At 38.0% G+C, this 72,089-nt stretch overlaps 1 protein-coding gene across 5 annotated transcripts; it reads left to right on the top strand.

Annotated features, from left to right (window-relative positions):
* Window positions 1-7,136: 7,136 nt before the first annotated feature.
* Window positions 7,137-50,448, top strand: LOC135427267 (LIM domain transcription factor LMO4). Of its 5 annotated transcripts, XM_064680675.1 has the most exons (6): window positions 7,137-7,273; window positions 10,288-10,596; window positions 25,269-25,422; window positions 31,335-31,395; window positions 31,479-31,526; window positions 50,209-50,388. In XM_064680675.1, the coding sequence occupies exons 2-5, from the start codon at window positions 10,353-10,355 to the stop codon at window positions 31,506-31,508; spliced, it is 489 nt and encodes a 162-aa protein (XP_064536745.1). In that variant the 5' UTR covers window positions 7,137-7,273; window positions 10,288-10,352; the 3' UTR covers window positions 31,509-31,526; window positions 50,209-50,388. The 5 variants fall into 5 exon arrangements, with proteins under 5 accessions (XP_064536745.1, XP_064536743.1, XP_064536744.1 ...); XM_064680673.1 differs by having other exon boundaries at window positions 31,335-31,526; window positions 50,209-50,448; XM_064680674.1 differs by lacking the exon at window positions 31,335-31,395 and having other exon boundaries at window positions 50,209-50,448.
* Window positions 50,449-72,089: the final 21,641 nt, after the last annotated feature.

Raw genomic sequence — 72,089 nt, forward strand, 5'->3', positions numbered from 1 at the left:
CTCTTTTTATTTTTTTGATTTATTTATTTGTTCACTTTTTTTTGTCGTTTTGGGTTTAAAATTTTCTCCTTTTTACAAACACGACAAAAAATTAATATCAAATAAATAAAAAACAGGGCCGCATAGCTGTCACTTGGGAATTTGATCACTTTTGTCAGTAGTAGTAACTTCGTCGTTCCTTGTTTATTGCCGTTTACTTCCGCTGTACTCGTAGTATTTATTATTTATTATCATTTTTATTACTATTATTGCTACAATTATAATTACAATTATTAATTTATGCTTGGCACTTCGATATTATTCTTTCATTTATTTGTTCACCTGTTATGATTATTTAATATTATTTTATTGTTCACTTTATTGTTTACCCAAAAAAAAAAATAAGGACACCCGTTATCACTGACGATTCGCATTTTCCACACGCAAGCTGAATTCGACCCAGTGTACAGCAGCTCAGCCATGACGCCTTAGCTGCCCTTAGACGCCGACGTCGTTTGCACGCGTATGCGCTTGCTCGCGATTACTTCGCATGTCACCCGTCAGGCGCACGCAAAATACACTAAACTGCTTACAAATACCCATGGTTAAAATTCTAAAATTGATCACTCTGTGGCGGAGCGATCCCCACAGCTCTCTACCCTCCTTTAAGCATCGCTTCTCGGCAAACTACAAATGTCTTGTAGAGCGGACTTGGTGAGATTGAGTTTTACCACCCCGGCTAGAACACTACTTTACAAGTGGCGCCCGAGCAGGGTCACGGGCGTGAAGGGGCGTGGCAATAACATGGACTTAAGACCCACAAAAGTGCCGCCACAATGAAGTTAGGGCCTAAAAGGCAGCAAAAGTTAGCTGCCTGCAGCATAGAAAAGGGAAGCAGTAGAGTCCAACTGGGGTGTCGGTGACCGATGCACACGTGCAGTTAGGCAAGCGGCGCGACAACAGGACGACAGGTAGGAAAACAGAGACCCGAAAATAGCGGACAGAAACGGAAAAAGGTTTCTCGCTGAGCGAGCGTAGGGCACTAGTGTGAGCAGAGCACGCGCTCACCAACACACGCTTACACGCACAAGCTTATGTCGAGAGTCGGCAGAGCGTGTACAGCTACCGTGGGGCAAATCGTTCGGTACGCGTCGAAATTGCGCTGTGAGCGAACGAGACGGGAAAGTGTAAAAAAAATCAGACGAATTCGGTCTAAACTCAACATTAACATTATAGTGATGAACATTTTTTTTTTACAAATAAAACTGTGTAGACAAAAGAAAGCAAACAGAACAAAAAAAGTTAATATTTAAAACTAAGAGTGAACGGTAACGAGACGAGTGTGTCGCAGGTTTTTGTTTATTTTTGCTGTTTTCACTCGTTCGAAAAAAAAGGGCCCAGACGCTTGAGTGAAGTGAAGCGAAACGACTTGGCATGCGAAGCATAGCAAAGTGAGAGTTTCACATGATCGTAAGCGCAGTACCGAACCCGGCCCCATTGAATGGGATAGGCGGTCGAAATCCGAATCGGATTCCGGCCTACTTCTAAGCACCCTCGGCCTGCTCGACGTTTCGCCGACCCCGAGCTACAGGACCCGTGATGCGGGCTATAAGATAAAAGAGTCGGGAACGTCTCGTGTCGCCGAGGGCGTCCCGCTAATGCCGACCCGCCTACCAATGGAGATGAGGGGACACTGCATCGTACCCGAGCAAGTGAGGTCAAGAAGCAGGGGTGGCCAAGAAAGGGGTGTCCAGAGTGCCAGAAGGAGAGTCGGAACGGGAGTGTAAACGGAGCTTTACAAGGGCTAAGGTGAAAGGAGAGGCGCCAACGGAGGTCAGCAATGGCGGGGATTTGGGGCCTACATGTGGATCAGCACCTAAGAGCGCGAAGCTGGGTAGGGTGGCTGTTTCTCACAGGCTGGAGGATCAGCCTCGCACCTCAGGGGTATTCGTACTAGCCGGCGAGCTAGCTGCGGAAGAAAACCCAGTCGCGGGAACCAGCCTCGAGGCTAGCTATGGCGAAGAGTCTGGAGGAAGTCTGAGCAATGAGGACGTCTGGCCAGTAGACCTGGAGCCAAGGCAGCCATCGTATCGTGATGAAGGACAAAGAGCCCATTAAGCAGAGTTACTACTCAAGGAACGCAGATATGCAGCGTGTCATCGACGAGCAGGTGGAAGAATTGCTCCGGACGGGAGACATCGAGGCATCCCGAAACCCGTACAAAACGCGTATCGTGGTGGTCAAGAAGAAGACGGAAGAATGCGAATGTGCATCGATTATAGACAGTTCAACGCACATTCGGTTCCGGACGATTACCCCGCACCCCGGATAAACCATATATTGGAGCGCTTACGGCACGCGCGCTACATGTCTACTTTGGATCGGATGCAAAGGATCTTTGGATCTGGCAGGTACCAATAGAGGAAGCGAGTGAACAATACACAGCGTTTACGGTCCGAGGCCGGGGTCTATATCAGTGGAAGGCGATGCCCTTTGGTTTGCACTCTGCGTGCGCCACGTTCCAGTAAGACGGGAATTAGAGCCCCACGCTTTTGCCTATCTGGATTACATCATCGTCATTAGGGAGTCCAAGGAGCAGCACGTGCGCCAGTCGCAAGCTCTTGAAGGCGGAGATTAACTACACGGCCTCAGAAAAGGAGTGTTTCGCGTTAGTGTGGACGATCCGCAAGCTGAGTTACTATTTGAAGAAATACAGGTTCGAACGGCAGCAACTAGAGGCGTGCATGCAGGCTCTCCAAGAAATGTCCCCCAGCGAACCGTGGAAGTTGTGCATCGTCGGCAACCATCGACAGACAGTCCTGCAGGAGTGTCACAATGCCCCAACGGCGTGCCAACAAGGAGTGAGGAACACGATATCTTGACAAGCGCAAAAAAGTCAATCTCAGCTGTAGACTCTAATAACATCAGTGAAGAATATAGCTGTTAAAAGAGGGATTACTGGCCGGAAGGACAACAATATTTTATTCCATTCCATTCCACCACAGTGTCAATATTTTTATTCTGATTATGGTTTCAGGTTTAAATTTTTATTATCTTTACTAAGTATTTGAGTTGACACTTGTTTTGTCCACCATTATTGTTAAAAAAAAAGGCCAGTTGCGCAAGGAATTTACGAAGTCGCTGAAACATAACGTCCTTATGTAAGGCTTAGAAAATAATTTTTCAACCCAATCGGCCAAAAAATGAATCATTGAATCGAATTTTCCACCGAAGAAACTTGAACTCTTGAAAAACAGGTCACGATTGATTTTTTTCACCCACTACATCTTCGACCCCCAGTTTCACCAAGGTGGAACGAATGTTCCCAAAAATGTTAAGCATCCCTAAATAAAATTAAACAAAGATCTCTGGAATTGATTTTGAGGCCGAACGGATGTTAAGCAAAAAAGTTTCACACTAATTTTTTTTCCACACTTGCAGAAGGAAACATTCAAAAAACCCTACCCAGCTTTTACGAATTGGGCTGAGCGTTGGTCACCAATCAATCAGTCTGTCAGTCAGGACAATCAGTTTTACAAATAAAGATATCAAATAATACATCGAGTCTGTTAAATGACAATGGCCTTTTTTGATCATTCTCTACCAATTCAGAATAAGTATTGGGACTGCCGTCCTTATTCTGATAACCAATATCCTGTCGCTATAACCCTGTTACTTGGAGAATAGCTCTCCGCCCATGGACGAAGAAACGAGACATGAGCTCTATTTCAGGATAGGACATACAAGCGGGAAACACAAAAGTTTTGTTAAGAAGGAACCGCTGAACTACTCAGAACAATTTTTAATACATCGTAGTACATCTTTTGCCACATTAGCAACGGTAGAGATAAAAAAACTGAATCAGACCTTATAAACAAAGAGCTTATAATAAGGGAAATATTAAGCTAAACTAATCACCCAGCGAGATCTGATAGTCCTCCCTGGTTCTCAAGAGAACTAATGAACTAGACAAATGTGAAGTCGAGGTGTTTTAAAAAGTTTAAGATATCGGGAAATCACTCTGATTTCTCCCGTTATGCACTTGCCAGATCAAAATTTCTACGCATAATTCCATATGCCATAAGGATTTCCTTCTTTGTTGTTGCCTTCATTTTGCACATAATCCTAAGCAATTTGTTAACTTTTTCAACTCTAAACGTATGACATATGCTTTGACATCTTCGGTTAAGTTTGTAGATGAGAGCGCGAATACTGATCCAGGCATTACCGATCTGTACGCAAACTTTTTTCAAACAGCCTACTCCTCCTCTAGGTATAATAAAAATCAGCCTTATCCTTATCAGTTACAGATGTCAAACTGCATTTTAAATCCCATTATTACTGAAAATTCGCTTCTAAGCGACCTTAACACAATCAAGACGGTATACTGCATTGGGATTCGCGCGGAACTCTAATGGTAGTAAAAGTTGCAATGAAATACAGTTTTACAGTTTTACATATAGGATGAGACCTAGCACCTTAATTTAGAAAAATATGAAGGTCTTGTAAAACTTTTTTGAATTTCACCAAAAATATCGTGCACCTGCTCGAAGGATTCATCCTTAGAAAAATTGTTATTAAGTCAATCAAACGCAATCTACAAATAAACATTATAATTCTATCCTACGCGCTTTGGCGTCCAGTCGTGCCTTCATCAGGGAGTCTACATTGGCATAAATAAGAAAGTTGCTCGAAGACAAGGCTGACGCAAATTGGGTAAAACACAAAGACCCAAAAAGAAGCCATCCAACAGAAAAACTTAATTTACGCGAAATAGAGTCAGGGACTTTAGCGACATTCCAATAAACAGTTGACAAATGTAAGTAAATTATGTTATTTAAAAAATAATAAATAATAAAAAATGTGCAGTAGGTTCTTATCTTATTAGATGGATCGATGTGATTTAAAACATTTAAATGGTAGACCACCTGATGAAGACACGTAGGGGAAATACTCGTTATATTATATGACTTATTAAACGACTGGTTTGACTGCCTAATAGGGATTTTACAACAAACATAGAGAAAAATTTCTTAAATGTCTCTGATGCTCTCTAAGAATCACTTCAAATGTCTAAAAAAAAGTTAAAAAACTGAGACACGAGTAGTTAGTGCTAAAAGATGGCAAAGGATCTTCCATACGGTAGCCTTCGATATCTATCGCCTTAAGCTTCCGTGGAGATCGGTTTTTTTTTTGTGCATCCACATGTATGTGAATGTGTCTAGTGGTCCACAGAAAAAAATCTAACCAGTCCTGGTAAGCTAGTCACCGCCCCCGACAGTGCTAGCATTTTTCAGTCACCGTGCACCACATAATCACCATAGTCACTTTTACAACAAAATGTTGATTTAGGAACTAAGTGCAAGTAATAGTATTAGCGAAAAACAAATAATAATAACGACGACTATTCTGCTGGGGCCAATCAATGATGTAACGTCCTACATTACACTGTGTGCACTACGCACCCCAAGCGCATCACAGCATCTGCTCCCTTGGAACGAATACGGGAATGTCGTTCCTTGCACGCGACATCACCTCCCAGGGCCCGCTGTCCCGCCTCTTTCCATATCGACCCCCGCTTTAAGCACTTAAGCCGATCACCCAAAATATCCTGAAAGAAGACGAGCACTTCACAAGGAATATTAAAAGGTAAGCCATTCCTAGCTAGTCACAGTGGACTCTGGCTTTAATCGAATGAGGAGAAGACGAATGCGTTTGCTGAGCACCTAGAGGCGACCATTGCGCCACTGCAGTTAGCTCTCCCAACCAGGAGCACATCTCTTGCAGCGATCATGATGCTGTTAAAATCGCTCAATTCGAAGAAGACCCCTGGGTGCAATGAAATCAACAACCAAGCCAAGGCACTCCCGCGCAAAGGCATTATAGCTCCAACGTTAATTTTAACCTCCATGTTCAGGCTAAACCACTTTCCAAAGCAAAGAAAACGCGTGAAAATGATTATGATCGCCTCAACAGCCACAACAACAATTGAGTTTTAATAAGAAAAAAAATGGGTTGAAATAGCAGCACAGATAACAATACAATCGCAATTGCAATGCAGTTGATAGAATTCAGTAATGACGCGTATGACGCGTATGAATGTATGTGTGCATGCATACAGAAATTCTTGAAATTTGCGCTAAATGCCGCACAAACGAGGCCAGCCATAACACGTTTTCCTTGATAAATTTTGTGTTACTTAACCGATATTGATGAAATTTTGTAGCGTGGAGGTGGCGATAGCTATATAATGAAAGATTTTATATATATATATATATATATATATATATATACATTTACTACATATATTCTAGTAGCTACATGTCAAGTTTAGTGACTAGTCGGGAACTCCCGACTAGAGCATCTTACTTGTTTTTATACTGAAAATAGTTTCGGATAAAATATTTAAAAAAAAATTTTATAATCTTCTTTTATAAGGCTGTATGCCATCCAGGAATTCCGCGATTTACTATTTTACTTAACTATTTGTAATGATTACAATGAACAAACAGGGGCTGGCAAGTTGTGTGCAAATCTCATGATTAGCTCGGATGGTTCTTTGCTTCTCTGTTCATGATTATAATATTACAAATAAATTAATACAAGTTAACGCAGTCACACACAAGAACTTATTATCATATGTCAAAAATACTTACGTATTACCAAAGGAAAAAAAATAATAATTTTAAAGAACTGCTTAGTAAAATAAACCGTCTACATACATATATTGAATCCAAATATTTTAAAAACTTACAACCCTGTGAAGCAGTCTTTACACCTTTACTAATCAATCCGAAATATTATAAAAAACGATGCATATAAATATAGTATGGAACCCAATATGCAAAGCAAATGCATACGCTTCCCCTCTATCATGATTCAAAAATATAAACAATCCAAACATCAAAGCACGCACAGGCCTCTGTATTCATGTGAAAGTGACCTGTTGTGCTACCCCAAATATTTACCCCGAAAAAAAAGAAACGTAAATGTTTGGTTTCTGTTTTTATAAATTTATTAAGTGAGATGTCTGAAGACGAAAATGCCCAGCGTATGTAGGCATGTTGATGAATTTTACAAAAACATTGGATCATGATCATAGGAAAAGGATTGGGTAACACAGGTATAAGTAACAACTACAATGCATAGAATGTTATCGATTGTAAACTACTTCCATCACTGTAAATTTGTATTTAATATTACGAGCGCTATTTATTATCAAAACACATTTGTTATTTTATAGAAACCCCGAAGTAATAACTCGAATGTCGATTAAGTTTAATACATTACACATGTAAGTTACCTAGGCACAAAATTCTTGTACATCAGTGGATTATTGCAATATCAGTTCTCGTTTTTCTTGAAAATGTCTATATACATGCGTCGTTCGCACATTTTTTTATGTGTATGTAACTAAACAATATTGACGTGCATAATGCAAATTTTTATATGTATTGCACTACTCAAAAAAAAAAATGAATATTTATGTATATATAGAATCCTACTGTTATTTGTATACGCATATGTTTCAAAGTTTCATCAACAAGTCGAACAATTGAACAAATATACACTTTTGTATGTAGGTACATGCATACAATATTTTATAATCCATTCTATATTCACATATATTTATGTGCATTCTCGTTCGCCTAAATTTGCAATATATCCTAGTTTAAGTTATACATATAATGATAAATTTACGTATGATAGCAAATTTTGAAACGACGAGTTTAATCATACTTATGTACATATGTACAATTTTTGTATATTGATATATGTACGTATTAAAAATGGGTATAAAAAACGTTATAATGAATATTATTAGTAGTAAAATTTACTTACGTTTGACGGCGGGGTGTGACTTATTTTATTTTCTGCTGATGCAAAGTGACATATTTAATTTAAGGCTTGTGCAATTATTTAGTCCGTAAAATCAAGGTCTACTGTAAAACATAAACGTGGAAAAATTACGGTTTAGTTTAATGTTAAAATTCAAATATTTTGTTATATATATTATATTAATTATCTCAACTATTACAAAAGGATAAGTGATCTTCAATCGCGTAATGGACTCAAGATTGTTTAGCTACCAGTCAAAAATAATATCTTTGTTTTTCTTTTTCTTTCACCCCCTTCCTTCACAATCAGAGCTCGGATAGTCCACTTAAATGTGTGTCCCATTTTGCCTTTTTGTCCTCTTAATGCTCATCTGTCTACTACTTTCTTCGTTGCGCGCTTTAATATACCCTGGACTCATTGAAAATGGCTAAAAAGGGTATAATGGTTTTGTGCAATGTAACAAGTAAAAGGAAGCATCTCCGACCCCAAAAATGTATATATACTCCTCGTCATCAGGTTAGCACATCCCAAATCAAATTATATAGATTGCTCTAGTTCTGTTCTTTGCTGAAAACCAGTTCCTTTTTTATTATACTATGAACCCATTGAAAATGGATAAAGAGGGTATAATGAATTTGTGCCAATGTATGTAACAGGAAGAAAAGAGCATCCCCGACCACATAACGTAAATATATTCTTGATCAGCTGATAGCTCAGCCGAGTCCGTCTGTCTGTCCGTGTCCGTCCTTATGTAAGACTGCAAGGATCTGAGAATCTATAAGAGCAAGAAATTTTAAAAGTGTGTCCTAGTGCCCATAATCGCACCGCATCCGATAATCGATAACTTGCCCCGTTTCCAGGCAATCGAAAAAAATCGATAGCTCAATCCTGTTTTCTTAACAAATCTCAAAAGCTATACAAGTGCTAGTGCTATATATGTAAAATATCTTTAATTTAATTATTTACCTCTTTGTTTATTGCAACGATGATAAACAAGTGAAAATTTAAATGCCTGGTTGGCATACAGCCAGCCACTGGAAGCCAAATATTACACTAGGTCGAATCAACTCGTAGTCGTAATCATGAAGTTATATATTTGGTAAACTTCTGAAATTACAAATTTCACAACGACCGAACTAATTGTCATCGCCTTGATTCATACCTCGCAGCCATACCAAGAATCAAGTTGGAAAGACAAAACTAATGTGGCATACAATACAATCGCAATTGCAATTCCATTTATAGAATTACACGAGAGAGCCGGTATATCTTCAACATGCCGAAGACTTAATACCCCTGTGGAAATTTCCCTTTTGCAGATATGTATGTGAGAATCTTGGAAAAGATAATATGTTGCATACTTTTTGACCGATCTCTCCTTTGGCAGCTATGTGATATCATGACCCGATGTCGATAAGATTTGCATATACATGACGAGCATAGGGCAACAAAAAAGTCGTGAATTTGGTCAGGATATCTTGATAAATAGAACCGTTTTTTATATAAGAACCTACGTTTTTAACAACCATTCCTATTGCGACTTTCCGGCCGGTTCCGATGTATGTAGTGTCTGCAACAGAAAGACGATAGCCATACAGACAAATCCCTTTCGACGAAAAAAGAAACGAATTTAAACAGCAACACATAAACACAGCACAGAATACAATACAATCGCAATTGCTTTTCTGTTTCAACAGCATTGCAACAGTAGATCTTATTGTGCTGTGTAAGAAGTTAATGTTAAATTTTGTGACTCTAGGTCTAAAAACATGAGAGATTTGCTCAAAACAGGATTACGATGTCAATTGCTTGGAAACGGGGCATGGTATCGATTATCAACAAATTCGTACTGCGTGGGAGCTAGAAGGTCTTAAGTTCAAAGTTCATTTGGACTGACAGACAGACGGACATGGCTAGATCGACTCGGCATTGATGCTGATCAAGAATATATATACTTTATGGGGTCGGAGATGCTTTCGTCTGCCCATTACATACATTTGCGCATATACATTATCCCCCTTTTTACCCATTTTCAATGGGTTCTGGGTATAAAAAGGGATAAGGATAAAATAACTTAATAATTTAAAATAATCGCATTGGCGTATGTTGAGAAACGGAGAAGCGAGTTGATAAAAAAAGTATCAATAGTTAAGGGTGGCTTTATTATAAGAGAAGAATCATAGACTAAGGAATGGCAGTTATGTAACATATAGTATTGTAGCTTAATACATAAGACTAGGTAGCATGCAAGAATATTAGTAAAAGTAGTACATAGTAGATAGATATAATGTTGGAAAGATATGTGTTTAAAAAACGTTAAATTCAAATTTTGAATCATTTTATTAATTTTAATAAATTATAATTTAATAATATAAAATAATCATATGACATTCACATTCATTATTATTAGAACTATAAATCTATTAAGAAAAACAACATGTAAAATATCTACATTCGTATTTATTCCAGAATTCACCGTGCAGTAAACAGAATCTATATGCCTTTATAATTGTAACTTATCGTACATTTTTGCAATGAATGCATCGTTCCATTCATATACTGATATACTAGCGGCACATCAGCAAGATTCCTCTAGTCCGGAAAATTTCCCTTCAGTTGTCGTTGGTTATAGAACCAGCCACACCAAGGATATTGCTGAAAGTAATTCAAATATCTCTTCGTCTCAATTGTCGTTTATGGATGAATCTTCGAATGAATTCAATAACCAACAGTTAATACATCCCAACACATTAGTTAAAGTGTGTGGTGGTTGTGGAGGTAAGTTCAATACATATTTTCACTGTTTCTACATTAACTTGATGGGGTACCTATTTAAAAAGAGCTTTAAAATGAAAAATACAAAAGTTCGACTTACTTCTTAGAAGAAAGGCAAAATATGTGCATGTAGGCTATTTGACATAGAATGATAGCAGTAGCAATTTTTAATATTTATAGAAATGGTATAATGGTTTTGGGGAAATGTATGTAACAGGCAGAAGGACACATTTTCAACTGCATCAATAGTCAGGTCAATCTGGCCTTGTCCGTCTGTCCGTATGTGTGAACGCATCGGTCTTATAACCAATAATATAAAATTTTGAACGTAAGTCCTTCTAGTACCAGCACTGTACGAATGCATATTCGTCAGCAATTTAACGGGATTTTGCTTATAATTTTTAACTGATATTACTTCTTTTAAATTTATATAAATTGAGAAGAGTTAAATATTATTCATATAAAAATATGAAGGATATATTTTAGTATTTTTTTGTTGTTTTTTTCCGGCGATTTGGATCTTCTGCGTTTGTTGTATGATAATTTATTTTCTACTCTAATCCAGAGTTAGGTTTTTTGCAAAACAGAGCTAGCTGAAAAAGTAAACAACTGTAGAATCTATTATTACTATTGGAAATCAATATACTTTATATATAATACCCCAAAAAGATGGACATCGGTTTTAGTTAGTTTTAGATTTAGAATTCTTTATTCAAAGCACTCATTCATTTTATCAAACGTTATAGATAAAATTTGGATTTTTATCACGTTTTTATTTTGTTTTTATTATTATATTCTTTTTATTCCCTGAACCCATTGAAATTGGGTACGCAAGGAGGATATAATGTTTATGTGCAAATGTATATAACAGGCGAAGTGACCGAAAAATTAAAATTCATTAAAAAGCATCTGCGACACGATTTTCACAGCTAATTTTGGCAGTGTCGTCATTAGAGCCTACAGCTAAGAAGAAAGGTGTTAGTAGAGAATATAGTGTTCTTAAGTAAAAATAATAAATAATCACTATATTATTTTAGAATCTCTATATATAAAACTGTTTGTCCTGACTGACTGATTGGTGATGAGCGCACAGCCCAAACCGTAAGAGCTAGGAAGATGAAATTTTCACTGTAGTTACCTTATGTGGTTAAGGTGCACGTTGAGACGTTTCGGGAAATTCCACACGATAGTGTGGAAAATGGCTAATAACGTTTGTATGAAACTATTTTGCTAACCATCCGATCGGCTTTAAACTCATTTTTAACGATCTTTGTTCAAATTCATTTGAGGGGGGTTTCACACTTTTCGAAAAACTGCATTCCACCTTTGTGAACATGGGGGTCAAAGATTTGGTGGGTGCCGTTTCGCACTTAAATTCCTATCCAAAGATCTATATGAAAAATCATTTGATACGTGTTTCACATTTTTCGCAGAATCCAAACTTCTTCGGTAGAATTGCGATTCAAAGATTTTTTGGGCGAAGTTGTAAGTTGTGTCCGATTTGCTTCAAACTTATTTTCAAAGCTCTACATAAGACTACAATGAACACGTGTTCTAGCGTTTTGCGAAATTTCACCCGCAATAGTAGTAAATTGGCGGAAAACGTTTATATGAAAGTTTTTTGTTTACCGTCCGATCAGTTTCAAAATCTTTTTCAAAGCGTTTTGAGAACAATTTTTTTATAACATACATACGTGCCACGGGCAAGGGCTGGAGTAGGATGGAAACCGATGATTGGGGTCCCAATCCTCAGTTTCCATCCTACTCGTAAACCTCGTAAGGTAAAAAACAGAAATTGTTTCTGAACAGATTCAATATGATTCTGGCAATTGTTATACTGCGGATACCAGATGCAAGAGCAGTATTCAAGGATAGGGCGAACAATAGGAGTTTGGTTATAAAAAGATCGTTAAACTCTTTAGACCATCATTCAATGAATCCAAGTACACTTTTAGCCTCATTACGATGGTATATGAAGATTGAAGCAGAGCTTAGAGTCAAAAGAACTCCTAGATCCTTAAGTTAGTATACGTTGCAATGGAGTATTCTCAATTGTATAATTAGCAAGATAAGGTTCGGTACAATTAAAGGTCATAAACATACACCTTGAACAATTTAGATGCAATTGATTGGCCAAACACCAAAGTTGCATAGTATTCAAATCATCTTTTAGATGAGAGTGACGATCAGTACATGAAAGAATATGTTTCACATCATCCGCATAAATAAGTACATAGGCATGTGTTATAACAGAGGGGAAGTCGTTTATAAAACAAGGAGTCAACCTCAGCATGACCCTTTGGGCCGTTGAAATACGAAGAAATTCCAAGCAGAAGAGAAGGAGGAAGTCCTAAACGGTCAAGTTTAAGGAAAAAAAGATCATAGAAAGGAAAGGAAGTAAATCTAAGCAGGTTGGTCGTAGTTGGCCGATTCTTTACGAATCCATGTTGAACAGGGGAGACAACTGATTTGCAGAAATATTTGAAAGTCGAAGTGACTATTTTTTCAAATAATTTAGGGATAGCGGACAGTTTTGCAATTCCCCCTGTAATTTTCTAGACTTTCCAACTTTCTTGTGAAGAGGAATTATACAAGATTCTTTCCAAAGAGATTGAAAGACAGAAGAAACAATGGATAGATTAAAAAGCGTTAGCAATGCGCGAAAAAGGGAAGAACTACACTCCTTGAGTAGACAACTAGGAATATTGTCAGGCCAAGGAGAATAGGAAGATTTCAAAGGATTTTTAGCAGAAATGAGAGAGGAATGGGAAATAATAGAAGCACGTAGAGAACTAGAGGAAGTATTATTATAAGGCTAAGAGTTATTATTAGAACAGACAGAGGAGTAAGTTGATTTGAAAAATTTAGCAAAGAGGTTAGCTGCATCAGAATCATTGCTAGCTTTATCCTGCCCGAGAGAGAAAGAAGATGTCAATATTATAGGATTTAGGGCAAATTGCCTCTGCAACGAGTTAAATATTTCGCATAGCATTGAGAATTCAGAAAAAAAAAATGTTAGACTTGGCTATGGAATATTTAGCCAAGTCAATACTCGAAATGGACTTATTAAAGTTTTTAAAATATTTTGACTTAATATTTTTTAAGTTTGATAGTCTGGGAGTAAACAAGGGTAGCTTTAAATAAGCAATTGCAGGAATTGAGTTGGGAAGGAGGGAATTCAGGGTGTTATGCAAAAAATTGACAATAATATTTAAATCAACCGAGTCATAAAAAAGACCAGTCTGTTACATGAATACGTTGATTAAACAAGGAATAGTTTCCTTTGCGAAAGCAATGGCCTGGCTGGTGAATAAGAAATAAGAGGATTGCAATTGAACATTGCAAACTCTAAAATAGGATGATACCAGATAGATAACATTAAGGTAATCGTTGATAAATACAAGATTGTGTGTTCTATTCAAACGATTAGAAATTAAAGTGATTTGAAATAATAACCAAGAGATGTTCGGTAAATGAAAATCACCCAATACTACATAGGTCATTATCACGCACATAAGTAGAATCTTTTGTAGTACAAGTAATATGTTTCAGATAAACTTGAATATCAGAAAAGGTGGAATATAGGAGAATGTGATATGAATATCGTGTCATGGAAAAGTGACTGAGCCAATCTCAGAGTCAATAGGCGTAGCAAAACAGAAAGGTTCACCTCGAGTCGGCCGATCATTTATATGCACAATATAATGTTTGAAAACACTTCAAAATCAGATATGGTTTAATTTAACCATATTTCTGAAAATGCGAATATATCCGAATCGAAGGGAGTGCTAGCCATAAAAAGATTTTTAAGCTTAGAAATAAGACCTCTGACAAGAATATAGACTAGGTCGGTTGTCGAAGTTAGTTTTTTGTGGCAGTAACGGGTGACAGGGAAAGGTTGGTTTCGCGATTTTTTTTTTGCTTAAGCTCATGAACAATCATGTAAGGGGCCAACATTTGGAATCACAAATGATTGGGAACAAATTTCACCAGTTGTGGAGAAATAAAATTTAGTTATTGACACGCTAGCAGAAGATTTGCTACCAATATAAGCAGCCAGTAAATCGCAAGTGGTGTTAGAACTAAGCCGGGATACAAAAACTTGCTTACGGGGGGCAACAACAGTCGATATAAGAGCTGATGGGGCTGTAGATATAATAGGAGTATGTGAGGCTATAGAGGCACCGTGATTGCTTTTAACAATCTTGGCTAGATTGCGCAGGTCTACCTTAATGGCCAGGAGCTGAAGGGTGTGAATCAGTTTCGCTGATTGGGCCGGGTTCTAATATCGGGTCTACCAGAACTACTCCAGGGGGTGACATTCGGATAATCGCTTGGAGAAGGCGATAACGACAGCACTGGTGATAAATCCACGTTGCTAGGCACAAACGAAAGTGGTTTATGTGTTTGTCGATGATGGATGACATTTAGATTCTGCTCATTTGGTCGGTGTAGAAGTGGAAGGCTCGATACTGGATCGTGTTCGGTAATGTTCAGCAGCGACGTGTATGCCTGTCGAGGGAATTTGCTCAGGACATTGTCGCGATTAACGAAATTGATGCCATTTACCAACACAGGGTTGTCAATGTGACGAGGTAGGTGACCGCAACAGCTACATCTGGCCAAAGTTCGACGCTTCTTTTAGCCGGGCGATTGTTGATGATAATCACCCCGTCATCGACAATCGTAATGGGTTCCAGGTGGCTGGGCTGAAACTGGTAGTGGGCGACGCTTCCATGTAAGCCACGAGCGCAGGAACGTTGTTGGGACGCAATTTGTGCGGGCTAGGGTATTACCTCCATCACATTCCGCTAAGATGCTGAGAATTGCAAGACTGTGTGATTATGTTCTACGGAATATTTTGATTTTTTATTCAATAATGCAGTATATGATGCTATCAGACTGTAAAATCTTAATATTATATACTTCTATTAAGCTAGTTACAGTAATATTTGTGAGTTGTTCATTTTGAATAGACTTCAAATCAGTGTGTATTAAGATGGTTGGATGTATTATCTTTGTCTTGATATATGTATGACCGGTATCAATCTGATCCTTTTTGGTTTATGGTGTTAGACATTTGGTTTATCTGATCCTGTGTTTTGGTGTTGATCATCACCTGCCAGTTTTTTACTCAATGAGTTGTGAATCAGAGGCATCAGGGGCGCCTGCCACAATTTTTAGCGCTGTGCCCAAAAAGTCTAAGCTTCTCGTTATCCTGACAACAAGTTTCTCATGTGTTCGATATCTATGTCGAAGAGTTTTCGCAAGTGACACTGAGGAAACAAGTCTGATTTGCCTCATCCGTTGTATGTATAAAATGTGGGATATTAGCTGAGTGCTAATATTATGTTGCCTCCAAACTAATACGTTGCCGTTTTAGAATTGGAATGTAATCGGATTGTATCGGTAATCCGAGTATTAGTCACTGCGAGATACATAGGAACCACGTATATAAGCCTGGGACGTAAGAAAAGAAAGGATATCTTCTTAAATTGATATAAAAACTATTCTGTCATGTCCGGTTTTTTCTAGACCGTGTTGTATCCAGTGTTGTAAAACATCTGGCTTTCTGCTTTTCTGGAATAATCTTTTCGTAAGGTTAACGAAAGTCTATAACCTTCCGCTTTTTCTTAATCTCCAACTCATATGTTCCCCTTTTATCGACCACCCATATAATGCCGTTCGTTAGAAGATTTTCTATTTTACGAGTCACGAAGTCGGCTACTCCCATTAAGTAGAGATATAGCTTTGATTATATAGTCTGGTTATCCGTTGTTCGGATTCTGACCACTACAGATGTGTTATATGGCAGTGTCTAGTTCGAGACTGCGAAAACAGCAGATCTTTTTTTGATCCTATTAAAAAAACTTTTCATTTGCAACCTGTGGTGCGTTTACATTATCAATTTGGTAAAATTAACATTTCTACATCTATGGTATTGTTTGTTTTTTTTGATACGTTTACAACTTTAATTTCGTTGGTCCTTAAGCTGATGACATCGTCTATCTGCGTAACAGATCTAGACCGATGATACCGTCCAAGGTTGTTAGGGAGTTTAACAAGACGAATGGGCTGCCTAAGCCAAATATTTTGAACAACAATTTTTGTGTGATATTATTTGATACAGGGACTACGTTTTTTAACCCTATGAAGGGCTTGATGTTATTTTTGGACGCGCCCATGTCGATTAAGAATTGCATCGTTACCCCCGCTACTCTTCGCTCTATGGACGGCAGCATGGACCTTCCAATAAAAAATTAATATCACTTTATTCGTAGACGGGCTCATCTTGTATTTCTTGTGCTATTTCTGACGCTTGATTATCGTAAGCATCGGACTCTTGAGCTACTTCTTGAGGAACGTGGTTTACCCTTTGCCTTCTTTGCCCGAAGCACTAGAAGTATTTGATCTTTTTCCTGCCCGTGGAGGGGCAGTGGGCTGCCTGAACCCTGAAATAAAAACGTCTACATCCATTGGGTCTGCGGATTTTGATTCACGTGTTTTGTTTTGGGATTGCTCGGCTTGGCGCTGATCGCCATGTTGCCAATTGAAGGAAGGGCTCTTACCCTGTCTGTAGTGGACCCTTTTCTTTTGTTCATACTGTTTCGACTGCTGTTGTTTCAGATTTATAAGCTTTATCCTCTTCGATTCCCTAGATTAATGCCAGGGCGGTCGGCAAGTCAGGGAGCTGCGCCGCAAAGAGCATTTCTCCTAAACCATTCGCTAAAGCAGCGTCGTCCGACATGTTGATTTGTCTACAAAGTGAGCTTTTTCTCCAACTTCCTATAGTATTCTAAAAGAGAAAGGCTTCCCAGTCGGAGCGTGCCAAGCTCTTGTTCTATGCTTGTCACTATATGCGAAATCGAGCCTACTAATAATAGCATCGAAGTTCATGGGAGTATTAGCTGCTTGGTTTGCTTTTGAATATGATGATCGCCTGGTAGTGGCGAAATCTAGCGTCGTACGGCTTGTAAAAATCGTACGAGGTTCCTGCTGACAATCGTCAAGACGCGGTTATCTCCTGTTTGCCCTCGAATTCTGTTAAGCACTTTACGGGCTCGTCGGGTATCAGATGTGATACACTATAATTTGAGCGTTCTGATAAACTTGAATTCCAGGCAATGGGTTGTGCGTGCTTCTCCACTGTCCTGTCAAATCGTTTATTTGGCGGCTAAATTTTTCCCTAATGTTTTTATTTCCCTTTTAATTCTGCGCCACTTTTTGCGATAGTGCTCTAGACACCGCAGCCTCGAAAATCGCATCACTTGCCACTTTGTTTAAAATTTTAAAGGATCACAATTCCCCTTGGGAAGCCAAGTCCTTATTTAGCTTATTCTTTTTAAAATCTGATCTATGTTAATGAAGTCTGTCTTCTTTATTCTAAGTTGAACATCTCACTTACATGTTTTTTCTTACAATTACGAACGCTTCAGCCCCTTCTCTGTTTATCTTCTCGGGACTTCAGCTGTAAATGAGTTCTTGATCTGCCCTCGAGGTTGTCTTGGTTTTGTCTCCGCTGCCTGTCTGTTGATCCGCGTTAGCGAATAATGAAAAAACAGGACGTGCTCTGGTGTATATCAAAATCGAAACTAAAACTAAAGACAATTGATTTTTAGAGCTAGAGTCGGCGGAGCCAACTTCCGTGTCCGCAATAGCGCCGAGCTTGCGCCTCATGTGGGGAAGCAGGGCAGGTCCAACAAGGTTGCTGACCGATACGATGCACTGTCAGCATCATAGGCGAAGTGACCGAACTGGAGTTTGTCGGGCTTGCCTACCCAGATAGACTGCGGAGTGTTACTTTTTAACTTATACCATACAATCGCAATTCTATTAATAGAATTAAAAAAAAAGACACATGTATGAATATATGTATGTGTGCACATGTACACAACAATTATTGCTTTTTGTGCTTGTTACCACGTGTTTGTAATCCTCAAATTTGTTGCCTGGTTCCCTTTACATGTCAATTTGGGTAACTCTAGCTCCTAAGCTTAAAGATACGTTGAAAAAGGATAACAATATTGATTTGAATCGATTTTTTGAAACCAAGGCAGGTTATCGATTCGAGTATGGCGCAACAAGTTCTACGGCATAAAATTTCATCAGTTCGGTTATAAAACACAGAAGTTATTATAGTCGGTCACTCTCGACTAAGGCTTTCTTGTGGTTTTTTATTTTTTTTTTTTTTATGTTATCGATTCATTAAAAGTTTTCGATTAGAATGCTATTGAAGCCAAGGCTTGGCTTGTAAACATTATTCGGACTCTGCTCTAGGAAAATCAGCTGTTGAGAAGTGGTTTGCCATGTTTAAACGAGGCGAAATGAGCATCGAGAACGATGCACGCAGTAGACGCCCCAGAAGATAGGTTGTAACCGACGAAAATATCAAAAAAGTCCACAAAATAAATTCTGATAACTGTAAAGTGAAGTTGATCAAGATAGCTGAGACCCTAAAGATATCAAAGGAACGTGTTGAAAATATCATGAATGGTCGCCACCCCCGCCGCCCACCAATTTAAGCCATAATTTTAAAGAAATTGTCTTTTTGAAAGTATAGAATGTTCTAATGCACAATAATAACTACTGTTGAAAATTTATTCAAGATCGGCTACGTCACACTACAGAAAACGTGTTTTGGCTGGCCACGTGTTTTGCGGCAGCGCGTCTATTTATCTATTAACAGCATTGCAATTGCGATTGTCTTGTACTCTGTGCTGTACTTATGTGTTGCTATTTAAATTCGTATTTTTTTTTTGTCGGTATGGGTGTCAAGTTGTGGCTGCAATGGGAAAAACCTATTTAAACAATTTTTTTTTATGACTGTTAAAGCAAACTAGAGCGGATCCCGAGCTCCATTTGGTGTTAAAGAGGTTTCAAGGGTTTCCCCTATTCGGAGACTCCCGACTAGAACCTCTTACTTGTTTTATTTTAATGTCTTTATAAAATTTAAGTTTAGGCGTGAAGTTCAAGATAGTACATGTAGATATATAAATTGTCTACGGCCGAATTGGGTGAATAAGATAACTTTAAGTTTAACGCAAAAACTCGAAAAAAAAGTTAAATATTGTTTTTCGGACTTCTGTTTAAATAATTGCAAAGTCACGGTGAAGGATATTTATCATAGAAATTGATGGCGATACTGCAAAATGATATTTAATTCATTTATGTTTTTCTTGATTTTTCAAGCCCCTATAACGTGACTTTCTATATTGTAATTATTGGTGAAATCGTATTTACCGCTGAACTCACTTAAGTTGAGCGGAAATGCTTTTTAGTAACATGTTTGCATCTATGATCAATATTATATGTATTGTTCGTTCCAAAATGTTTCACATAGTATTTTCTCAAAAAGTTCACTGTAATTCCAGATAGTGCGTAAATTCTCCAGTCACCAAACGCTTCTAATAGACAGGGAGCGGTATCAATCTTCCCCTAATGCGTACCTTCCTCTACCAATGTAATTGATGGTAGATTGTAGAGCCGTGTATCTTGCTTCCAGGCCGGTATTGTGCATAATTAATAATCGCATCTCAGTGGGCAGGTGAAAATTTGTTCCGCAAATTCCTGGTAATCTACAAAACGCGAAGGAATGTTGCACTTCGAGTCGAAATACCCATGCCCCTCACACTGAGGAATCGCGCGTCAAATCAGAATCAAATAAGGTCAAACTAACATTGCTTGACTAATTCACGTTTGTACCAAGCACATTACGGTTACCTATTCCGCAAGAGACCTTCATGCAACACGCGGTCTTAAGCCTGTCCAGTAAAACGGCAGCTCCGACCTCCTTCCTTTCAAAGGCTTTTTGAATGTGGCTTAGAACTCGGTGGGTCTACTCAACCGTATTAAAGTGTCCTCAGCCGAAAAAACCACCTAAAAGACGATGTAGCAAAATTCTTTCGGAGATTTTTGAAAAGGTGAACAGCAGACTATTGGTCCTGTAAGTCCCGACAATGTGTGTTGAGCCGGAAAGTGGCCGAAACTAAGAAATGCCGGCACAACTGCAAGACCAAAGCGTCAAGGAGCGCCTGAATCAGCTTGCCGTCGACATTCGTCATTATTGACATCATACCTTCAAATTGTATACAAGCCCCGGAAGTCACCGTCGGAGCGGGTGATGCAGAAATGCGGTCAATAAATAAAATAAAATTTCATCATGTTCAAAACCTATTTGAAGAAAATTGGTTCCCATATAGCTCCATTAAGATTAAAATCCACGCCAAGAATCTGCATGCTTCAACTGAAATTTCCGATACCACCTTTGGATTTTTCCGCTGTCAGGAGTTCGATTACTTCAAGAATCTTTGCTCCCTGCTTGTTGCTGTCTTCTGCCTACCCGGTCATCGTCCTTGTTGCACACCTGGGAAGTTCTGAAGGCTCTGTAGTGCTTTGCGCTCATTTTTCTTTGAGGTTAGCGCATGGAACGTTATCAGTTATGGGAATGCAGACGGTATGGAGCAAGCTTTATGTTGAAGCTTCTTAATGCCTAGGGTCTATGGGTCTAGGCTTCGCGTCCTGAAGGGGCCCGCACACTTTACAAGTGACGCAATCTTTTTGCCCTCAACGATTTAAAATGCATAGGTAAATGCCCTGCGTCCACCTCGCCATAATTGAGTGCCCAGATCTGTCGTCGGATTATACCCACGGTTAGGCTACTACTGTTTATCAGCCCTTATGTTCAGCTGGGCCTCTGGAACAAGCTGTCATCGTTACTTGCTTAAGATTCGCATCCCTTCCATTTGCCTGACGATATCGCAAAGATATGCGCTGTGAAGGTGCACCCGACCCTTCAAGCAGAAAACTCTTTTAAGGTCTCCTTTGCGCAGCGATTGGATCTGGTGAAGTGTTTGCAAACGATTTAGAAGCACAAATTTTTCAATGCGGTCTTTGATGTTGGCCACTTTCCGGCTCCATGGAAGGAAGCCCGGGCCCACACTGTACTCTTATAAGTCTTTGTCTTTGCCTGCCGTAATTTGCTGTCCTCTTCTGGGCGTCTGTCTCGATTTTGACCGGATTTAGCTCGAGACCATCTTTTATAATCTCAAGCTCTTGCTAGCATCGTAGAGGAAAGCACCCCGTTCAGGCTTGTGCCTATCAGGGTAGTGTCCTGGGCCAGTTCTGGCATCAATCTGTACCCTACCGATCGCCTGGAGGAGTGTTTAAGAATTTTTGGAAGAGTTCAAGATCTCTGCGTTAGAATGGAATATCGCCCAATTTCCAAAAGACCCACGGTTGTGTTGCGGCTTTGTCCTGCTCACCACTGAGCCCTGAGCAGGCTCAGGCAGACTAAAAGCATCACAACTTTAGCTGGAACTTCAAAGGGATTTTATGTGAAAGCATCATGTTAACAAGATCTGCCACTTAACTTAGCGATAAGAGAATGGGTGCGCTATGGCCTTGGGCAACCTGACCTCGGACCCTGCGATTTTACGAAAACTGTGAAATACATCTCAAATTAACTTTCATTAGGATTCTTGGAATTGAATTTGAGACCGAAACTTCACCCACAAAATCTTTGAATTTTCTGAATAGCGAGAAACACCTCACACATGAATCTTTTGAATGAGTATTAGTCCCATGGGATGAAAACCATAAAAGTTTTGTGTTGCAGTTTTCGATATTTTACCACACCCGTGAATGAGATTTCTCAAAATCACTCCATAACACTCCACTGCAGTAAAAATGTCAACTTCCTAGCTCGTTTGGCTTGGCTTTACGTTAATATCGTGCTTAGTGCATAACGTTGCTGATTTCACTATGCAACAGCATATGACTACGTTTGATGAAACCGATAGCGGGAATGGTGTTTTATGAATATAACGTAAAATTTCCTTAGCCTTAACTATTTATGGGGCGAAGGTGTATACTAGTATTATTAAAAACAAATTAAAAAAAAAGTATGTTACCTCTTTCGTTGTCGAGCTCTTTACCGCCTTCGACCGCCCGAGCTACTTGCCATCGTTTCACATTCTATATCCGAAAGCTGAAGTAAAATAATAGCTTACACACAGAAAAAAGCTTTTTAAAAGGCACACGCACAAGTATATGTGTGGGCACATCTATACAGTAATTCTTGCGCTTTGCGATAGCTTGCCAACGTTTTCTTAAATCAATATATTCGTATATTCGTTAAAAAAAATTGTCTGGTTCCTATTGGAGTATTTATTTTTTTGATTTTTTATTTAAAACAGGATTACGAGATTGATTTTTATCGATTGCTTGGAAACGGGGTAAGTAATCGATGATGGAAAACAAACTCGTGCTGCGTGGGCACTAGGAGGACCTACGTTCAAGTCTGTAGTTCTTATTCTGGGATCAATCATAAATACGTATGGACTGACAGACGGACATGGCTAAATCGACTCTGCTAAAAAATTAAGTATATTATTGTTTCGAAGGCGGCATGATCGTCATTCAAACAATTTTCCCAACATGCAGGTCAACTTTTCAAAACTCCGTCTTTGTGCATGTTTCCTACCAGAAAGCTTCTGAAAAACTGTATTTTATAAGATATAAACTGGTCAGTCAGATCCAATATTTGTTAGATGAACATTTGGTATTTGATTTTAGGAAAAATATAATTTTTCTGCAATTACGGCGCTTGCCGATTCCTGTAACCGTTACATTCTTACTCTTGGCTAAGATATATATATGTATTGTTATCGCGTGAATCCCGATGCCGCGTAAATTTATTTCGATTTAGACGAAGAAAGGACTCCAAACTGAAGACCCTGTTAAGGTTGTTCTAATCACCACAGAGGACCCGAAACGGTTCATGCAAGGCCACATAGTTAATATAATAACATTCAAAAGGTAAAGGTGTATGTATATATTTATGAATAAATATTACACCAAGCTTACTCTTAAACTATTTGTAAACGAGGAGATAATTTACAGGAGTCTTTTGGCGGACATAAAACTACAAAATGGGAGGGAAAAAACAAAAATATTAAATAAAATTTAAAAATTGTGATGACTAGACATATGAGCCAAACTCAAGAATGCGACGAACAAGAACTATGAAAAGGGTCTCAATGGGTCAGCGCTTGATAAAAGCCAATAGAATTAGTACTAAACCCCGGACCTCGAGCGAGCCAAGCAAATAATTATAAAATGGAAAGGTCGCCAAATCCAAATTTATAATTTTTATTTAAAATCTGCACGCTTTTTGGGCAAAAATTAAATTATTTTTGGAATATCGGTAAATCTATATATTCTACATTTATGGAGTTTTAGTCACCAATATTGATAAAAACTATTTTTCTTGCCCACGCTCATCTGTGGTGTGACAAACCTGATCAATCGATACTTCTTAATAGGAAGCTGGCATTTTTACTATAGTTACCTTTTGTGATGAAGGTGCAAGCTATGGTGGGGTTTTGGGAAATTCCATCCACAAGTGTGGAAAATTCGATAAAAATATTTTTTTGCACATTTTTTATTTACCATCTGATATGCCTCAAACTAATTTTTAAAGATCTTTGTTCAAATTCACTTCAAACCGTTCCTCCTTGGTATAAATGGAGGTCAAAGATTTGGTTTGTGAAGTTTTGCATACAAATTTATTTCCAAATATCTTTGTACGTGTTTCACTTTTTCGAAGCATCCTCCAAGCATCCTCGGTTGAAAATGAGAATCACAGATTTTTTGGGAGAAGTTTAAATTCTTGTCCGATTTTCTTCAAACTTATTTTCAAACCCTTATGGATGGAAACTGTTGTTTCCAACTTATGGTTCTTTATTCAATGGACCTTCAAAATATTTTCAAATATACGTGGAGTTCAAGACAGATTTAAATTTTTCTCGAGCGGGAACTGGTTGAAAAATTTGTACTTAATATTTTAAGCACATAACTTACCAGTTACTTGTTATACTTACGTAATAACAATGACTTAACCAGTTAACTATTCAATGCTTAATCACATGATACATATTAAAGCATATGACGTTTTTTCCCTTAATTTAAATTAATATTCTGACATCCCAAAATTGGTCAAATTTGTCTGCCATATGTCTGACGGGCGGGTTAGTTGATTAGTAAACTGTTTGAGACAGACATTTGTCCTGATGTCACCAACTACAGCCCGTTTTGTATGAGGTTTGCCTGTCGACCCAAGCCGACTCTTACAATCTGTTTGTAATAGTGCAGAGATAAGTTATAAAAAAGTAAATTTATTACAGGCTTTTAATATTAATCTAAAGCTGTATATAAATAGATGAAAACGAATTTTAATTAGTTTAAGTGTATCAAAATGTGAATCAAACAATTTGCCGCGAGCACGGCCGGGAAATACAGCACCATAACATGGTAGGGGCTAATTCAATTTGATAATATATAAAAAGGAAAATATAAATTCTCATTAAATAAATATTTTTAATTAACGCTCTATTATATTTACTTTTGACAATTTTTTGATGAAACATGGCAAAAATCTGTATTTTTGCATTAGGAAAAACAAATATTCATGTGGTACTGGTACGAAGCAACAAGAAAGTTAAGCTTTCAACAATATTTTGTATATAATTCCGCAATGAGTTGGCGTATTAAAGTTACTGGCATGTAGATTATTGTGCCGCCCCAATTTTGAATATATTTATATAGAAATATGAAGATATATTGTAATTCAATGTTTTATGTACTAATACTTTTCTTTACTTTTTATATTTTCGTAGATAAAATAAGTGATAGATATCTTTTATATGCATTAGACAGATATTGGCATAACGGTTGCCTGAAATGTCATTGCTGTGGAGCTATGTTAGCCGACGTCGGTTCTAGTTGTTTTACCAGGCGAGGTCTAATACTCTGTAAAAAGGACTATTCCAGGTATGGTCAATGCGGTGTAATGTAAAAATTTGCAAAGCAGAAATTTTGCAATTATTATTAGACATATGTATGTTTAACTTATAAATCACATGAAAGATGATATTTATTTCTCTTTTTTAAAGCGTATATCGAGCTATACTCTTGATAAATGTTTATGTGGGCTGTTTGAAATTTGTAATATTTAACATAAATTTGTATTTAAACTGTAACAGAAATCATCGATTTAATTTGCATGCAATATATGTATTATTAACGGAGTCGTTCAATATCTAGTGTCCAAATTCTGTACCTGAAAAATAATTTTTTAACGCCTAGCTTTTTCTATGAGGGTGGGTTATGTTATGTTCTTTTACAGGTCAGCGAAATACTGGGAAAGATAATGTTTATGCTTATTTATTATTTACCTGCTAAGTTTCAAAGATAGTTACAAAAAGATATTATTTTCCTTTCATGTTTTCACATAAGGCTATATACATATACACTGCCGCTCATTTGAATAGTGCCCCTAAATCTTTCAAAGTAATAGCAAGATTTCTCATTAAAAAAATAGATTTCAATTTTTTTTATTAAATTATAATTAAATATTCACCAAATAACAGAAAATAACAATGATAGTTTACTAAAAACAATATTTAAACAAAACATTATTGTTTAAATATTCAAAATTTATGCCACCAAAATTGGCTCACTAGAATAGCACAGTTGTCGAAAAATCTTAATGAGAGTTGGATATATAATATTTAATGCTGGTTTTGGCGATTTTTCCATGTTATTAATATTTGTTTGGCTGGCTCGAGTTTTGGAATATTTATTTGTGTTTCTTTTTTGTGTTAGATAAAAACCCCGGACCTCGAGCCAGCCAAGCAAATATTTATTATATGATATTGATTGACTAAGCTAAGTAACTTTGCTACAATATAACTAATATTAAGCAGATTTTATTATAATTAATAATGACTAAAGCCCCCATGATTCAGGATAACTTCATATATTCTGTTGGGTAGAGAATCAAAGAAAGGCTTGATATAATCAAGCCTCAATAAGCTCCGATTTTGTAGAATATTGTTTTCCGGATTCGTATACCTTCCTTGCTAGCCACACATTTTCTATATCATTTAAGTCAGGAGAGTCAGTTCATTTATGTGATATTCTCACGATCCAGCGATCAAACGATCCAGATTAGGGCGTTATCATGTTGAAATTTCCACTCTAAGGCTCCAAGCAAATTTCTCGCCTCCTGAAAAGCCTTTTCCATAACGATTTTGCATGACTGCGTTCATTTTGGTAGTCAAAAATTAGAACACATTACGCCGCCCACTCCACTTCCCTTAAATCGTGAAAGTAATAGTTATAGCCATCCAGGGCATCCAATGAAATTTGTTATCGCCAGAGAATACAACTCGGAGCCACTCTCGCGATCAGCAAAACAATAATCTCTGCTCCTTTCGAACACTGTTCAGTGGTTTTTTTTTTTTAGTTTTTTACGTTTTAGGTGTCGTGCCTTCGAAATAAGCTGTTAAACTGTAGAAACACTGGCAATAACACCCGATTTTTCTTTTATATTAGCAGTAGAGTCATGCAAGTTAGATGCATACATCAAAATAGCTCTGTTATCAACTGATTACACTACACTGGAGATTCGTCCGTTCATATAATTTCCATAGCCATGTGGATCCCGTAAAAAATTACCTGAGTTTTCGGTTTCTGTTAATTTTTTATGCCGAAATTCCCAAATTGGAAACCTTTTTGTTTTTGAATAAGTTGAAGTAATAGAAACATCGAAATAATATAAGTAAGTGCATTAATCTGTAAGCTATTCACATTTTCACATGAAACGGTAATTATTTAATGATGGTTTTTAATTTGTTACATTGGAGATGTTGTAACTGTTTCCTAACCAACGTCTTATATTTACAACAGCCCGACCTTTCCGTATACCTTGTTCTTGGTTGTTTATGTTTTATTATTATTTTCGTTTTCAATGTATTCTCACCTGTTTATTTTTTTTTTTAATTTTCTCGTTTACTATTTAAAAGCTCTTGGCAAATATAATAATCCAAAAAACATTTTAATTGGATGTTGATAAATAGCATATTGAATTGGGGCATTAAATGGAAGCTCACTGTTTCCTTTTATTTTTTCTAAATCTTTTGACTTAAGCAGCTTCCTCTATCTGATATAGTTCAGACATTGTTTTTGAGTCTATTTGCCGAGTTTTCAAAACGCTGACTGCAGATATCTTACTTTTTTTTTAATCCGAAACTATTTACAACTTTCCTATTTGCATTTTTCTCGCTTCCACGTTCTGATTTTCATTTTACTGCAAAGTGGGCCAGCAAGTTGCAGTTGACCCAGCGTCGAGGTGTAGCTGTCCCAAAATTTCTGTATCATGTAAACATCTTACTTTTATTGGCATTTCGGCATTTATTAACCATTGTGCTTGAGCTTTTTGACCATCTTCCCGGCATTTGTTGGCCAACTTTCCAACTTGGCACACACTATGGCGCTTATCGAAAATTTTAGCGGCATTAACTGGCCATCCTTCAAGCAATTTTTTCCCACCCATCATGGGACTTACTGCCCATTTTATCGCCAGTGACCAACTTTCCCGTATTAATTGATCAACTTTCCGGCATATATTGGCAAGCATCTGTCTTATATTGGCCACCATTTATGACATGAACCATAAATTGGTCAACTTTTCGTCAAACATCTAGATTATATTGTGCCTCCTCTTTTTGACTAACTTCCCGGCCAACTTTTCGGCACTTATTGGCCAATATTTTAGCATTTATTGGCCCATATAATGCGCCTATATTTGTTTTTGCCATCAGGAGATTGCAATCAGTATAAAACGCAAATGCTACCTTATTACACATATAATCAATCCTATCTACGAACATAGGCGATTTATCCATTGGGGTCAATTGAAGTTAATTTAACGCTTAAGATTCAAATGGGTTTTGTGTAAATTGCGAAAGCGTCATATTCATCTCCGCACAATCAGACACACACACAGAAAGATTGCCGAGCAATCTTCTATGCTTTAGGCGTTCAGGACTTATACAATTTAAAGTAAAGAAACAGTTCCAAAAGTGCTGTGCTTTATCGTTCTCTGATTTTGACATAATTTAAATAATTGTTTTTTTACGCTCTTATGGGATTTCACCAAATTAGTAAAAATATTTAAGGCCTTATAGCTGCGGGTTCATTTGCCAGATGTAGATTTTAAGGCCTTTAAAGTCTTGGTTGGCATAGCGTTTACATTTTGATGAGCTCTCCACACATGATGCTTTGGTTCGAATAACTTATTCTTCATTCCTTCTATTAAATGTTCCTTACGAAGTGTTTAGCAATTGCGCCCAGAATATTTTTATTTGTTGAATAAGTTATGTTTTCTCGTTTTCAAATTCAACGAATTTATAATTAACATACAAGTTAAGATTGGTAGTTTATTCCTTCTTGTTGATTGATATGATTTGTAGCTATGTGGTGGTGGCGAGGATGTGGCGTTAGATATAAATTGAAATATGCGTGATATATAAATACAATTCAAGAAGAAGAATGTCTAATTTGGAGACTCTAGCTTTTAAAACCTAGGAAATTTGCTCCAAAAACAGAATTTTGATATCGATTTTCATCGATTTCTTCGAAACAGGGCACGTTATCGATTTTTGGTAAATGTACAAATACACACAATCATAGTGAATTCTGTCGACATGAATTGTTGGTATGGCTGTCGAGTAAAAGCGTTATCAATTCGTGCGGTCAGTTACGGGTTTGAGTCTTAATGTGGGACCTACATATTCTTTTTATACCATGAGCCTATTGAAAATGGGTCAAAAGGGTATAATGTATTTGTGAAAAGGCATGTAACAGGGAGAAGGAAGCATCTCCGACCCCATAAAGTAGTTATATATTCTTGATCAGCATCACAAGCCGAGTCGATCTAGCCATGTCCGCCTGTCTGTCCGTCTGTCCTTCCTTCCGTCCGTCCGTTCGTCCATCCGTATGCATGAACGTAATCAACTCAGAGCCTATAAGAGCTAGAGACTTAAAAGTAATGTAGGTCCTCCTAGTGCCCGCGCAGTACGAGTTTGATTCCGATATTCGATAACATCCCCCGTTTCTAAGTAATCGATAAAAATCAATATCGAAATCCTGGTTTTTGAGCAAAATTGGTAAATTAATAAGAGCTAGAGTCACCAAACTGGGCATGTAGCTTTAATAGCTGTAAAATGAAAGATACTTTATATATATATATATATATATACATTAATTATATATATATATTAATTATATATATATATATATTAATTATATATATATATATATCTATTATATATATACCTTCCCGCTACAACCTTATAGCTATACATCAATTAAATTAACAAATTTATACTGCCCAACAATTTAAGCCACAATTTAATTGCAATTGACTTTTTGAGAATTCACAAATATTCTAAAGTACAATAGGATCTACTGTTGAAAAATGCATCAAGATCGGCTAAGAAACACAAAAGTTATTAAAGAAAATGTGTTTTTGCTGGCCTCGTTCTTGCGGCAGCTAGCACAAATTGCAATAATTTCTGTATACATCTACACACACACATTCATGCGCGTCTTCTTTGAATTCTATCAGCAGCATTGCAATGGCGATTGTTATTTTAATCCTTCTTTTTCTCAATGAGACTCAATTATTGGTGTGGCTGTTGAGTAGAGGCGGCGGAAAGTAGTACCATCAGTTACCAGTTCGAACCCTACCGAGGGAACCAGTTATTCTTTAAATTTATTATTGTTACTGCTTTAGCAAACGAGCGCATAGGGCGATCTGCATTTAATGTTAGTATCAGGGTATCCCCTATTCGGGAACTACCGACTAGAGCCTCTTACTTGTTATTACTGCTTAAACAAACAAGCTCATAGCACGAGCCATTACAGGCTACAGAGAATTTTTATTTTGGTGATGCCAACAGTAGTGTTTTGCCCAGGTTTAACACGCTTTCACGTGTTTAAATATCCCCTTTATCCTACTTTGAATTTGGACAAATCAATGTACCTGTTAATGTAAGTCGATAAAATCCATTGTTTTCGTAGGGCTAATTTTTGCTCAAAAATTTTAATCATCAAGTCGATTGGTCCTAATTGTACAATATTGCAGATATTAATGATGGCATTAAATTCATTTATGATACCCTTGCTTCTTAAAATCTGTGTATCACTTGGGTATCAGGTCTGACCGGCCTCCCTGATTCTGAAGAGCATTCCCCTATTGAAAAGATGTAATACAGGCCTAGAGAAATTGTGAATTTTAAGCTATAGATTTAGTTGCGGTAAAAAAAAAAGTGAACGATTAAAATTATAACCCAATAATTTCCGATTTTTGTAACATCAATACTCCGCAGCAAATACGAAACTTTTATTTATATTATACAGAGTATTTGCGAAGTAAATTTATTTCAATTTTATTGGGATGCAGATAAGAATGCGCTAACGGAGAGTATCGGGCAGATACCGGAAACACAACACAGAGTTGTCTTGAATCTTGAATAGATTCAATATTTATTGTACACTCTTTGTGAAATATTCATAAACATGGCGCCCAAATTTGTGTAAATAACAAAACAAAAGAGGTATACCCACGCTTAAGAGTGGAGGTACTGTCGGTTGAGGGGAATTGCGATTTCGATTCCTATACAGGGAATTGACTTTTGTTTCAAATTATTTTTAGTAATGCTAAAGCAAACGAACGCGTAGCGCAGCTGCAATTGGTGCTGGTAGAAGTAGGTTCAGGATATCCCCTAGTTGGGGATTCATGCTTCAATATGTTGCACGTTGTTTAATTCAATTTAAGTTAATATTACATTTTTAAAATATTATAATAATATTTATTTTATTATTCCTGTTTACAGTATGTTTGGTAGCTCTGGGGTTTGTTCTGGATGTGGGGAAACTATACCTCCAAGTGAAATGGTAGCAAAAGCTCTTACTGGAATTAATAATATCGATTTACAAAATCAACAAAAACAAATTATAAACTGTGTATTTCATCTTAGATGCTTCAGCTGTGCAAAGTGCGGATCTAATTTGCGTCCTGGTGATAGGTAAGCTTGTTGTGAATTTATATGTTAAGCTTTCCCACTTAATTTGAAACCCACATATATTTAGTTATTTTAATAATACATTATTAAAAATTGAGATAGTAAATAAAGTTATCGGAGAAAATATATTTTGGGTAAACACAACTAGCAAATAGATCTCCGTAATACCCATAGCCACCACGGGCAATCTTTTAAACATTATTGTATGCTAAATATAATATCGATACTGTTATTTTAATTCTAATCATTTTATTGTCAAAATCAATGTTTTTTATACCCTGTACCCATTGAAAATGTATTATGATTTAATACAAATGTATATAACAGGCAAAAGGAAGCATCTGCAATTTTATAGTGTATTTATAAAAGCACAATGAGATCAACTTCAGAGCAGGAATTTTCTGTATACATGTCATCATATACATTAATAGAGTGAGTTTTTTCTGGAACCCATTGAAATAGGTAAAAAGGGTATAATGTATTTGTGCAAATGTATGCAACAGGCAGAAGAAAGCATTTTCGACCACATAAAGTATATATATTCACTATCAGCATCAATTGCCAAGTCGATCTAGCCATGTCCGTGTGTCTGTCCGTCCGTCTGCCCGAATGTATGAACGCATTTCCTAGATTCAGCGCAGTACGAGTTGTTGATAATTGATAACTTGCCTCGTTTTCAAGCAATCGATAAAAATCAATTTCGAATACATGTTTTTTGAGCAAGTTTCCCAGCTTAGCTTTCTTAGTTTAAATAGTGTATATATATATATATATATATATATATATATATATATATATATATATATATACTAAAAGACTTAAAGATACTTGATATATATAAATATACTATAGATATATATATATATCAAGTATCTTTTAGTCGGGAACTCCCCTCTAGAGCCTCTCACTTGTTTTAAACATTTTCGGGTGTATAATTTTCACGTTTTTATACCCTAAACCCATTAAAAATAAATAGAAAAAGGGTATAATGTAGTTGTGCAAATGTATGTAACAGGCAGAAGGAAGCATCTCCGACCTTATAAGGTATATATATTCTTGATCAGCATCAACAGCCAAGTCGATATAGCCATGTCCGGGTGTATTTTTCTATACGAACAGTCTCCCTTTTTGCTGCACGCAGTATATATATATCATATAGCTGCCATAGGAACGATCGGTTGAAAAGTAGGTTCTTCTATGAAAAACTTTTTTGTCTTTCGAACTATCTTAACCGTACTCGGCATTAACTATTTTCGCTGTGCTTCTTAGATACGGGCAAAGCACTATGAGCATTATGAAAAGGTTGGGTCTGCAAGGGTATTAAATCTTCGGCGTGCCGAACATAGACCTCTATTCTCGTTATTAATTTGCGTAAAGAAGACTATGATCTTTGAATATTCAGGGTAAACGTATGCTAGCTGGCGCAATTTACACGAATTTCTATGTACATGTACACACAAACATTCTTGCACGTCATTATTGAATTCTATTAACATCACTCCAATTGCAATAGTATTTGCTATTTGCTCCTACTTTAAACGGTTTTTGTTCGTTGAAAATGAATTGTTGGTATGGCTGTTCGGGATCGGCTGTGCAAGTAGGGCAATTGGTTACGGGTTCGAGTTCAAATGAGGGTACTTTTTTTCAAATATATTTTTAATAATACTTAAGCCCTCGAGTTCGAGTAAGGGTACTTTTTTTATTTAAATTTTTTACTGCTAAAGCCCACGAGATCGTAGGACGAGGTGTGAATGTGTGACATCTGAGCGAGAAAATTCAGACGTCTCCACGTAAATACATCTGCTATAACTAGATATTTCGTTGTTCCGTCCACAAGCTTTTTATACAGTGCCGCTCAACTGAATAGGTTTGAAAAATATTTCTTCTATTTTTTCTTCTCTCTTTGTTCCTATGGCATTTTTTCCTTCTTTTTTGTTTTGAACATTCATTTGTTTCTCATAATATGACAAACAAATGTAACGGGTTCTATGCAACGGTAAATCAGAATTTTGCTTTCATCATGAAATTCGCTAAATGTGTGGTCTATTTTTGGCTCATTTGATTAGGTTTGACAACTTTGACTTCGCTTATTGATTGACTGCGTGATTGAAAACATATAATTTCTTTGGTCTACTTAAATTTAAAGTAATTGCTAGCATTTTTTTTTAATATGGGTCGGGGAAAATCTTGAACCGATTTTGAAAAAGGTCAAATTAAAGGCTATATTGAATCTGGCCTAAAACATAATGAAATAGCAAAGAAGATTGGTCGAAGCCAAAACGTGGTAAGCAATTTTCTGCGTAATGAAGCCGATTACGGGAAAAAAATGAAAGGAGGAAAAAAATCTGCTACAACGGCATCAGAGAGGCGACTAATCCTTCGAACTGCTTCGAATTCCCACCTCTCTGCCAGTAAAATCAGGGATGAATGCGGTGTAAATGCTAGTTTGGCAACGGTAAAACGAGTTATTTGGAGTGCTAAACACTTAAAGAGATTAAAAATAAAAAAAAACCTCCTCTCAATGATGCACGGAAGGAAGCGCGACTTCGATTTGCGCGGGATCACATGACATGGAACAAGGAGTGGAAGGCTGTGGTCTTCTCCGACGAAAAAAAGTTCAATCTCGACGGACCGGATGGCTACAACTATTATTTTCACGATATGCGAAAAGAGGAATGCTTTTTGAGTCGTCATCACTCCTGTACAGGAGGCGTAATGGTTTGGGGAGCCATATCGTTTTATGGAACTTGCGAGCTGCAGTTTGTTTCCTCAAAGATGAATGCAAATGTCTACAAGACTGTGCTCCAAAAGGCTTTTCCCCAGTTTTCCGAAATTTTTGGACCTATTCAATGGACGTACCAACAAGACAACGCCCCCATCCATACAGCCCAGGTTACAAAACAGTGGATTAAGGACCAGAATGTTAACTTGCTGGAGTGGCCGCCATACTCCCCAGACATAAATATTATCGAGAACATTTGGGGACTTTTATCCAGGAGAGTGTATGAAGGGGGAAGACAATTTCAGGACTCGGCGACCTTGGTTGAAGCGATTAAAAAAGCCTGGTCAACTATTTCACTGAGTGAAATTGAAAAATATTACGATTCCTTATCAACTCGAATGTTTGAAATAATTAAGAATAAGGGTGGTCATACCAAATATTAAATAATGCAGAAATAGTGTCTTTTATTATTTAAGTTACCAAGTGCCATAAAATATTGCTGTGAATAATTTTTTTTTATAGTTTTGTTGGTCAAACATAGGTTTGGTGAATAGCACTTGAGCCAAAAATTATGTAGATTTTCAGCTATGTTTTTGAAAATATAATAAAAAAAATATAAAATCCAAACCTAACAAAATTTATTTGGTTTAAATGCGAGTGCTCGTTATGAAGATATTATGTTCTAAGTCTAAAAAAGAAGTCAAACCTATTCAGTTGAGCGGCACTGTATGTCACATCTGATAGTGTTCCCACTATCATACCTTCGGTATTGTAGCCTCTAGTAGGCGCTGCACCGAAAAGTGATTTACTCTAAATATTTGTAAATATCTGTTGCAGAGTTCTGGCTTGAACACTAGTATTAAAATGTAAAACCAAAAATTCCATTATATATCTCCCTCCAACTGGCGCCTCAATGGTTTTTGTGCTTGCGTCTTTAAATGTAAGATGTTTTAAATCTAAACTCTCCTATCTTCACGTAGATTCTCTTATTTTCGATTTCGACATTTAAGGTATTTCTGAGCCTCGGTTAAAACTGGGCATCTTCGATTTTTAATATTTTCTACCTATTCGACATTTGAGTCGATTAAGCTTCTTGTATCGGAGGAAGAGTGATTGATCCTCCCATCTTGTATGTCGAGATTGGTGGAATAAGTGTCATGTCTAACTTACCGTTTACCTAAGACATCGTTCCGCTATTAAATCTTCGCTACTTTATGATAATGAGCTTTTGGTCGATCTTGGTAACTTCAATCATCCCTACCTTGCTGCTGCCTTCTACGCGACGGGCTACATGCGTTGTCCTTATCGCAGGTTGATGCAGGTAAATAAATTTGGTTATTGAGGCATTAGTTTTCGTAAGGCTCGTTTTTATAAGCTTAACGATCTTATACTGCTCGTCAATTGTGCAGACGTTGCTATTAAATTATTTTATGACACCGCGAACTTTGATATCTCTGTTCCACTTAATCAAAGGACCAAACTGGTTCAAAAAGAATATAATGAACCAAATTCTTTTATTATGGAATTGCCACATCAAATTTCTTTATTCCATTTGCTATAAGAAATGATTTCGTCGTTGCAGTCTTCAATTTTCACATAGCTCCAATCAATTTTTGAAATTTCTTAAGATGCTAGATGTATATTTTGTAATCTTCGGTAGTTTTCAGGTATTATCTTCGACTCAGTTATTGAGAGATTCGTTTTTTATTCCGCTTCATGAAAAAGGCAATAAATCTGAAGTTGATAAGTTATCAGTTAACTGTATAGTTATAGTTATAGTTAACAGTATTTGGAAAATGTCTGTTATTCCTAAAGTCTTTGACAGGATCGTAACAGCTCGAATGCAATATATATGTACCACTAACCTTTTACGGCTTAGCTCATCATTAACTTCACAAGTTTAGCCTTCTCGACTTTCCAGTTTATTACTTAACTGGATTTCAGGGTATATGAGTAATAAAAGGGTTATTTTTATAAATTCATCTATATGTATAAAACTGTTTGTCCTGACTGACTGACTGACTGACTGATTGGTGATCAACGCACAGCCCAAACCGTAACAGCTAGGAAGCTGAAATTTGATGTAGGTGCACGTTAAGACGGGGTTTCGGGAAATTCTACCTGCAAGTGTGGAAAAACCGCGAAAAACGTCTGTATGTAACTATTTTGTTTACCATCCGATCGGCCTCAAACGTATTTTCAAAGATCTTTGTTCAAATTAATTTAAGGGGTGTTTCACACTTTTAGGAAAATCCATTCCTCCTTGGTGGAAATGGAGGTGAAAGATTTGGTGGGTGACGTTTCGCGATCAAATTCATTTCCAGAGATCTATAAGAAAAATCATTTGAGACGTGTTCCATACTTTTCGCAGAATTCAAACTTCTTCGGGGGGAATGCGATTTAAAGATTTTTTGGGCGAAGTTTTAAGTTGTGTCCGATTTGCTTCAAACTTATTTTCAAAGCTCTACATAAGAATTTAATAAATACGTATTTCAGCGATTTGGGAAATTCCACCCGCAACAGTGGTAAATTGTCGGAAAACGGTTGTATGAAAGTTTTTTGTTTACCCTCCGATCGGCCCCAAACTTTTTTTCAAAGATCTATGTTCAAATTCATTTGAGGGGTGTTTCACAATTTTTTAAAAATCCGTTCCTCCTTGGTGGAAATGGAGGTCAAAGATTTGGTGGGTGACGTTTTGTGTTCAAATTTATTTCCAAAGATCTATTTTTTCGCAAAATCTAAACTCCTTCGATGGAAAATGCATTTCAAAAAATTTTCTGGTGAATTTTAAGTTTTGTCCGATTTGCATAAAAGTTGTTTGATTCCCGACCGATCAGTTTCAAAATCATTTTCAAAGCTTTTTGAAAACATTGATTTTATAACATACGTGCCACGGGCAAGGCCGGGTTATACCCGCTAGTATTCTATAAACATCCGGATGACTTTCAAGGTTTCCCAAGTCTGTTATGATTGTGCCTAACATAAGGATATGGCTTCCTATAAACTTTCACAAGCTATCATTGATGCCTTTCAGGCTTGTTTTTAAGTTAACATTTTCATCCGGGCATTGTTGACCAGTTCGCATAATTTTATTAAGCCAAATACCCATATTTAAGGTATATTGAAATCAGCTTCATCCACATAAAATTTAAATTCTCCTTACACTAAAAGTTTGCAAGTCAGCCGGTGTACTTGCTTAATCCGGATGGATGAGTGCTTAAATACTGTGCTGCATCATTCTTTAAATCTGGTTTAAGACTTTATATTGTTTGTAAATTCGTCATCTTACAGACCATTTGGAAAGAACAGTTTATCATTCCTCTCCATAAAAACGGACTTAATCTTATATCGAAAACTATCGAGGTATTTCAAAATAATCATTTTACTTTTTCTTTTCTCTGTATCGAATTGAAATGTATGGTGATGATGTAAAGTTTTACCTAACATATAAGAGTACTGCTTTCTATAAACTTTTACAAGCTTACATTGATGCCTTTCATTCTTGGTGTCAAGTCCAAGGTAATTATTTTTGCAGAAGCTGTTTTCAAATGGTTTCTTTGTATTGATTTCATGGATGTCATTTTGTAAACTTTTCTGCAATCTTAAATAATTCTACATATATTATAAAAAATGCATAATGCGCAATTCAGTCTCAAATGCAAATGCAATATGATCGGCTTGAATTCTGCCTTAAGGTGATAATCCCGAATGTCTAGGGTAATGCTCAGAAGAACTATACGAATATTCATGCAAATTAATATATATGTATATATATGTCAACCAAAGCATAATTCTGTTAAGCCAAAATTATAAAAAGCAATTTACTATGCCTTGCATGAACTGTTTCGAGATCGATGTGATGATTTCAATAAGCATTACAAGGTCCTCTGTCGGAGTCATCTCTTCCTCGTATTAAAGTTTCTTTAGATAGATAGTCTTACTCTATAGCTATGCACGATGCCTACAGATTCGCACGAAAATTAAGAAATGGTTTGTGATCATTAAGAATTTCATACTTGGTACAAAATAGATAGAATCTGCGATATTAAGGAACCCATACAATTTCAGTTTATCATTCCTCTCCACAAAAACGGACTTAATCTTATGTCGAAAACTATCGAGGTATTTCAAAATAATCATTTTACTTTTTCTTTTCTCTGTATCGAGTTGAAATGTATGGTGATGATGTAAAGTTTTACCTTACATATAAGAGTACTGCTTTCTATAAACTTTTACAAGCTTACATTGATGCCTTTCATTCTTGGTGTCAAGTCCAAGGTAATTATTTTTGCAGAAGCTGTTTTCAAATGGTTTCTTTGTATTGATTTCATGGATGTCATTTTGTAAACTTTTCTGCAATCTTAAATAATTCTACATATATTATAAAAAATGCATAATGCGCAATTCAGTCTCAAATGCAAATGCAATATGATCGGCTTGAATTCTGCCTTAAGGTGATAATCCCGAATGTCTAGGGTAATGCTCAGAAGCACTATACGAAAATACATGCAAATTAATATATATGTATATATATGTCAACCAAAGCATAATTCTGTCAAGCCAAAATTATAAAAAGCAATTTACTATGCCTTGCATGAACTGTTTCGAGATCGATGTGATGATTTCAATAAGCATTACAAGGTCCTCTGTCGGAGTCATCTCTTCCTCGTATTAAAGTTTCTTTAGATAGATAGTCTTACTCTATAGCTATGCACGATGCCTACAGATTCGCACGAAAATTAAGAAATGGTTTGTGATCATTGAGAATTTCATACTTGGTACAAAATAGATAGAATCTGCGATATTAAGGAACCCATACAATTTCAAATAATTCTTTATATATATGAATAAATATCGGGGATGATATCGATACTTTAGACATTGCACTGGATTGTTTATTATCTTATCGTTATATAATATGGTTACATTGACTTTATTCAAATTCAAATTCGATTGGTTGTTGATACAGTTCGCTTACGATCACGAACAATACAATCTTCAATATCTAACACTTCTTAACTATCGTTATCAAGGACTCTATTTATCTTATATGGACCGCGATATTTTGGTGCGAACTTTTTATTTACTAATGGTGTAGTGTCCACATTACGACCGGCTACATAATCTCCTCTTTGATACGTTAAAGGGTCTTAATGTTTCTTTCTTTGTGAGCACAAAATATTTTCACAAGCTTTTTTTCGCACAGATAAGATTAAGATTTCTCTGCTCTATGTTTAATTTATCCTATAAATATTCAGTTGATTCATCAACTATTGGTCCTTTTTGGATCCCTCCAAGTAATAAAATGCTGGGTGTTTTCTGCGTATTAGTATGAATAGTGTTATTTATGGCATACTCGACTTTGTTCATCAATTTATACCAATCTTGCTGCTGAAAGGGCTCTGAAAGTTCACCTTTCATAAGGGTGAGAACACGATTAACTCTTTCAACTTGGCCATTAGCCTGTGGTGCCCCAGTGGCAACTTTTATGTGCTTTTTACTTCGTTCTTGCAAGAAATTCGCAAACTCTAGCTATGTATAACATGTGCCTCGATCTGAGATAACTCTTGTAGGGCGACTGTAAAGCTCGAAGTATTTACTGAGGGCATATTTGGCTTCCCGAGTACTGGCACTATTTACTGGAAATAATTTCACAACATTTTGCGAAGGCATTTACGATTATTAAGATATGTTTTCTGTTTGATGTGATAATCGGTGAAGGGCCTAAATGGTCTATATGTAACGTATGAAAAGGTACCTTTGTCCTGCTATGCACGGCAAACAATTTTTAATAAATTATACTACTTTACTACGCTTTTACGGGAACCAATATGTTCTTATTAGGTCATTGACGCACTTGTATGCCGCTAGATGTTTTTAATTCTCGTTTGCTTTTCTGATTAATTGCTCATCCATGCAAATCATCCATGCAAAAATTCCATTCGAAATCATCTGGGATAACACCAACCACTCCAACTTCTAGCGCTGAGTTTAATATCAACTATTAAGATCGGACAACTATATCATATAGCTGCCATAGGAAAGATCGGTCGAAAATTAAGTTTTCGTATGGAAAACTTTTATGTGTTTCAAGATATCTTGACCAAACTCGGTATTTATTAGTTTTACTACGCTCCCATATATATGCAAAATCTTATTAAGATCGGACAACTATAACATATAGCTGCCATAGGAACGATCGGTCGAAAATTATGCTGTTGCATGGAATTTTTTTTGTTTTTCAAGATATCTTGACCAAACTCGGCATTTATTAGTTTTACTATGCTCCCTCCACTTATGCAAAATCTTATTCACATCGGGCTACTATATCATATAGCTGCCATAGGAACGATCGGTTGAAAATTAAGTTGTTGTACGGAAACCTGTTTTGTTTTTCATGATATCTTAACCATACTCGGCATTAACTTTTTTCCCTGTGCTTCTTAGATACGGGCAAAGCACTATAAGCATTTTGAAAAGGTTGGGTCTGCAAGGGTATTAAATCTTCGGTGTGCCGAAGATAGCACTTCTCTCTCGTTATGTAGTGAAAATAAGTTTGACGCCGATCGGACGAAATTTAAAAACTTTTTCCTTCAAAAATCTTTGGTTTGGATTTTCCACCGAGGAAGCTTGGATTCTGCAAAAAAGAGCCTTTGATATTCATTTGAACGCGAAACTCGACCCACAAAATCTCTGAACCATCTTTATACCAAGGAAGAATTAATTTTCAGAAAAGTGTGAAACACTCCCTCTCAAATTAATTTGAACAAAGATCTTTGAAAATTAGATTTAGGCCTATCGAATTTTTCCACATTGCGAACTATTGCGTGACTTAATGTTCTTATCTGGTCGCTAAAAGGTTGTACTAACATTTTGTTACGATTTTTTAAATTTGTGGTTGGAGTCAAGCATTGCAAAAATTATTAGTTCACTTTCGTACTAATAATCCGTTTTTGATGTCGTTTTTTTATAAACGATTGACATTTTGAATTGACGGGTGTTAACTACCATCGATCCCTAGATGAACTGTAAGACGTTATGGAATCAAGGCGATTATTGTCGAATTTCGCATTTTGAGCTGTTTAAACCAAGGCGAGACTTACGGCAAGGATTTTCACTTGTATTCATCTAAAGGTTTTACAGGCACGATATTTTGCGGACTCCACAATTGTATTTAGATGATGATCATTGAATGGAAGTCGACGGGCGACTTCCGTAGCCAAGCAGCAACCAACCGGGTGAATGATATTGTATCCAGCGGACTTAAACACTACAACCTTATGGTGGAATGACCGTGATTTGTTGAGGAATCTAAGAAGATGATTGGGCTAGAGCACAATGACGCTGTTACCTCAAAGCAATGCCAGAATAGAGGAAGGATATTTTTTCAATTTCAGTCACGAGACGAGGGACTCTTACGATGTTATCGGGGAATGTAAATTAACACATAACTTTTTGAAACTTCAGCAAACTTGTGGCGTTCGCTATATAATTTACAATTTGCAAAACTGCGTAAGGAATTTACTAGATTAAGAGAGAAAATCCCTAACCAGTTTACAAGAATTCAATGATTGGATCCCTTCAATCATGAAGGAGGACTAATTTCTATTATCCGCGAAAATACTATTTTAAATCATATTAATTTAATGATTGTAGATCATTAAGACGTGAATGCACCTATTAATAAGAAACATCAAAGCAATTTACATACCGGGGCTCAATCGCAATGCGCCTTCCTGCGACAGAAATATTGGTTCATTAATTGCAGGAAATTGGCAATGCGATACGGAGTTGCATGCGCTTTCGACCTCTCTTGGACAATTAGTTAACGAGATCGCTGCCAGAAGGCCGACGAGTACGAGTGTAGGTGTATGCTATATAATGTAGCCACAACGACACCGAACTCAGCGGCTGGATTAAAATAATGTTTTTATTATGATTTCTTTGCGACACCGATACATCGTTTTTGACTGGGTTCTTTTGTCAAATTTTCATAATTTTTTTTATGTACTATTTGCTATTTTTAAAAAAAAAGCGATCGCCGAAATAATTGTGTTTGATTACAGACTTACAGCAAATTCAAGCATTTTCAATAATACGCTTCTTTCAATAATTAAAGACTCGGAGACCGGCCTGCAACGGTAAACTCAAATAGGTCGTCCTTAATTTTACTGTGGCCTGATTTTAGAGATGATGTTGGTGAGTTTTGAACGGACACGCACGGAACACGACTGGATATAAAATTAAGTGAACTTTTTCTAGCAATGAGGTTTTACGAATCAAGCAACACACTTATTCACTTGTACATCGTCGTAAACGTCCTCAGCTTAAGGTCTCCGATATTGTTGGTCGTCGACATTTTTTCCGATTTACGCTTTACGAAACAATGCGATGTGGAAATAGTAGAGCTGCATAAATGTTGTATTTGAGATGTAACGGTTTTTTCATAGGCGTTGAGTATATCGGATAATTTGGATGTTTTAGACATACGTTTAAGTCACCTTTTATGAAGAGGATACTTCATATTTTAATTTTATTCAATAAGCTACAAGTATAATTTGATGACTCTATCCCTTAAAACTTAAAAGAAATGCTCAGAAAATACAGGAAAGATTGAAAAAAATTTTGTGAACATATCGGCAATACCCCAATCAGTAGGGGATATGCTAGTCGACACTTGTGATGTTTGTTCCGCACCAGCGGTGTAGGCCGTCGACTGAGGGTCTGGAATGAACTCGGACAGACAGAATCGTTTACCATCTGCTAGACTCGGCGACCGAGCTCTGTGCTAAGATCTACGGGACGCTTGCCGAAAATATAGGCATCCATCACAATACAACATGCGAAAGTTTCAAGATAGAGCAAGTATAAAGGTTTTTTGTTTATTTATTTTTATTTGTATTCTTACTTGACTTAAAATGCAAGAAATAAGACCTAAAGAAGGCATGTTACTATGCCAATAAAATTACTATTGATTCCAAAATGTATATATATTCTTGATTTAGACGACAAGTACAGTCGGCCAAGCCATGTCCGTCGTCTTTTCGTTTGTATGAATTAAAAATGCAGTGCGCCCTTACTCAACGTAACCTATTAAAAGCGGGTCATTTGCGAAAACAGTGGTGGTTGCAAGAAATTGGACATTAAATCATTATTAGAAAATGTTATTATTATTTCAATGCACACCAAGCGAAACAATAAAACGACAAAAACGTTTTTAACTTACAGATCAATATGTTTGTTTTTTATTCAGTTTGTTTTCAGCTTACCATTTTTAAAGGTCATAGATTCTATCGCTTGTGTGGTATACAGGATTAAGTTGCAGCAGTGTTTTATGCAGGTTAAGAAGTTGTTCATTGATTCAAAAGGTTGAGCTACCAGGCATCGTTATTTTTGTGTTTAATTTTTATAAGTTCACCGATTTTGTTCTGCAACTCCCAACATTAAAGTTGCTATGTGAGGTCTCAGCCCCTCCCTGGTTATTAGGGAACTAATAAACTTATTTTTCCGCAATCATTTGCCAGATCAAACTTTTCTAAGAACGTTTTCATATGTGTTGATCACATATTTAAATGAATTTTCTCAACTTTAATTCCAAATGCATTACGTCTATTTTGCTATGTTTAATAAAGTTTGCAGATGGGAAGGAGAATTCTGGTCCACGCATTGTCCATCTGTTCGCTGAATTTTATCAAACCAAATACTCTTTTTTAGGTATATAGAAATAATCTTTTTCCACATAAATTTGATATCCTCTTTACACTAAAAGTTCGCAAGACGGCGACCTTAACATAATCAAGTGGCGCACTCACCGAGTCTGGATAAAATACTCGCCTGTGTGCTTAGGTACTTTGCTGCAGCACTCTTTAAACCTGTTTTAAACTTTTTATTTTGTCTGAAAATTCTTCATCTTAACCGACCAACTGAACAGTTTATTATTTCTCTCCATAAAAAAACGTTCTAAATCTTGTGTTGAAAATATAGGGATATTTCAAAAAAATCAATTCACTTTTGAAGATGCAAATTTTTTATAAGCCAACATTGGGGCCTTTTATTTTGGTGTCAAATGGTTTCTTACACTCTTCAATGCTTACCGCTCGAATATATATGAAGCATTAGTAATGAAGTTGGGGTTCTGTGTGTCATTTTTGATCATAAGCTAAAATTCGACGCTCTTTCAACGAGCATGATTAATAAGGTTAAAATTGTTTTGATTTCCTTAATCGACGGTCCAAGAAGTTCGATCATCAGTACATCTATAGTATGTTCACGAAAAAGACCTTTTCAATTGTCGCAAAGTATGTTTTCTAAAGGTTTTAAACAATATACTTCTTACTAAAATATGTAATTCACTCAATGTTTCAGTGCAATCATGTTTAAAAACCTTTTTGGTGGTTTAGCAACAAACTTATTTACGGTGTTTACTAATATATTGCACTCGGTCGTGAATGTCATCTAATTAAGGTGTCCATTACTGTTGGTCGTCGAAATTTATACGGATCTTCGTTTTGCGAGCCAATGCTGGGATGGTGAAATAATAATGATGCATAAATGTTGCATTTGAGATGTAACGGAGTTCTCAAAGATGTTGGGAATAGCGGAATTATGAATGATTGCTTCCAAATGGCAGGGATATCTCCGGACGCTCAAACGGAACGAAGATATTGAAATGCGAGTTACAGGTGTCACAAAAGAGTGAAATGGCAAAATCAATGTCTGCACAATTTTACAGTTTACAGTGATCAGTCGACTTGCAGAAAACTATTTTTAAGATTATAAATGTCAGACTTTCAAAAACAATGGTTTAATGTTGGTTTTAATGACTTAGTAGATTTAAAGAAATGTAAATTAAAATAAGTAAGATGGTCTAGTCGTTCCCGACTAGGAGATACCCGGAATCCTCTTCTATGAACACCAAATGCAGCTCGGTCGTTTGCTTTGGCAGTAACAAAAATAAATTTAAAAAAAAATAGTTCCCTCGTTAAGGTTTGAACTTACAACAAACCACACTACTACCCGCCGGCCCTACTCAACAGCCACACCAATAATTGAGTCTCAATGAAAAAAAAACGGATTCTAATATCAGCACAGAAAACAGTACTATCGCAATTGCAATGCTGTTGATAGAATTCAAAGAAGTCGCTAACTTCCGCAAGCACGAGGCATGCCAAAACACATTTTCTTTAAAAACTTTTGTGTTTCTTAACCGATCTTGATGCATTTTTCAACAGTAGATATTATTGTGCTATAGAATATTTGTATATTCTCAAAAAGCAATTGCATTTAAATCGTGACTAAATCGTGACTTGAATTGGTAGGCAGTATAAATTTGTATGTATACTTGATGTATAGCTATTAGGATGTAGCGGGAAGGTGGTGATAGCTGTAAAATGAAAGATACTTGATATAAATATATACTATTCTAAAATCTACATATCAAGTTTGGTGACTCTAGCTCTTATAATATACCAATTTTGCTAAAAAAAAAACAGGATTTTGATATTGATTTTTATCGATTACTTGGAAACGGGCCAAGTTATCGAATATCGGAAACAAACTCGTACTGCGCGGGCACTAGAAGGCACTACAGCTAAAGGTTAAAGTGTCTAGCTCTTATAGGCTCTGAGATAGTTTATACATGAACAGACGGACGGACGAACAGACAGATGGACATAGCTAGATCGACTCGGCTCGTCATGACGATCAAGAATATATACACTTTATGGGGTCGGAGATGCTTCCTTCTGCCTGTTCCATACATTTGCACAAAAACATTATACCCATTATTCTTTGTATTTTGTATATCTAACTTCTTAAACGTATTAAAAAAGGATCATTTTTCTTCTTACAAATAAAAACCAAAAAATGTCTTAATTTTCATAGGGTCAATAGTATTGGCAAAACCTTAAATTATTGTGTTTAAATTTAAAAAACAAAACATCAGATAAAAATGAATATTTCGTTGGCATGCCCTTTTGTTTATAACGCTTTTCAGGTTCAATTTTGTGCCACTCTTCCATTAGGGCTTCTATAAGCTCAGTCATCGCTGAAATTGTATGCTTTCTAGCCCTTTTTTTCAGTTGGTTCCATAGGTGCTTATTTGGATTGAGGTTTGGTGATTGAGGAGGATGTGAAAGAACATGAGCTGTATTGTATGCTAGTTACATTCGTACATTGTCCTCTTGAAGAGTGAACTGACTGCTCAACTTCAACTTTTCAGCGCGATTTTTAAATTTGCCTTTAATATTTCCATATAAACACGCTTGTCCATTGTTTCTTCGATGAAAACTAGTTCACCCACACCAGCTGCGGACAGACGACCTCATGCCATAACACCTCCACCACCCCCACGGGCATTAGGTTGCAACTTTATATGCCGTATTGGGTTTTCTCCACACTTTAAATCGATCATCTGAGTGAAAAATATTAAACTTGCTTTCGTCGGATAATAGGACATCGTTCCAATAAGTTAAGGGCTTTGATTTAACCTCTTGGCGAATGCAATCTTTTCGATTGGTTAATACTCGAAATGAGTGGTTATATCTTGCAATTCTCGCATTGTACCCAGCCTGGTGAAGTATCCGCCGTACCGTTTTGTAGTGAATTTCTTTCCGAGTCTCATCTGCTGCTATTTGGGATTATGATATTTTTGGGTGCAATTACGGTCGGTTAACTGTAGTGGGCGGCAGGTGAGTTTACGTTTTCTGCCGAAGGATTGTCTGAAAATCTATGGACTATGCTCCGAATAGTAAATTGTCTTGTGTCCAATAGCTCACACTTCCGGTTCATTTTTGTTTTTATTGGTTGTACTATTCTCTATATCGTTTCTCTACAAAGGCCCTGCCGTTACTTACTTACAGTTCTTGTTATTTGTCGAGCTGTGCGCTTTCGCACGTTTGCACCGGCGGCCGGCTGTTGTATTTAAACAAGACTTTTAATGCCAAATTTTCTCCTTGGCCCTTAAATATGGCGTTGAAATAATAATAGTAGGTTTTTGTTCATTCGATGCTATCAAAAAATATATATTAAGGATTTCCACGCATGTGTATGTTTACTACAAGCTCTCAAATTTTACATTGTTTAAAAAATAAATGTTTTCTGTAAATAAAACAGATTTATTTGATATTCTCTTTTTCATTGGTTTTTGGGAGCCATGTTCCGCCTGTGTTTTTTTATTTTTCAGACAGGAAATGCTTGATCGTCTCTCGTCGCTCATATCAATAATAAATATTTATGGGGTTGGAGTTGCTTACTTCTACCGGTTACCGAAGTTTCCATAAAACGTGCAGCTATCAATAATCAATTTTACTGACAAGCTCTTTATCTTCACGGCTAGCTGCGTCAATTTAGGAAATCAATCAATTCCCCCGTATAAATACGTTAATATAAAAAAAAACTTAAAAGTGTAACGAGAGAAGAAACACTAAACTAGCGGATTTAAAACTTTGTGTACCAATAACAACAGATCCACAAAGAAGCAGGTTTTACTATTATTCTTTGTTTTGATGTTGTGCTTTATTTGGTGTGTAGGTAAGAAAGTAGGTTATTGTCGAAAATGGTGCTAGTGCTAGTCCTAAACAGTTTTGTTTCATTCCGAGTGTTCTTTTTATTTATCGCGCGAATCCCGATGCAATGTGCTGCCGCAAAGTACAAAAGCGAATATATACTGGGACTATAGGCTAAGACTATTTACTTGCTAAAAAGTTTAGAATAGATGATTTTATACAAGTAAGAAAAGAGGACCCGGAACTGTTCATACAAAGCATAATTTGTTGAACAAAATTGAAGCAATAAAAGTGTATAATTACGTCTTAGTCTAGTAGGGATAGAGAAGTTTAGTTAGCTAGTCAGTTAGCATTAGGGTGAAGTAGTGCGAGGGCAGTCCGCGTTTCAGTTTTGCCAGCAGCTCCAGGTGCCAGATACGGTCAAATGCCTAGCTGACGTCGACAAAGTCCGCCACACGACGACCCTGTGTAGCTGTTCCATGGTTCCGTGCTCAGCGCGAAAGCCAATTTGGTGGTCTGGAATTAGGCTTGCCAGGCTTGTGAATAATGGTCACGATGGAAATTTTTCTCGCTTCCGAAAAGTACTTCATCCATATTATGGCTTTAAAGAATAAGACCAGGCAAAGGACACCATTCGCAAGGATCGCTTTTAATGTAAGATTGCACACTAAGTCGTATCCCGGGGGCATGTTTGGCTTCAGGCGATGGAGCACACTTTTCACCTTCTCTTTTGTAAATAAAGTTGGGGGGATTCAGGCTCTGTTTCTGAGGATACAGCGGCTCTGGTCTCTGCAATCTCATCTTCTGTGGCGATGCTGAATGGCATGAATCGTTCCTCGAGGTTGCAGCCTGCTCAGCGTCCGAACGGCACCAGACGCCGTTACTTCTTTTGAGGGCAGCCTGCCTCAGAGGTTGGCGCTTTGTGCCGCGTGTCGCCATCAGCATATTGTCAAAATGCCTTGCCCGTTGCACTTGTAGCTCCCGATGCAGTTCGTCAGCCATTCTGCGCCAGTTCGACTTATCGGCGGGGTGTCTAGTGCGCGACCAGATCTTGCGTAGTCTTCTTTTTTCCTTTAGTAAGATTATCAGGTGCCGCGAGAGTTTGTATATCCCGTCGCGGTGCCTGAATTCCGCTGGGTAGTGGACGCTTGGCTTCAGCTGCTGCAGCCCGCACCTTTGCGGTGAAACCGTTGAGAGCGTCGTCGACGTCCTCTGCATATCTGACGCCTGCCTGTGGTGGGAACCTCGTGGGGCTTCCAGTGGCTAAACATTCAATAAATAAATATTACGCCATGAATAGCTAAACGATTAATTAAAGAAGGAGGATTAATTACTACTGGAGTATGACGGTAACCGCACACGAGGATTCTAGTTTAAACCAAGAAGAGCAAACGACAGATTCAATTCAGATTTATTTATTGGTGAATAGAAAATGGTGTCGATCAGACACATGAGGCATACTCCAGAATAGTACCAGAGATATTAAAATGGTCTTTGTCTTGTACGGATCGTCAAATTCCTGTGACCATCGCTTGATGAAACCCAAAACAAGTCTAACAATTCTGAGAGTCGAATTTAAGCTTATGATCAAGAATGACACCTCGATTATTGACTTCATTACTGTTACTGTTGACACGCTCGAGCGGTGAGCTATCAAGTGTGTAAGAAACCGTATAACGGCTGCATGAATCATTTTTGTTTACTATCCGATCGTTGATGTGTCACAATTTTTGGAAAATTCATCTTTCCTCGGGCTAAATGGGGGCCAATGACGTGATGTGCAAAGTATCGGGTTCATATTCATATCGTAGAATCCTTTTGTAAATTTATTTGAGACGGAGCTATTATATAAATACCACACGCAACGGTGTTAAATTAGCGGAAAACGCTTAAGGGCCAGCTGTACAAAATACGGGTCAAAAATTTGTTGGTGCGATGTTTCACATGGATCGTCTTTAAAGTTATCTTTAAAGAGCTAAATGAATTTTACCGTTTTTAATAACTCCACCCGCATCTTTAGAAATTTGCCAACATTTTGCTTACCATATTATCGCCTTCAAACTCGTCTTCAAATTATTGTGAACTTTTGTTTTGTTTGATACGTGTTGCACACTTTTCAAAACCAAATTGTTTCACCTTTAATGAATAATTCTTGTCAAATAATTGAATGAAAAAGCGATTATTTTCCGAGTGGTTCTTTTTAGCCGATGGACTTTAAACATTTTCAAAAATCTTTTTAAAATATAACTTTGGATATCAAGTTTAAAGGGCGGAAAATAGTTGAAAATAGCAGCAATTCATAAATTAAGATTTAAATAAACATTTAGGTCAGGACTATCGAATACGCTCATTGACTGCTTAACCATATATATTTATCAAAGATTTATTCGTAATGCTTTTAAACCATATTCTCCCCTCGATTGTCATTAAATTTATTTTTATTTTTTGTATTCTTTAGGTACACAATGTTGGGAGCTAGCCTGGTTTGTGAACAAGATTGGCATAAATTGCTGAAAAATCCCCCAAATTCTAATGGAACATTATCACAACGGAAAGGAAAGGTTGGCAGACCAAGAAGATCAAAGGACTAATATAATTAAACATTTTAATTTTAATAAAACATAAATTTAAGACCATAGTTCATTATTTGTATTTCTATATTTTAAAATTCGAAATATTAAAACAACTATCAAAGGTATTTTCAAAATTATGATTTTTTTTTTAAACTAAAATGTTTTTTTAGCTCTTTAGCCCAACTGACCTAGGGGCACAGTCGTACAACGTACGGAACGTAATCGCACAATAACGATTCTTATCTAAATTAAAGTCCAGGAAGATTTAGTACGAGGAAGATTTTTTACAGAGGACCCGGAACGGTTCCTGCAATTAAAAAAAATGTAAGTGATAGGTGTGTATCATTGCGTCGGTAAATAAATTCACGATGTCGCTCATGTTTATATTACACCAAGCACCAAAACGATTAGACACATGAGGCTCATGAGGGCTGCACACAAGATATAAATATTCCTTGCACCATCGTTAAATGAAATCGAAAACAATTATGACCTTCTTCAGCAAGATTGTAGCAAGACACTCGAATTTAAGTTTATGATTAAGAATGACCCTAGATCATTCATTCATCATATTCATTACCGGTGCCGTTTACGCGTTTAAGTGGTAAACTGTCAAGTGTGTAAGAAATCATTGGAGGGGGTTTCTATTGAAAGAAATACCTTTCTTTGGAACAGCTTAGATTCAAAAGGTTACATTGGCAACAAGCTGAAAAGCATCAATGTCGGCTTGCAACAGATTACAAGAGATCATATCCTGATACTCAAGGCACCACTCAGCATATATTAGTACTCTGGATTGATTATGCTAACGTGGGTCAGTTTCAATAGAAATCAAAATACAGTTGGACACCTCTGACTGATTTATATATACCTAATGGAAGGTGGAAAAAGTTTGCACTATCAGCAATGTCTGGTTGAAAAATTGCGTAGGTGTATGTAAAAACAGAAGCGAAAGTAATCCTATGACTTCAAGACGTTTATAAAGGACAATCCTGTAACACAATGATTTATTTTAAGTTATGCAGTGGATTAACCTGTGAAGATGACAACTTATGTAGCTCATGTGACATGGAAGACAACAGAAAAGTTCAATGCATTGGTGACCACCAAGTATCGGCTGAAAGGTTAAATTCGATAGGTAAGTGGAGGATGACAGACAGGAATCTGAGATGTTCGGTTTTTATTCTCAGTAAAAGCGATAATACCGGAGTTCACGACTTGACAATGGCGAGTCTTTTTACACTTTCAATACTCCCCGAATAGTTGCTTCGATTAGGCTAGGCCTGTATAATCTGCACATTTTTAATGCACAATGTACAACATAGCTTACATGAATTACTTGATTGATTAGTCGCAGTCTGCTTGTGGCAAGCTTTTCAAAGCAGACAATTACATGTTCACGTATTATGGGGAGAGTATTAAATAAGAAATTAGGTAAGAACACTAAAAACACTTACACACTAACTGATAGAAGAAAGAATATAATTCACGGGCTGAACAAATTGTCAAAAGAGAAATTAATCTAAAGATTATTGCTTGCGCACGAGAGCAGCGATGTCCAGTCAAACAAAAATAACCAGTATTTCGCGCCAGCGCTGATTAATTTTCTTTCCAATCAGGGATAGATCATCGCCGAAATCGTAAATTCGGACTTTTTAATCAGATTTCGGAGCTTATAAGTATTAGAGGCACGAAATGTAGATTCTCATACATACGTGTATACAAATACATGATCAAAATTTTTTTGTTAGATACATTTTCCATTTCAAAGAACAATTGGTCGGCAATCAATTATTTATATGAAGAACATATTTGTTATTCAAGAAGTTTTCACTGAACTTTGCATTCGCTCCTTAAAAAAACAGTAACTTTATGTAAAAATGATCAAACGTCCAAACTTAACTAAAATGACGTTTAGGTAATTATTGACATGTCCTAGAATTGAATATAGATTGTTGTAATCTGCGACAAACTGTCCAGGAAAGTATATTTACTATACGAGGACCTACAAAAAGAAAGGGATAGGATTTTTGAAATTTATTGTTCATAGTTTTTGGCGTGCCTTAAATCAAGTATAAGATTCTAAAATATTATAAAAATACTATACTTAAGATAAAAGTATAAATGTAAGTCTAATAATAATTCAGCTAAGTGAATGAAAAAGTGAAAGAGGACCGAAACTTACTCTGTCGATTACATAAACAATGGAGCAACGGATACGATCGTTTTTATTTACGTTACGTTCTGTTCTTATTCTAGCTGTTTACATAAAGCTGTTTTACATAATAAGCAGACATAAATATGTATATATATCAGTGGGAATTTCCCGGCATTGCCCGTGGAAAGATTGTGTGTTTAAAATTACTTTTTTGACCCAGTTCTGTGGAAAATTTAAAATGTTTGAAGAATTCTTAAATTTCTTTCCAAATGTCCACAGTTTTTTGGTGGAATTTCCAAAATCACCGAAATGTTGCCCAATCTTTGACACCCTTTCCACTTTCCACTACCACTCATACAAAATTTTTCACGTTTTACCACACTTGCGAGTGTCATTTTCCAAAAACCCTGGAGCCTGCACCTTCATCACATAAGGTAACTACAGCAAAAGCTGGTTGGGCTGCACGTTGATCAGCCGGTAAGTTAGTCAGTAAGTCAGGGCAAACAGTTTTATAAATAGAGATTTTGGAAAAATTACGTTATTTATGAAGTTAGTTAATTTTTTTTTCAATTTTGTAATTTTTAAGTAGTATATATATGTTATACTTTTTTATACTTTAACTTGGTAAGTTGGATATTTAAAATTTTAATATTCTAAATGTCCTTTAATATTAGATAACGTGTGATTTATTTGATCATTCTATAGGAAAATGTCTATAATATGTAATATTCATTATACCCTGAACCCATTAAAAGTAATAGGGGTATTTTATTGATGTCTTTTTGCAAATGTATATATATTCTTGATCAGCATCAATAGCCAAGTCTATCTAGCCATGTCCGTATGTCTGTCTGTCTGTTCGTCCGTTCTTCCGTATGCATCTTCGCAAGGATCTCAGAACCTATAAGAGCTAGAACCTTGAAACTTGGGAAGTAGATCCTCCTAGTACGAGTTTGTTAACGATAATCGATAACTAATCCCGTTTCCAAGTCATCGATAAAAGTCGTCATTGAAATCCGGTTTTTTGTGAAAATCTCGTAAGTTAAAAGAGCTAGTCACCAAACTTAACATGTAGCTTCTAGAATAGTATATACATATATATCAAGTATATTTCATAATATAGCTATCGCCACCTCCCCGCTACCACCACATGGCCATAAATCTAGTAAATGAACCAATTTGTATTGGGCACCAATTTAAACCACAATTTTAATGCAGTAAACTTTTAGAGAATATACAAATATTCTATAGTACGATGAGATCTACTGTTGGAAATTCCCTCAGTATCTGCTAAGACACACAGAAGTTATTAAAGAAAACGTCGGGTTATATATATATATATATACATACACACATTCATGCGTGTCTTTATTGAATTCTATCAACAGCATTGCAATTGCAATTGTTTTTAATGCTGCTATTTTAATTGTTTTTTTTTTGCAGTAGCGATTTGTTGTTGGTTTGGCTGCTGAGTAGAGGTGGTTGGAGGCAGTGCAGTCTATTACGAGTTCGAGTCCTATCGGTGGAACTATTTTGTGGTCAGCGACAGGGGGTATAGCAGGAATGTTATGATGCTTCCATGGCCGGGCATCAAGACGTGAGAAAAACCGTGTCGAGGTTGGGCCAGATATAATACTGGCCGAGTATGTTCCACGACGTCGCCAAGTTCGCGGATTTCGTCTGGCCCCTTCCACGCTCGAGACATGGCAACACGATGTTACTGGTGTTCCATGATACTTTCTCGAAGTGGGCGGCTCACTTGCAGACAGCGTTCCGAGAGAGGATTTTGAGTAGGTTCGGGGTTCCGAAGAAGTTCGTGTGCGACAACGGGGTATAGTTTACAAGCCGCAGCTTCAAGGCTTTCCTGGAGTCCCTGGGTGTAGAGGTCCAGTATACTGCCCCGTACCAATAGGACCGTAAAGACCATGATAGCTCTTGCCGGAGATATCGCTGGGGGTCAACACAAGCGAGGCAGACTCAACAGAGTTCAGTCCAGCCTTCCTGATGCAGGATAGGGGGCCACGGTTGGCCGCTGCTCTTGTCGATCAGGTGACTCACGTGTCCGCAACTTGAGCGTTTGACCCTAGGACGAAAGCGGATAGGTTGAGGGAAATCTTTTATATCGCCCACAGCAATTACCAGCGCGCATCAAAAGACCAGGGCAGACACTACAACCTGCGGAGACAAGAGTGGCGACCTTCGTTGGACTCGATGGTCCTGTTACGGCAGCACAAACTGTCCAACGCCGCTGAGGGATTTGCTGCAAAACTGGCACCCAAATTCGATGGCCCCTATCGGGTTACCAAGTTCGTGTCGCCTTACATTGTGCGCCTAGTGAAGCCAGGTGAATGAAAGAAGAGGGTGGCCAATATCTCTTGACTGATGACGAAGGGGAGAAACCATGACCCATGTACGCCCACGAGTAGGCGATGAGTGAGAACGACACCCGTCGCCTAAGGTAACACCCGCACTAAATGCAGATTAGAATAACACCAGTAGCGTGGTTAGAATAGGCTTCGTAAAATGTTAGCCGCACTATGAGGATAGGGTATATACAACTAAGTAATGGTTAAGTTAACGAATAAGTGGAATTTAAGAATTTAAGATGCCAGCAGCGGAGGAACCGAGCCTTTCCCCGAAGCCGGCGCCGGAAACCGCCAGCGTGACCCCCACCAAGGTAGCGATTTTTATAGAAGAAGACAGCAGAAAGAGCCGAATCGCCAGTTCCGTCACACCTTGTGCCTAGAGCGCTTGGATGGCATGGTCATGCTAATGGCCGTCGAGGTGATGACCATGTTCGTCGAGGCCCCATTCTCGCGGATTTCGCCACCGTACGCGGAAGATCCTCCGTCCCCCCCGCTGGCATCACCCCGCCAATGTCACCTGGAACGACAACCCCGGCAGCAACCAATGAGGTGGGCGATCCGGTGGATGAGGAAGAATTTTCACCGATCGAGACGCGCGAGTACACCACATCGATGCAGGAATCCGGAGCGGTGAAGTCGGACGGAACAAGAATTCACACGTTGGCCCCGGAAACAGAGTTGTCTCCGACGGAGGTAGCGCGCAACGCCCCGCGCAACTCTGACCCAACCGGAGCTGGAGTCGGTACTCGACGAGGGGGCTGGCCCTAGCTCAGAGGCAGTCTCACGAAGTGCCGGCGCTGAGGCACCGCCGAGGAGCACTACGCTCTACTTAGATCAGCCAGCCCACAGTTTTGTTAGTTTATAAGCAATGTAAGCATTAGAAGTAAATAAGGCAAGGACCCATTACCCTTATAGTTTTATTGTTTTGTTAGTTTATAAGCATTATAAGTATTAGTAGTTTGTAAGGCAAGGAGCCGTTTCTAATATAAGCATTGTTAACAGATTGTATTAGTAAAGTTTTTTAAGATCAAGGAGCCACGTATTTATCGAGGGCATAATTTAAGTTAGAATTCAACCGCCGGCCGCCGCAGCAACCATTCGTTGCCGGTCGGTTGCTCAACACCATCTTTGAGAGCGCAACTTCAACTCGGTGGCTACCAGCGAAAGGTCCGAGGCGAAGTTACAAAAGCTCGCAGCGAAATTGAGCGGATGAAGCAAGCGCAGCGGAGCGCTAGGGCTCCAGGCAGTACGGCAGAACCTTTACATAGGGATGAAGAACAAGGTTGTGTACAATAACTATTAAATGAACGATTGCAATAAAGCTCGCCAGATCTTTGTATCAAAAATTAACATTAATTTCGAGTACCGTGGCTAACCTATATTCGTCAAATCCCTTTCCCTAACCTAGTGCGGCGTGTAGTGGTACGAGGCTGCTGCCCGTCGCCTTCATGGAGGGGCCCACTGCCCTACCCTGTAAAGTAGTATGAGATATGATTTGTTTGAAGCCCTTCTTCCCCCACTAAACCATCCTAGCAAATTAACAAATGTCTTGTACCTTGCTACCCCGGTGAGAAAGGATTTAAAATTAACATACATAAAAACTTGTGCGCTGAGCGAGATGCGGCTTCATAGTGAGCGTTCGGATCTTACTCTCTCACAGTCTTACTCTCTCTGGGCATAATAAAATGATCGCAAGCACTTATGGGGTTCACTCGCATCAAATTTTCATGTTTCGATTATATAGCTGTTTGACGTAGCTATATATTGTATAGTTAGTGTTAAAGCTCAATTATTGATATGGTCAAGGTTCAGAGTATCGCCTAGTCGACCTATTCCTCTAGCTCTGTTATAAGCTTGTTGCTAATAAAATCTAGATTTTTTGACTTCTTATAAAGTGGTTCTATTCTATATTTACCATGAAAATACTTCTGTAAATTCGGGCTTTCGCTAACATCTGGTTGATATGAATGTATAAATCGGATCTGCGTTTTTCTCCTCAATGGAACAAATAAATCAAATACATGTGAAATGAAATCAGTTTAATTATTTCTATTGGCAACAGCTATTGAAAAAGCTTGATAGCGCAACAAACGAAGATGATGATAATAATGAATAAGACTGTGTTTTAAAATAAAGAAGTGGAATAAAGCTTTGGCAACGTTTTTTTGCGATTTTATTCACTATCACAAATGATCGGTAAGGGCTTCACAGAAACTGAATAGCTGACGGTTTCAATTGTGCGGGTGAAAAACCAGTAGCTTCGTTGGGGGCAGAGTTGTAGTAGCGGGTCTCAGTCGGTAGTCTAACTTGTTCCGTCCATCCGATTGAGAGTGGAATAGCGTTGTGTTTTCTTCACGCGTGGGCGATGTACTACGGCCATTTGGTAAAGTAGCTTATGACTACTGCAATGTTCTGGTTGCCACAGGTAATAGTGGGTTGAGGTCTCAGAATGTCAATAGCGAAACGCTCGATGGGAACGCCATTGAAACTGAGCCGTAGGTCGGCGAGAGTTTTGATTCCTGTTGTCTTTACCGGACGCGCGCACCTGATTTTCATATCCGTACTCTGCCCTATCCAATGGTAGCACTTCTTCAGATTGACCAACGTCCAGTGGTTACGCTCTGGATAGTAGGGTCTCCTCCTAAAAATGGCAAGGCACTATGGCCACTAGTCTCCCTCCGTATATTTGGTCATATTCACTCCTTGTACAAGGTACTGCCCAAATGCCGGGCTCTCCACCCAGATAGCGCATTTGGAATGCCGCTCTCCATTGCCGAGCCATGATAAAATTACTGTCAGAGTCGGATCCTAGTTTTGCCCGTTAGTATAGTCGATTCATTAAATTTGTATTCGACATCGGCGAAAAGACTATTATTGAGACGCTGAAAGATATCCAAAGCATTCAGATAAAAAGGTATAACAATAAATTCATAAAACCAGGCATGGCAAGTGAATGCTCTTTTCGGCCTTGACTTTTTATCCATTTGCAGTTGTTAATAACTGCTCCGCAAATCTATCATCGAAAACCAACGTGAACCCTGTAATATCGTCAAGATGTCGTCCAACTTGGGCAGCCGATAGACATGATTGGCAGGGACGTCATTAAGTCGCCGATAATCTATGCAGAATGGCCGAGAGCCGAGGCAGACGGCGATGCCCAAGGGTTAGTAGACGGGCGGATCTCGCATTTTTTCTCTATTAATCGTTCGTCCTTTGCTTTAGAGTCTGGTTACTCAGATAACTGCGTCCAATATCATCATAGCACAAGTCGATTAGTTATGATGTGGCTAAAGGTCACTCACCAAGTATAAGGGAGCATTCCTCTACTGTTTCCAGCTGGGCTAAGATTTTTAACCCAGGCTGATTGCGCTTCTTAAAGCTCAGAGACCGTGTATTACAACAAGCTGGGAAGTGCAGAGTTCCAGCGACGCCGAGGCCAATGCGAAATTGAGGCGTAGCGCTTTTAAGTCCACGGTGACTTGATAAAGCAGCAAATTATTGATGCCCAGTAGACTGGGAGTATCTCCTTCCACTAAAAGGAATACGTACTTTATTAGAAGATTTTCTATGGTATTGCTTGCTGTGACTCGAGCTGTTACCATGAAGTATTCGAAGAATGCGCCCTTTAAGGCTATCTAACATGGTGTGACTGACTGTTATTTGTGAGGAACTCCATGGCTTACCAACGAAGCAGTTACACCAGTATTAACGATGCGGATGCCTATGGTTTCAAGTCTACAATTAGCCTTCGGTAGGTGGACCTTGCCGGGATGCAAAATTAAATCATTAAGTCATTAAATCTGAAGGCACGGTTCCGGGCTTGGGTTTTGGAAGAAGCTGGGCTCTCTATCCGGTAGGTAACTCATCAAAGAACAATGACGGGAAGGCTTTGTGGATTGTGTAGATGACGGCGGGTGGAAGGCGAGGTGCTCCAGGAGATCGTAGGACAACGACGTGGTAGTGAGCTCAGCGCGCGGTTTGTGGAATATTACTCTGGATGAGCTCTTTATACAACGGAGCCTGGACCGCTTCAACTTTTTGAAAGGGCGATTACATTAGCCTACCCGAGGGCTCCCGGGCTTTTCCTACCAACAGTACTCCTCCGCCATGTCATCTCGCAGACGTTGAAACTCAGAAACTGCCTAGTTCTTTGTACATAGTAGCTGGTTCTGTACTACTACTACTAATTTTCCCCGGGGATATTTTTGGCTCGCAGTCACAGAACAGTTGAATGTTGACGTAGCTTACTCTTGTAGATGCCCAATGGGACCTTAAGTAGCATCATGAGCTCAAACGAAAACCACATTTGTTGGAACTTCTGCTAGAATACCACACGTCGCTTCAGTCTGCTATGCTTCCAATAGTGTTTTCACGATCTGTTGAGTGGGTGCCTCTAGTCTTGTATGCCAAGCTGTCTTTTTAGACATTACTGGGTGGAATTTTGCAAACACTGTAGTAGCCCACACCTGACACTTATATAGTTATATTAGGTCAAAGTAAAATTAGTGTCGTCACGGGTAACCGAGAACAGAAAAGTTATATGCAGAATGTCGGGGATATCAATGTTGGTTTCGAGGTTTTTTTGTTACACTATATAGATTGCTTATCTCAACTCTTGTAATTCCTTTTTTTTATATCTTAAACATTTTAAATGTGTTAATTTTCAAAGTTTGCCTTGGCAAAATTTTTTAGAGTAAAGCTGACAGACATTATGCCCATTCGAATTTTACATTCTTTTTACATAAACGAATTATATGGCGAAAATTATAATATGCATTTTTAATAAAAGGTCTGTAATAAAAAACAACTGCAACAAATCTTAGAGAACTATCTACGTCAGCAGACTTGTGAACGTACTTGATAATCTTGACACCGTGGGTGATAAATGACCAGTATGTATATATCCCAGCAGACTACCAATATTTTTATTATTAATACATGTAATATATATAATATATAATATATATATAATTTGAAGATAGTTTACTACGTGCCAGTATCTTTTGTCAGTGGAACCTGATATAGATTTATTAAGTAAGAGTGGGCTGTTGTATTCTTATACAGGTTCTTGTTTTTAACTCGTGTTAATAGGAAATTATTTGTTGAGCTTTCTTATGATTCTAGTGTAAAAGTATCACTTTATTCCTTACATAGTTTATTTAATGGAAAAGTTGTAAAAAAGTTGTGCCGGGGTTGTAAAACTCAATTTCACCGATACTCACGTTTGCCGAAATCAAAGTGAAGTTGGTGATCAGCCTAAGCATCTTACGACCCTTTTTTTTTATTTTTTTTTTCGCGCGAATCCCGATGCAATATTCTGCATCCCACCTCCCGCCCAACCGACCGAAGGGCGCAGTCGTATAATGTACGCCACGAGTCACGAAGTACAAATAAAAATAAGACTATCTACTTGCTATATAGTTTAGAATAGTCTGTAATGCTTGTTACAGTCATCACAGAGAACCCTGCACGGTTCATGCAAGGCATAATTAATTTAGCAAAATTGAAGCGATAAGGGTGTAAAATTACGTGTTAGTCTAGTAGGGATAGAGAAATTAATTTGGTTAGTCAACACAAAAGGGTCGATTTCACCAGTAATTAATTTATGGATAAATCTTATACCCAGCATGGTTCTACGATTAATTAAAGAAGGAAGGTTAATCATCAGAAGTCTGCTGGTGTAAGACGGTACACGAGGATCCCAATTTAAACCACAAAGGGAAAACAACAAGAATTGTTTCTGAACGGATTCAATTCTGTCTTGATGGATAAAGTATTGTGGTGACCACATACATGAGGCATACTCAAGTATTGGTCGTACCTAAGATATATAAAGTCTTTTTGTCGTGCACGGATCGTCAAACTCCTTCGACTATCGCTTGATGAAAGAGAGTCGAGAGTTAACGTGAGAGTCGAATTTAAGTTTATGATGAAGAATGACACCCAGATCATTAACTTCATTAGAAGTACTGTTAACGCATTCGAACGGTAAGCTATCAAGGATGTGGTAAACCAATTGAGGAGGTCTTCTATAGAAAGTCATAACCTTACATTTAAAGAAGTTTAAGTTTAAGAGGTTTGCTAAACATCAAGCCTAAAACGCTTGATTAATGTCAGCTTGTAAAAGATAACATGATGCCATATCCTTATATGCAAGGCATAACTTCCCATCGTCAGCACACATTTATACTCGAGAGTGAGACAGTATCGATGGAAGGTAATTGATGAAAAGAGTAAAGAGTAGCGGGTCAAGATGACTATCTTAAGGAACACCGGAAGTCACCAGAATACATTTAGAAAACGAATTTCTGAAAATAACCTTTTGGGTTCTGTTACCCAAATACTCTGAAATCCAGATCAAGACATTGACTGGGAAGCTGAGAAGGCATAATTTATGAAGCAGCAAGGAGTGGTTGGCAGAGTCGAAAACCTTACTGAAATCAGTATAGATGACGCCAGTCCGCATTCTTTTCTTAAACCCATCAATTACAAGCGAAGTTAACTCAAGAAGGTTAGTGGTTGTAGATCTGCGCTTCACGAACCCATGCTGGGAAGGTGAAATAGTAGAGCTACAGAAATGTTGCAGTTGAAATGTTATGATTCTCTTAAAAGCTTAAGGTATAGCGGGCAATTTGGAAATACCTCTATAGTTTCGACATCAGATTCCCTTTCTTATGGAGAGGGATAATGTATGATTCCTTCCAAATGGTCGGGAAAGACGAAGTGTTTACGGACAATTCAAAAAGTTTTAAAGCAAGGTAACATAATGCTGCAGCACAGTACCTCAACACACAAGAAGGAACACCATCAGGGTCCGGTGAGTAAGCCAGCTTGATAGTGTTAAGGTCGCTGAACTTCCAACTACAACTTTTACAGCCACCAACTCAATCTCTGAGATGGGAAGTTCAATGCGTTTCGACGAAAGGACAGACCCGACAGCTATGAGTACACCTCCTCCGATACGGGAAGCTCGACATCTGTAAGTGGTGCATTTTGGAGGTACAAATTCAAGAGTCTGAGATGTCCGGCTTCAGCCAGGTCACTGTAAAAGCGATAATTTGAAAATTGAAAGCAAGAGAATCTAAATACAGGTTAACGAGTTTAGATTTAAGACCTCTAACATTCTGGTAGGCAAGGTCGAAAGAAGAATTTAGTTTTTTGACGCAGCAACTAAAATTAATGCGCCACTAGAAACAGGTTGTAATAAAATCGGAGTCCGATTTTTTTTTGCCGTATATTTTTTGATTATTAAGCGTTCCGGCCAAAAACTCTTTACAAAAAATGTTAATAAATATATCTGGCGGAACACTTATTTTAAAGGATGCAATATCCCTCTCATAGGCGAACTTAAATTTGTCCACCGTTATTCCTGGGGCTTAAATTTTTGCCTGTGTAAATGCTTTTACATCATTTGATGAGAAGTGAGGGGTAAGCCTAGAAACAAAAATATGTCTCTTCGGTGGAACACCTACTAGAGGCTTATGCGCAACAGGTAGGACATTGGGAACCCTATTAGCTGTGGAACCTTAAACAGCCGGTGGTCCGGACGACGAGCCTTCTAGCGGCTGCTGTAAATTTAATTGATGCTGTCGCCCTTTCGGAACTTCTACGACCGATGTCACACAATTTGGGACAGGACCAGTGTCCACAGCAGATCTCGCTGCTACCGGGGTAACAAACGAGATGAGCTGCTGTGTAATCGGCGTAGTAGGCTGCTGAATTGCAGTCGGAGGCTGAAGGGTATTAGGCAACGGCAAATCACAAGGAGTGGGCTTTTTAGGCCCCGGAGACTCATCTAACAGTTTAAGGCTATTAAATTGGGTGTCCAGGGCTGTGAGCTGATCGTTTAGTTTACAAAAACCAACAATCAGACCCCTTAAGCCATTCCTGGTCTGACGCATAAAAGCCTGCATTTCACCATCAATCTCCCTACACGAGTCGCAACTATAGTGCAAACCATTTCGTTTGGCAATAGCATCCCCTACTAAGCCAGTGTAACCCGCACATTTAGAATGCACGACATTATCACATAGCCAACAAGGTATGCTGGATTGACTTTCCGTAATTTGCATCTGGCAAGTTTTTTTAAAGCAATTTTATGGTCCATTATTATGGGTATCTACTGTAATAACGCAGCCAAATGTTAAAAGAGAGAACAAAATGGGAATACAAGGACACAAAATCCAGTCAATAATGAAGTTTCAATGTTTATAAGAGAGATTGCCCTAACAATGTTGAAATGGAAGATACAACCGCCAATGAAATTCGATGATGAATGAAAAACGTTACGCGAAGTACAACTTATGTTGAAAAAATGTGTAAGTCCCTTTGTAAGGATAACATACTTGCACGACTGAATATATATTGAAAATGTGGAGTCCCTTATTTGAGGGGGATGATTACTGCACGACTAATTATAACGATGAAAAATGGACACCGTTTGATGATGATGAAAAACTTACGTGTTATACCTGTAAAGAAGAGAAACCAAGAAGTATATATAGTGAATTTTGACGATTACCACTACTACGATGAACAATTACCCTATGTGTTACTGCAACTTACGATGATTGAAAAAAAGCTATATGATGGGCAGGCTTTTCAAGCCAATGGCAAACCATAACAAGAGTTATTTAGATTAATATTGTATAGAGCCCCAACAAGCGGCAGAAAGTAGAAAAAGATCAAAGCACAAATTGAAAAAAGGTGAGAGAGCGCGAGATGCGAGAGAGTATCCTATTTATAGATTGCTTGCTTGCTCACGCAACAACCAACAACAACAAGAGCTTACCCACAGAACTAATAGCACAAGGGCACAAGCCAAAATGCACAAGAACACAAATTTAAAAGAATCAATTATATGATAAAATGCCACGAGCATAAACTCGCGATAAAATAAAAAATAAACCGAGAAGGCAAACACAATAATAGAAATATATTAAATGTAAATATTTACGCCGTTGTTTTATTAAAATCAAAACAAAACGCTTCAAAGAGAAGAACGATTTTTGATGAACAAGAACAAGCTAAAATGAACGAATTTCGCATCGACTTGGCACTTTTCGCTCATGAACATTAACGAGTTATGACGCTGTACTAAGCTAAGAACATGTTGCATAGGAAAGTCTCCAGGGGTATCGACACTATGCATCGATTTACCGGTGAGGGCCCTTAGCACCTGAAAGCTCCCCAAACTTCGCAGGGGTGGCAACGTTCAGCTCATGACCACTGCCTTGATCGAAAATAAGGTTGAAGAGCGTAGGCGTGCGCCCGCCCGATTTATTCGGAGGGGAATGAGCGAAATGATGCTCTTTGTAATGCCATTGGCCTACCACGGTCGTTGACTTACCTATGCCGTTGTGCCTTTGGAACAATTCACAAAAATTTTAAAATGTATGGGTATGCAGATTTATGCATAAGTTTCGTTGCGCCCATAGCAACGGAGAGTCGATTTTGAGAGGCAGAGAATTTTTTCAATTCCGGCCAACCAAAAATGTAAATAACCCGAATACCACATTTTTCGGGATACTATTAAAAACATTTAATAATAATAATATTTAACAATAAACATAAACTCACTAATACATACATAACATATAAAATGGTGCCCGATAAAAATACACAGCCCGTATAAAACCAATTGTGCCGAGATGCAAAAATTTAAACCTAAAATATACCATCAAAACTAAACGAATACAACACAAAAAATGTAGTGAATAATTAATCCAGACGAACAGACCAAGAAGCAGAAGCGGGCGAGACAACATCGGACAAGAGAGTCCGTTCCGAGAAGCCCCTCTTCACCCAATCAGCAGGCAAACGCAGGATTTGCCGAAAAAAAGCAATCCCGTTTCTCGTTGTCCCCTTATCTTCTTTGTATTCTGCCAAAATATAAATTAATTAGTTTTATTTAATTTCCCTTTTATATGTACGTGTACATACATCTAGTTAAATTTAAGAAAAAAACATCATTAATTGCCAACAGTGATGGAAATGACAAGAAGTTATTGGGCCTGCCAAATAAAAAATTTTTTTTTTTACCACCTGCACGAACCCAATTACATACATATGTACCGCAGAGTATCCCTTTTTATTGCCCTTACCGCCCCAGAGAGCTCTGTAGGCAGGCAAGGTTTAACACACATATTTACATGCCACTCAACATCATTTTTTGGCACATTTATACACATATGTATTTATTTCAGCGGGTACTTTGTTCCCAATTGGTGCAACAATTCGCTTTTATTCGTCTCTTCTAATTTTGTAGTGGCATTTGGTATGGTATTATGGTATTATGTTATCGTAATAGTCTTTATAAATGCCACCAGTTGGTCGTAAATTATACACAGATTCATGTCCGGATGTGTTTGTTGATCGTCGTTCGGATAAGTGATGTCTTAAATCTGAAATCAAAGGGTGGTGACACATGAACAAATTATTAGCACCACCGATTGGTGTCCGATTTGTCATTAGGTAGTTTTAGTATTTTGTTAACTTTTTTTTGCGTAGTTTTGCCGCTGGCCTTTGTGTAAGTTTTAAAGTCAGCTGTTTAGTTGTGTGCAGATTTGGTGTAGTTATTGTGCGATTGTTCGTGACTGCGGGCTCGGGTATACCCCCCCTAATGAGACTACTGGCTGGCCTGCGCTGCCCCGACACGTAACAAACACAGTTAAATACTTTAAAGTATTAATTTCGCACATAACACAAGCCGCGTATCGAATCTTATTATACTGCTGTACGACTGTGCGTTCTGATAGTTGGACCAAAAATCTAACAGATTATGGGACCAGATCCAAGCATATAAAAATGCAAGTATACCAAGTGCATGCCATGAAAAATGGCATTCGGGTTTATCAAAATTAAACCGCGAAAAGCGGAGAACCCTGACCCTTGGAAATTACAACTGCATGCTATGCTATTCTTGTGAAAAACGTCTTATGGCTGTATGTGGACGGTACGAAAGCATGCCCTGAAGAAGAGGCTGCTAATGCAGAACGCAGACATAAAGAACAAAAAGCACGCACGTATACAGTTTCGTCGGTTAGTACATCTGAGTTATCCATTTTTGAGAATTGCAACACCTCAAAAGAGTATTGGTTGAAATAGGAAACGACGTTTTAATCCAAAGGCCCCGTTAAAACGTGTAGCTTTATCACGTATGAGCGAAGGGAGCGAATCGCGATAGCATACGAACAATTTCTTTAATACCGTAAAGAAATTAAAAGAAATCGGCGTGATCATTGGTAATGATTTACTTGCGATTTTACTACTGTATGAGCTCCCAAAGCCAGGTATTCGTCAAAAATTATAGGAATCAGAAACGCGTAAAGTAAAGATCGATCGTGAAAACGACAAGAGGAAACGAGAAAATTTAACTCATGCAATAAAACGGGATGTCCCGTTTTCGTGCTAGATGTGGAAACAAAGAAATGAATAAAATGAATAACGAACAAAATGAGCGGACCATAAGTAAAGAGCATAACATAAATATATATATGCATTCAATGGTGAAGAACAAAGCGGTATGTAGTGACTCGACAGTGGTTGTTCGATACACATGAGTTCGAATAAAAGCATATTTAAAAAGATCGAAGAGACCGAAAAGACATTGCATTGGGCCAACAATAATACAACGCAAGTAAAGGGGTCGGAGATGTAAAAATTGCAGTGAAGGAGAATAAGGAAAAAATTATACTACTTGCATGTGTCTGACCTACGTAAAAATCTACTCTCTGAGGAAAGCTCTATATGGACTGCTTCAATCCGGCTTAAGTTGGTACTGCAAACTTACAGCGAAACTGCAAGATATTGGGCTACAACCATTAACCACAAAACATATTGACAGGACAACTAGAGCTCGAAATTCAGAAATCACAAAATCTTCAAATCTTGTCAAATTTGTATCGGATAAGCAGGCAGGTAGGCAACCAACAGGCACACAAACGCAGAAATGCTTCCATCCACAACACCCATGCCAACGCTTAGGTAAAAACATCGATGCCTTTCTACCACACAAATCATTTGTATTTTTTACTCTCTTGCTGTCTGAGCATGTGAGCGTGTCTCGAACCCGAACAAAAACGAAGCCGACTTAATATGCATAATATGCATGCACTCTTTCGTGTTGTCTTTACTCTAGTTGTCCACTCTATATCTTCTATGGTTAGTGCTAAAACCCACTGAGCAGGATCCGAATGATTGTAGCTAACAAAGGGCACATGTCAACAAGATATTCCAGATGAAAACAAGTAAGAGGTTCTCGTCAGGAGCTCCCGACTAGGGAATACCCTGAACCCTCTTATTCCAACACCAACGCGCTCGTTCGTTTTAGAAGTAATAAAGATAAATTAAAACAAGTAAGAGGTTCTAGTCGGGAGCTCCCGACTAGAGGATACCCTGAACCTCTTCTTCCAACACCAAATGCAGCTCGCGCTACGCAATCGTTTGCTTTAGTAATAAATATAAATTTAAAAAAAAACGTTTCCTTGGCAGGGTTCGAACTTGCAACTAACCGCACTACTTGCCGCCGACTCCACCCAACAGCCACGCTAATTATTGAGACTTTATGAGAAAAAATCAAACTGAAATAGCAGCACAGAAAACAATACAATCGCAATTGCAATGCTGTTGATAGAATTCAAAGAAGACCCGCATGAATGTGTGTGTACATGTATACAAAAATTCTTGGATTTTGCGCTTGCTGCTGCACGTGTTTGCAGGTCAAAACACATTTTCTTTCGTGTTTCTTAACCGATCTTAATGAAATTTTCAGTAGTAAATCTTATTGTACTATAAAATATTCGTGTATTCTCAAAATGACAATTGCATTAAAATTGTGGCTTAATTAGTTAGGCAATACAAGTTGGTTTAGTAACATGATTTATAGCTTTCAGGTGGTAGCGGGGAGGTGGCGATAGCTAGAAAATGAAAGATACTTGATATATATATACTATTCTAGAAGCTACATGTCAAGTTTGGTGCTCAAAAATGGCTCAAAAAACAGGATTTCAATATCGATTTTTATCGATTACTTGGAAACGGGGCAAGTTATCGTTAATGGGACACAAACTCGATCTATGCATGGACTAGGAGGACCTACAGCTAAAATTTCAAGTCTCTAGCTCTTATAGGTTTTGAGAACCTTGCGTTCATACATACGGACAGACGGACGGACGAACAGACAGACGGACACGGCTAAATCGACTCGGCTGTTGATGCTGATCAAGATTATATATACTTTATGGGGTCGGAGATGCTTCCTTCTGCCTGTTACATACATTTGCACAAATACATTATACCCTTTTTACCCATTTTCAATGGGTTCAGGGTATAAACATTAGCCCAGTGAAGACCCGCCTAGACATAGAGTTTAAGCAAAAAAAGCCGAAACATTGTGTGTTCATTTCACAAGAAAAAAACATTGATGCCATATTGAAGAGATTTGGCATGATAGATTGCAAACCTTCAATTACTCCAGTAGAAGCGAAATCAACACTAAAGCCTCCATCCGAGCCAAATGAGAAGCAAATGTGTCCTTATCAAAATTTAATTGGTTATCTAATGTTTCTCGCAGGCACAATAAAGCATTTTCTGTGAGTTTTATGAACCATTCAACTCTAACTACACTATTGAGCACTGGAAGGCATCGAAATGCATTCTACGGTATCTAAGCAGTAAAAAGATGGGGTTCCTATTTCAGCAGACAGCAGCAGGGTGAAATTTAACTGATCGGGGCTCTTACTCTGGACATGCATTTATATTAGTAGGTGCAGCCATATGTTGGGAGTCACGCAAACTACAAACCGTTGTCACATCAAGTACCGAAGCAGAGTACTTAGCAATGTCCGAAGCGGTAAAAGAGGCATTGTACCTCAATGCTACTCTTAACAGGATTGATAGAAAATGACAACCAAAGCGCACATTAATTGGCCAAAGAATCCGGTTTTCACCAAACACTTTGATATGCGTCACCATTTTATCCAGGAGAAGTATCAGAGTGGCGACACAACGACGGTGTATATGTAAACGCAGGAAATGCCAGCAGACGTTTTAACGAAAGGCATTAGTGGCATCAAACAATTCAATGCATTTCATCGTTGGGCATCACACGCATTCAATTTTAAGATTGCTACTTTTAGGTGACGGAACACGGTGAAATACATTAAAGCACTTATTTCCAACATAAAACAAAACGCATATCGTGTCTTATTGTACTGCAGTACGGCTGTGCGTTCTGCTAGTTGGACCAAAAATCCAACAGAAACAGATTGAGGATGGAATCTGGACACATCCGCAATTATGTAATTGTTGATCAAGTATTCTATTCAAATGATTAGAAATTAAATTGATTGGAAACAACGTACAACAGAAATGTTCTGACTGGACAGTGGTTTTAACGGCCTTCAATAACGGCCTTTCATATGCACAATAATGGTTCAATTTAGTCATATTTTTAAAAATGGGATTTAATCCGAATAGAAAGAAGTGCAAGCCATAAAAAGATTGTTAAACTTAGAAATAAGTCCTCTGACATTATGATAATGAATAGACCATATTAGAAGACGAATTTAGTTTCAGGTGACAGTACTAGTCGGACTTTGTATGGAAGGGACCTTCAGTTTGGCATTGTACTGACCATTAGAGTGGATTTGGATTATTCTATTCCATTATTTTAATATTCTGAACCCGTTGAAAATGGGTTAAAAGAGTACCAGCATTTCCGACAGTCCATAACGACAGTCCACTGAACCCATTTCCAAGCAATTGATCAAACTTGACATCTAAATCCTGTCTTTTGAGCAATTCTCTAAGATTTCATGAGCAAGAGTCACCAAAATTTGTTATGTAGCTTCTAGAATAATATATACAAATCAAGTATCTCTCATTTTATATAGTAAATCACCAACCCCAACTACTCCATAGCTATAAATAAAATAAATATGTCAATTGGAGGTGCAAACTAATTAAAGCTAGCATTTTAAAGCTGTTGTCTTTTTGATAATATACGATTATTTTATAGCGCAGATCTACTTTTGAAAATTTCATCAACATCCGTTAAGAAAGATAGAAGTTATTATAGAAAACATATAAGCAGACCACGTGGTTGCATGTGCAAATGAAGAAATTGCCGTCCCGCGCTGTTGAAGAATGCCTAACAATGCGTGTTAGCTTATATGTGGTCCAGCGCAGTCGGCCGCTGTCCAGGGTATATCGCAGGCAGTATGCGAGGAGATTGTTACAAGTCTTCTTAAGTTGATTATGTTGGGAGCTTCACTTCGCTCTCTTATCGCAGGCCTTGTGGCTCAGTGATTGTATCAATAATATGAAAGTATGTTGTAACGGCAAAGCCGGAGCAAGTATATTTATTGAAAGTCAGATACAAACTAAACTGAATTGAATTATTGAATTGGATTTGAACCCAAAGGCTGCGCGCATAAGTCTCAGCTGCTATATCCGGCAAGCCAAATCAGGATACGCCAACACAGTCGCTTGCGACATAAGCTAGTGTCGGGTTACCGCTGCTGGCCGCAGTGGCCGCGCACTGAACTCCATGGGTCAGCAGAATGTCGCAATGTAAGCAGAGGGCACTGCAACATTCTTGCGTTCTTATAAGCAAAAGTGTGTTTTTATAACATAAATATGAAGTGCAATTCCTTTGTGTTAACTACTCCCCCCTCAAGCTTCTGACCGTCCTCGATTATCACACTTACGTTTGTGTTTCTCTGGAGATCAGACGTGAAAGCTGCAGTCTCGTGTATGTGTGCGCACTAGTGCACTGCTGGCAGCAGGCATAAACAAAGAAAGTGACAGTGACACTGAATAAAGCCCGCCCCAGGGCAATCCATACAAATCCCGCTTATAGTGGGTAAACTATACGCAAGTGCTGCCTCTGGCAGCCAGAGTTTTATACAAATTAACAATATTTAAAAAAAATTACCGCGTGCAGTGCGTGAGAACAAATTCTTGCAAAACTTAAGCTGCGCTCAGCTGACCGCAACTCAAGTGCGTGTGTGTGTGCGCGAGTGCAACAAAGCTTTCGCGAGAGAGCTTGCGCCAAAGCTCACTTGCAGCTGCACTGATAGTGCTGGCAAAACAGACTCTGCAGTGACAGTGCTGACACTAAAGTCACAGTTTGTGATCAATCACTTGTTACAAAAATACAGGTTATTTTTGTAATCAAGAGTAAAAAAACTTGTTTTGTTTTTATTTTTAATTTTTTTTTTCTCTCCCTGCTAGGAAAAAATTTTAACAAAGTAAAGAACAGTGGCTACATACAACCGACCTCAAAATGACGGACAAATACATTCGCCAATCTACCCGCTGCCGAACAGCTCAGTAATATCCCCTACAAATATAGCCGCTAATGTCGATCCCCTCGATGGAAGCAAGCCACTGGAAGATTTTACCCAGTCGGTAGTGCAAACCCGTACGGCGCCTCCACCTCGCTGTCAGCCGGTACCCAGCAATGCTCGACTTGGCAACCGCAACAGCACGGCATTGTCAGCACAACGACAGCAACAACCACTACAGCCACAGCGTCATCCAGCAGCGGCTGCAGGACGTCTGCCTCAACCGGCACAAGCCGCGCCGCTTTAGAGCCCATCGGGACCCGCCCCAAAGCCGCCAATCCGACCTTGCGGTCTACCCCTTCTGGCACCCAGGCAGCTGCTTCTTGTGTCATAAGCCCCCCTCTGCCTCCTATAAAGAACGCAGGTGCTACGCCAGCCTTCGAAGAGCCACTGGTAGATTGGCAAACGGTTGCCGCAAAAAAACGGCGTGTGACTACATTGTTATTCGAAGGCGTTAAAAAAGGGAAAAAACTCAATAACCGCAACACCACCCACGGGAGCTAAGCCCGCAACTCCCAGTACCGCTTCGGCAGGTAGCAACAGATATGCCCCCCTTGAGCCTCAGAAATACGTCTCTGTAATTGATGACGGCGAGATGGACACTGCCGACGAAGCGCCTCTAGTCACAGACCAACAGCAATCAGCGAAGAAGATCTCCTAACCCAGGCCGATAACAGTCCCTGGAGTCAGCGATATTGTCGCAATGGAGCAAACCATAGATCAGGCAGTGGGCCCAGACGCCTCTAAATTCAAAGTCTCTCCCTCTGGCTATCTAAGAATTTACGCCAAAGATGCCGATACCCACAGAGCAATTGTCCGCAAGCTCACAGAAGTGAGAGTGCAATTTACCCACTTCTGCCTTAAGGAAGACAGTCCATACCGCGTTGTGGTTA

This window comes from Drosophila montana, unplaced genomic scaffold (assembly GCF_035044405.1).
Source record: "Drosophila montana isolate Dmon_TW-CO22-7 unplaced genomic scaffold, ASM3504440v1 contig_2159_1, whole genome shotgun sequence".
NCBI lineage: Eukaryota > Metazoa > Arthropoda > Insecta > Diptera > Drosophilidae > Drosophila > Drosophila montana.

Excerpts from the sequence above, each read along its gene's own strand:
- LOC135427267 (XM_064680673.1), top strand. The coding sequence starts at position 10,353 with ATGAATGCATCGTTCCATTCATATACTGATATACTAGCGGCACATCAG. Across the intron at positions 25,423-31,334 it reads TGTAAAAAGGACTATTCCAG|TATGTTTGGTAGCTCTGGGG; the intron begins GTATGGTCAATG and ends TCCTGTTTACAG. Across the intron at positions 31,527-50,208 it reads AATTTGCGTCCTGGTGATAG|GTACACAATGTTGGGAGCTA; the intron begins GTAAGCTTGTTG and ends TGTATTCTTTAG.